The following is a 72,089-nucleotide window of genomic DNA, read 5'->3' on the forward strand; positions in this document are numbered from 1 at the left end:
TTGATAGCATATAATGCATTGCATCGTTGATGAGATTGGCACAGAATAAAGGAAAACAGAGTTGAGTTTTCTCTCTGAAAAGAGAAAAGAATTAAAAAAAAAAAAAAGGGGGAAAACAAAAAAAAAAATCAATGTTACTCAAGTCAAAAGAACAAGATGTACTTTGTATGAGATGGTTTTATTTTTCTCCGACGTTACTGTAAAAATCAGAACATGAATGCTCTTTGAAGATATAAAAAAAATACCCACGGTTAAAGTTTAAACATCACATTCTTAATTCTTCTGTTGAGAATAATTTATCTTTTTTTTTTTTTCTTTCTCACAGCTCTTCATTTCTTTCTTATTCTTTCTTCCCTATTTCTCCTCTCCCATCTGCAATATTAGAGCTATTAATGGTGCACTGAGACTTTTTTAAGAGCCCATATCCTATCTGCCTATAACTCCCTTGGATCCTACCTGCCTTACCTCAATGCTCTTTCCTTCACTTCTTCATCTCATGCCATTTTTTTGTTGTTCTTAATCATTTTTTGACCTCAAATACTACTTTCACATGTGCTTTGGTTTTCCCTGAATTAAATAATAATCATAATAATCTAACCTCACTACCACTTAATTTCTCTTTGGTCTCATACTTTTCCCTACTTTAATATTGCTCTAACTGACATAACAAAGATAACTCCTTCAGATAAATTTAATTGTGATTTTTAATTTTCATTTGACTTGACCCATCTTTTCTCTTGAAGATTATTTGCACATTCTCATCTTCAGGAAAAATCTGCAAGTTCTCAATTCTGTTTTTATCCATATGTTTTAGTTCTCTTCCAAAAAGCTTTTAAAGGGACACATTTCATGTGTTACATGATTCCATATGTTCTAAGATATACTGGATTTCTACCCCTCTCCCTCCCCCCCCCCCCCCCCCCAGGTTAATAGAGAGTACAAGATCATATATTTAGAGAGAATATATTTTTTCCCAACATTTCTTTTCCTTTTTTTTTTTTTTTTTTTGTAATGAGCATATAACTTTCTATTATTACTGTGTTTTTTATGGATGCAATGCTATTTTTGTAAAGTTTTCATGTAAGAAGTGTGAAATCATATTAAACTTTGGTAACAGCATATGTGCAATCTATTTATTTTAAAATGAATTGTTGATTATATATAACATATACAGGGAGACCAGAATACGTTCATAGCCCTAAAATCAAAGATCTCATTGATTTTACAGAAAATTCAACCTCTGGCTGATTTTCCCAAATATTATTCTTATTTTTTCTGGTTCTCATATTTTTTTGTCCCCTATTAAATGTTTTATTTTTATGGAACCACTAACAACAACTTACAAAACAAAATGTGCAACAATGAAGCATACCTTGTTACTGGAGAGAAAAAATAACTAACCAGATGTAACAGTTCAAAAATAAGTTGTAATAATATCTATAAAAGGAAAAAAATCTTCAGAAATGTTTTTTCCCAGTATTGGAGTTCGATGTTAATTTGCATTTTGTTCAATGTTGCTGATATGGTTTGTTTCTAAGAGTCACTCTACTGGGACAAAGCTAATTTTGTTGTGAGTCATTAAGTATCTGGGGATACTGAACCTATCAAAAAGGAATTAGAAAAAAAGTAATACTGTACAAAAGAGAAAAAAAAAATAAAAAAACATGCCACCTTCAGTAAAACAAAACAAACTCCATCCTTTTGCTCTTGGAGAGAGAAAAATAACTTCCATTACTCTGTTGTGGTTTACTCAAAACAGGAAATGAGATAAAGGTCATACTTGAAAAGCAAATCCGTGCACATAAAATAAAAGTTCCCTTTTTCTTTTACAATGATCATTACAGAACAAAATGTTATTTAATATTTAGTGATGATTTTCCTGCTTTATTTATCCATACATTTGATAATAGAACTTTAATTTTAAATTGGGAAAATAACGTACTAGCAACAGTTCTACTGACAACATTATTTAAGTACAAAAATCTCAAACCTTATCAAAGTTCTTCCCATATTATTCAGGTTGAATTTTTTTCATTTTTCTATTTGTGGATTTTCCTGCTTTTTTCTAACTTAAATTTTATAGTGAATGCAAATTGACTTGAACTTAATCGTAGCAATTCCTGTAATTCCTAGTTTTTTTGTTGTTGTTGTTGTTTTTGGTTTTGCTTTTGTTTTTCTTTTTAACTAATGAAATAACACAAGGGACATATTCATATTCTTTTCATTTTATTTCTTCTCTTGAGAGGATCTTTTGGAGACTCTATAGAATATTTTGATAAATTAAATTAAGAGAAACTCATGACATGCCTCTTCAAACTGAAGAAATTATGATATAGCTGGAGAACTTTGGTTTGGGCTGAATCTGTACAAACACTCTCACAACAGAGCAGTTGTACCCTAATAAAATAGTGAAAGCGTGATTAATTGAAGAAGTTTTCCAGGCTCTACTAAGGCATATGGAAAATAAAGATGAGGTGATTGGTGGTAACCAACATGGCTTCCCCAAGGGCAAGTCACACCTGACAAACTTGATTGGACTGAACAGTGAAAGTGAGCAAAAAATTTATTTTGCTTTGACAACATTCAGTCATTACTCCCATCTTTTCTACCAAGGTCCTATGAGACCAACTTAGAGAAATATAATTAATGTGAGACTCACACACATTTGAACATGTCTAGTTACCTGAACTTACCATCATCACTAACAGAAAGCAATGGTTGCATCTAGTTGTTGATCATCTATCAAGTGCAAGTATAGATTTCAATTTGAAATATATATATAACAACGAAGTATTTTTCCATTAACTAAATGTAAAGGAAAACTTGGATTAGTAACAAAAAATGTAAACATAGTATATTACAACTGCAGTGCCTGTAAAGCTGAGTGATATAACACCCATCAAATATTTGTATATGTCTTCTATTTGTATTTAAGATATAAAATATAAAACATACATTGTATACAATTAAGTAAAACTGACACAATGTTTTTCTTTTTTTTTTCTCTGTACTGAGTACATGAAAATATTAATTACCACAGAAAGACCATTCCAGAATATCTTTTGTGTGTGGTTTTAACACTAATTACAGCCTAAGCTCAAACACACCACACTCTCATTCCCCTCCCCTACAAAACAAGGCAAAAAATGTGATGAAATATAAAGGTTGTGAACTGAGATAAGGACAGGGAGATCACTCACTAGTTACCATTACAGGCAAAGAAGATTCAGCAAAGGGAAATCAATGTAATTTATTGCCTAATAACAGATGAGAGCAGTGAGAAACTAAAAGAAAATTAAATATCACCTTCATACATCCACATTCTTTTCTCTCTTCCTCCTGATTAGCACAGGGGAATAGGGAATTGGGATTATACTCGGTCCATAAATTTTCATCTCTGCTGCTTCACCATTTTAACTCTTTTCCTCTGCTTCAGTATGGAATCCCTCCCACCAGATGCAGTTCAAAATCTGCTTGAAGGTGGGTTTCCCACAAACAGCAGCTTTTCAGAAACTGCTCCATTATGGGTCTGTACCATGAGGACTATCATTCAAGAGCATACTGCTCCAGCACTGGGTCCCACAGACAGCAGCTCCCCCAGACCTCCTGCTCTATCATGGTCTCCTCTCCATTGGCTACAACTTCAGCCTCGGACCTGCTCTTGTGAAAGACATCCATGGGCTGCAGCCTCCTTTAGACCACATCTGGTCCAGTTGGGCTCCTCCACAAACTGCAAAATGAAATCTATTCTGTATGGTACCCCATGGGCTGCAGAGGGACAGCCTGCTCCAATGTGTACCTCCTCACAGGCTACAGTGAACCTCTTCCCCAGCACCCAGAGTGCCTCTTGTCCTCCTGCACTGACTTTATTGTCTGCAGGACTGTTCTTCTCTCATTTTCTCACTCTTGAATGCTGCTATTCTGAAGAAGTTTTTCTTTTCTGAAATATGCTCTCACAGAGGCAGAAACAACATCACACATTGTCTCTACTTTGGCCAGTGTTTAATCCTTTTTGGAATCTGCTGGAATTGGCTTTTATCTAACTTGGGTCAGCTGATGTACTCTTCTCAGAGAAATCACCTCTGCAGCTCACTCCCTAACACATGTTCTCAAAACCTTGCCACATCAGCCCAATATACTTTCATTCACATCCTTTAAGTCATTTTGAATAAGAATGCATAGAATATTCAAAGGGTATTCAGCTGTTGAATGGAATTGCATGATCAGGAAAATAAACACTCCCACATATTTGTTAAATCATTATCAGGGTACTCATTTATGGTGTAGGAAAGTTACTTCTAAGCCCATTCTGCAAATCAGATCAGAAGAGGAATGAAAATCTGTGTTTGCTGATATTCACAAGGTCTTTACTAATTTTTATGAGTACTTTTGTTTCCAAATTCTCTTTCTTAAATTTCTTAAAAGCAGTTTAAATGGCCCAAAATAAAATAAATCATTTTATTTTTGCTTAAAAATGATATACTTTTTCCTTGGAAGAATTTATTGATTCTTCAAATGAAAATAAAATCAGTTTAAGTTAAGCTAGTTTAGTTGTGGCAATGAACATTTAAAATACCAATTATGTCTGCAGGTGAATTTTTGACCTTTGTAAATTCTGAGAGCACAAAACATTCATTAGCATTCATTAGTTATGAGAAAGATTCAATATTTCATTTCCTTTTCTTTGTGATTTTGTGTTCTCTTTTTTTAAGTTCTATTTACACTGAGAGGAAAACTACTTGAAGAAGAATTCTGCTTACATATCTTCCTTTGAAATTGCTGTGTGCTACTCAAAAAGCATGAAAACTTGGAGACTTCATATTCAAATAAAAGTATACAACCTGCAGAGATACATCTGCAGTGATACTGCATCATCAGTAAAGTGAATCCACTAGATAACCTATGCATTGCAGTGAACAATTTCAAATCTCATCTCCCTACAGCGCTCCAAGTGAAATGAAGCTGAATAGAACAAATCCTGATTTTTCACATTTACTGTTATTAAAGAAAGGAACAAAGTAGTGCCAAGGGGAATAAAAGAATAAAGCTATGGTTAGTCAGTTGTGAAGAAAGTAAATTAATAAAACTAACCTCATTTCTCTTGTACATGTCTTCAGTTGATGCCCTGGAGAACAATTTCCTTTATAGAAAAGGGTGGAGGAATGAGCAGTATAGTATATTGCTACAACTTAGCTCGGTACTATTGACAAACTGTATGTCATCATCAGTTAATAGGTTACTATTTGTTTTGCTTGAGACATACTTTTATGTATCTTGAACTAAGTCTCCTGGACATTTATTTCCTTCATAGCTTTTCTATAATATCTGGTGGAAACTTTTGCAGTATCATTGCAAAGCAAAGCTTAAATCCTGGAAGGAAAACAATATTTGTGATGTAACAGAGATCATGTAAGACAGACCATTTTTTTTTTAATCTTATTTTCATAATATATTATGCCTCAGATTCACATGAAATATTTCATCCATCTTAAGGCTTTTCTGGGCATGTGCTAACACATCTGTGTTTCAAAGAATCTATCAAGCACAGTGCCAAAATTAATCATCTCAGTGCAGTCGTCTTCCACAAGTCTGGGACTTCATTTCAGTAACCATCTGAATGTTATCTGGGAAAATATTATGATTTTTTCCTAACTGCAAAAATTCATAATATGCTGTCTGAGACTGGTAAGACCACTCATACAAGAACATTTCTCTCGTGTCATTAGTGATAGGACCAGAGGGAATGGTTTCAAGCTATGGCAAGGGAGATTTAGGCTGGACCTTAGGAAGTATTACTTTTCAGAAAGGGTGGTCAGGCACTGGAATGGACTGCCCAGGGAGGTGGTGGAGTCACCAAGCCTGGGGGTGTTCAAGGAAAGGCTGGATGTTGTGTTGAGGGACATGGTTTAGTGGGAGCTATTGGGAATAGGTGAACGGTTGGAGTGGATGATCTTTTATGTCTTTTCCAACCTTGGTGATTCTATGATTCTATGATTTCAATAACAGAATTTTTTTTTTTAAATGTTTTTTTTGTTTGTTTGTTTGTTGGTTGGTTTTTGTCAGTTTCATCGAGAATATTACCAGAAACAACTACATAAGAGAATGAATGAACGAACGAACAAACAAACGAACGAATGAATGAATGAACAAATAAATTGGGTGGGAAACAGTTGGATATTAAGTCTTCTAGTTCGAAGGTAAAACTACATTATAAATAAATACACATGGAAAATGTACATTGAGAAAATGTAAGTAGTTAGCTACTCTGTGAAAAGGCAAAGAAATAGTGTAAGACGGTATAGCAGGAGCATAGTTTAGCTTCTGAAGAGAAAGGTAGTTATTTAAAACCATCCCCTATTGCTCAATATCTTTAAATGAGTAATTTGGTTATCTATGTAACGTGTTCATTATTGACATTCTGCTATGTTGGGTTTTCAGAATATTAATTCAGATTTAAATCTGAGTTATTATTGAGTCACCTCAGAAGAGGGGTAAATTTAAATGATCCTGTGCTGGGCTCATGTGGCAAGGCTTTGATATTGAGAGGGGGTGCAGAGGTGGCCTCTATGAGAAGAATCCAGCAGCTGCCACATATTAGATAAGAGCCAGTTCCAGAGAACCCTAAAAGGGATCTGGTACTGGCCTCAGTTGAGCCAGGGTGTGATGTGAGTTGTGCTTCTGTGAGAGAAGAAAGGAAAAACAAAAGCAAGTTCTCCCTTAGGCCATTGAGGTGAGGCCACAGATGAGCAGATGGACTGGTGGGAACTGCTTGCTGGTTGGACACCCATGCCAGAGCAATCCACTCATGAAGAACTGTTTCCAATGGTATACTGTGGGTATACAAGAAAAACCATTCAGAGCAGCAGCTGAGGAGCAAGATAAACAGCATGAGAACCAAGGACATCTCTAGAAGGAGAAAAAAGTCTCACAGCTCTGATTGGATAAGCGCCTGCATGAACAGTTAAGGAGTGTTTGTAAAATGCTCTGTTGACAAGTAAAGGTGGATGGGAAAGTTGTAGGGGCAGATGGGAAAGCTAGAAAAAGAAAACTTGTGAAGGTATATAAGTGATATGAGTGATGTAACTTGTAATAAATGATTTGGATCATTCACATCTGAGTCTGCGCATCAGATGCTGCAGTATACCTCTATCGAAATAGTTTTCAATGAAACACAGCCTGTGGGAAGTCCATGTTTGAGCAGATCTCAAAGAAACTCATCTATTTGTGGGGGCCCAACACTGGTGCAGGGAAAGAGAGTAAAGATGAATTCTATTTTTTTTTTTCCTATATAGATATAATAAAAGCTTATATTAGGAGATATTTGTTTACCAATAAATGCTTGAGCATGTGAAGGGATGTAAAAGACTGGACAACATCCCATGTAAAACATGAATAGAATGACTCAGAGAGAAGGTAAACCAACTGGAGATGCTTTCATAATTTTTCTGAACCCTGCCAGTATAATCTCATTTTAAGGCAGGCTTCTTTAATTCACTGACAACACATTATAACACAAAAAATATTTTCTCCTAGATTTTTGTCTTTACCACACCAGTCGATTTAATTCTACTAATTGACTGTTTTTAGCTAAGTAGATATAGTTTAATAATTAGCTTTTGGAGGAAAAAAAAAAAAAATAGAGAAAAAGGAGAAAAGACTTAAATTGTTTGGATAGCTCTGTGTACATCACTATACATTATGTACTGAGAAGGAAAATAATTGAGAAAAAATTGGGAAATATTTAAAATGCAGACAAATTGAAAATGTGCTGCAACAATGATCATATTACTAACTAAAGTAGCATAAAAAAAATGTTCCAAATGTATTACTTAAAGAAAAGGGTAAAAAATTTAGCTTTGCAGCACACTGGATTAAAATACAGCCTCCTTATGAAATTACCATGAAATTGAATTGAAGCACATGCAGAACTAAACAGATTGCTTGGAAAGCATTCAAGTGAACTACAAGTCTAGTTGCTTTTTTTCCTTTAAGCCTGCTGAAATCTCAGCTGATTTCAAGGAAACTAATTTCAATTATTTGCTCTGCTTAAGCAAACCATATCAAAGGCTGTACTGGTGTATATCTACTAGAGTTACTGTTGACTTGTAAAACACAAGGTATCAGCGTTTCTCATAGGGAAAAAGAAAAAGAAAAAAAAAAAAAAAGAATCAGCTGAAGAACAAGGCTAAGTAGGGTAAAAAAACAGACAAACAAACAAAAACCCTCACTGACAGCATTGAAATAGATCAGTCAATGCGAGGTAGTTTTCAAACAAATTAATGTCATTAAATTTTCCATTTTTTAGGATAAAAAACATTTATGTGTTCAAAATAAAACTGTAAGAGAAGGATTATAATCATCATAAGAATTGGGCATTATACTATGAAATTTACTTGGAATACAAAAAGACCGACCACTTACTGATCATTTCTAACTTGTAAATTATTTTTTAGCCCAGATTTATTTATTTATTTATTTAGTACATATTCTGTCTTGCAGAACCATTTTTTACCTCAGCAAGTTTGTGAGTGACACTAAGCTGACATGCCCAAGGGACAGGATGTCAGCCAGAGACCTAGACTGACTGAGCAGTGGCCCAGGTGAAACTCATGAGTTTCAACAAATCCAAGCACAAAGCCTTTCACCTGGTTGGTGTTTACCCCCATTATTAATACAAGATAGAGGATGAAAAGATAGAGCATAATCCTGACAAAAAGGACTTGGGGGTACTCATGGATGACAAACTGGACAGGAGCCAGCAGTGTATCCCCACAGCCCAGGAAGCCAATCGTTTTCTTGGCTGCATCAAAAGAAGAGAGGCTCACAGGTTAAGGGCGGTGATCCTGCCTCTCTACTTTGCAGTAAGACCATACCAGGAGTACTGAATCCAGATGTGGAGTCCTCAGTATGAGAGACATGGACTGTTAGTGAGCATCTAGAGAAGGGCCACAAAAATGATCCAAGGGGTAGAATACCCTTGACTGAGAGAGCTAGAGCTGTTCAGCCTAAAGAAAAGAAAGCTCTGGGAGACCTGATAGTGGCTTTTCAATACCTAAGGGGGCTTATAAGGAAGCAGTGGGTCATGACGATAGGACAAGGGGAAATGGTTTCAAACTGAAAGATGGGAGATTTAGATTGCACATATTAAATAAATTTTTTTGCAGTAAAGGTGGTGAGGCTTTCAAACAGGTTACCTGGAGAGATGGTGGAAGCTCCATCCCTGGAGATGCTCAAAATCAGGTTGAATGGGGCTCTGAAACAAGCTGATCTAACTGTAGATGTTCCTGTTCATTGCAGAGTAGTTGGCCTCGGTGGCCTTTATATATCCCTTCCACCTCAAACAGCTCAATTATTCTGTGATTATAGATAACTAGGTTAATTTTATTTATTTATTTATTTATTTTAATCTGTAGGTATCAATCTATAGCACTTATGTGATAAGGTCACCAGATGGTGCTGTTACACACAGACTTACGCCTTGCTCCTCATAAAATGTACAATTTTACCTCAAAATAAATACACTGGAATTCTGGTGAAATGTTCTATGACAATAAAATATTTGGAAATACTTTTCACAGAAAAAAGTAGCAGGATAGTCTGCTACTCATTGTGATCACTTCTATTCTGTAGCTGCTAAGCACCTGACCACTTTCAAATTTTGCATCAAGATTTCATCTTTAACAATAAACCAATTTCCTGCACTTTAGAAGATATGACAACTTAGTAGAAGGATAGTAACAAAGTTAATCATAAATAATAATAATAATTAAAAAAATATTTGACTGGATAATGTTTCTATGAATTACTGTCTACTTGAATTGGCACTATTATTCTCAACATTCTCAACATTGCTTGAATACCATAGCTTTCTTGTGATGGCCATATCTGCACACTTAAAATCAAAACTTGACAGTAGACATTATGAATATTATCTTTAAAATGAATAGTACAGACAATAATAAAACAAATTAGAACACAGCATGTCAACGAACTAAGAAAGATGGGAACTGGCAACAAAATTACACCAAATACATTTAAAATGATCAGCACCTATCTACAGAATATATTTACTTCACAATTGCGTCAGCATTTTAGGACAAAAAGCTGAAAATGTAAGTTGTATCTGTATCATTATATCATTATAATGCCAGACAGCATGGTATGGAATGCCAGGTTTGCAAATTTGTAACAAAATAAACAAAATGTATGCATTTCTGTTATGTTATATTAACATATATCAAGTTTCTACAGTAGCAGAGAATCACAGACCATTAGGGGGGAACAAATGGAAAGAAGATAAAAGAAAGTGGAATTCTTATTTGCTTTTTTATTGCTAGTGTGGTTTCTAATATGATAAGTAAAATTTACAAGGATTTCAAGCAAAAATTTTAATACTAAAAATAATACTATCAAGATAGTAATGAAATATTCTTGTAGCTGAATTTCACTTTGTGTGAATCAATATTAGAAAAAACAGAGACAGAAGAGAACGAACCATTTCATTTCTTAACCTTAACGCTAAGTGAATGAATTGTATTTGCAAACATACGTTTACAACTTGTTCTTAAAGACTTCTGTTGCTGGAATTCCAAAATCATTCTACTTTTCTGATTGCAAGTAGGTTTACCTCTAACCTAACTTTAATCTCTAATTTCTTTATTTGACTATGTGTAGATTTCCTCAGCCTTCGCAACAAATTCCAATCTGCTTTATCATGAATATCTTCAACAATTCACAAAATTTATGTTGAAAGTCGCCACTTTCTTTATCATTTTGCCCTGTAATACCAGAAAATTTAAGTATGTGAAAAAACAAATTTACAGATAAGAATATTTACATATTCCCCACCACTTTGATATTATTTCAGATAGTCTGGAGGCTGATAGTCACATCTTTAAATTAAAATTATAGTGATCTTTTGATTAATTTGATATATTTAGTGAGAATTTGGCAAAAAGGATTTTGCCTTTGTCTTTCACTGTTATCTCAACAAGAAGCATGGATCAATGTCTCTGTAAAAATTTCCTTTGCGTTTATTAGCATTTTATGATAATAAACCTTTAATCTGTTTATAAGAGCCATTGATGAGGGAAGAGCCACAAGTGGCTTTTAAAATGATACTAGTCAATTCGAGAGAGACATTTCAGTCATGAGCCAACTGTCCCTTTCCTTAATTTGGTTAACATCTCAACCATTCCTGGAAGAATCCAGAACAATGTCCAGGAAGAATCAAGCTGTGGTAGAGGGCCTGGTGTCACTTCCTTCAGTTTGGTTAGTTTCCAGTGTCCTAACCAAGATTTGGCTGATGACCCACTACAACTGTAAATCAAGCTCAGGGGGGACCATCCCTTACTTTTTTCTCTGTTAGTATAAGCAGGGACTAGGGGTGGCTGGTGTCCCCCTTTTATCATTAGTTCTATGCCACTTGGAAAACCTCCAGCAACAGGCGTGACACAGGACCATCTTTCTGTCTCTTAAAAGTTGTTAAGTAATGCAAGGCTCACTTGAATTTCCTATAAAACCACACAAATTAGGTAGATATTACTGTGGGAAAGCCAAAGCATATAGGATAATTCTTATATAGAAATCTCTTATTAAAGTTGAGTTTTTTTTCTTCTTATGTGCAGACCTTGAGAGTCACTTTGCCTTAATACAAAAAAGGGGATTTTCAAATTTTGATCACTGCCCTCTACCTACAGGCAAGGAGTGACACTAATTAAAATGGGATCTGGAATTCTCATGAGCATATGCCTATCACCAGGTAGCAAACAATAATTTCAACTCACAAGACCTTCTAGGGAAAAACATGACTAAACATGCAGTTTAGGGCAAATTAATCCAGAGAATATAAGACAATTTTTCAGAAATCTTTTTTTTTTTTTTTTTCCCATTTATTTGTGACCAGAAGTAAGAAGAGAACTGTACAGAACTCTTTCCCTCTCTCCCAACATTTCCAATCTCACCCCCCTCCCCCTTCCCAGTGATAAAAGGAGAAAAAAAACTGAAAATTTCACTCCTTTTCCAATTGTTTCACAGTCAGTGTTCTTAGTATGTAGTCATTCTTCAGGACAATTAAAATGGAAATAGGTGTTGCTACAATAAGTTAATCAGTTAATCCCCAGCATTGTCTAAGGAATAGAAAATTATCTTTCAAAAGAATTTTCCCATTTTATTGCTTCTCTGTTTCATTACCTCTGCTTTCATTTGTTCCTCAGCAAATGCATTCAAAATCCCAAGGAATGTAAAATGTAATAAAAAATGTAACTAGTAAATGGATAAACTAATGTGTAAAGGAGTTAAAATTTCAATAACAATAGAAGTTGTCTGTATAGACTTCATCAACTTCCAAGAAAGCATCTTCAAGAAAGCACTCACAAGGAATAGTCATAGCAATCACACTTTTTTTTTTTTTAATCAAACTGTTCCAATATTACAAGCAAATTTCTCTGTGTCTCATAACCTGTAAATGTAAAGCTGTCTTATATGTATGTTTAAAATACAATAATGAAAATGTGAATTGTAATCCACTGAAAAAAAATATGGAAAACAAAGAATGATAACCTTACAAAAGGGTTTTAAAGATAACAATCTAATCCTGTAGCATCTGGATTTTGTGGAAAATAAAATCCTCAGATTAAAGCCTGAAATCAAAAAAATAATTGGGATGTTCATCACAGATTCTAGGAAATTGACAATTTGAACCAATTTGTTTTTATTTCTACTGTGTAAAACATAAGGCTGTAATGGAAATGAACAGTGTTAATTACCTAAAGGAAGTATTGGGTATATCAGATTATTCACAAGAATTTGGGAAAGATATTTAATCTTCCAGTAGACTAATTAAAACTAGACTTCTAAAATACATTATTTTGTTTACATGAATTCCTAAAATCAACTGGGTAGTTTCCATCAGAGCTCACAAATGTTTTCTTTTACTCTGTGAGTTTTATGAACACTTGCAAAAATTTCTGTTGATTCAAAATTAGCCTTATGTTCTATGTTATGGTACATACAACTTTCACTTAAAAATAACTTTTTTCTGAACATTATATATTTCTTTCAATGTTCATGAATAGATCCATTATATAATAAGCTTTAACAATACAGACCAAACTCAAAAATTAAAAAAAAAAAAAATTGCTTAAGTTATGTTCTTTATTATGCATAAATAGTTACAAAATAATTTCTTACAATTTTTTAATGTTACCTGCTTTTTAATTTATTTTTAAATCCTATTTTAATAATTCTCATCACTACTTATCATACTGAAAATTGATTCACAATGCCATTTCTATAACTTCTAAAATTTTCTTTGATTAACACAAAGTCTTTGAGCATTTAAAAAATGGAGAAAAAAACACAATTTTTAGAAAAAATACTCTTCTGCTTTTTTTGTTTGTTTTTTTTTTTTTTTTAAATTAAAATATTACTACCCTTGATCGTAATACCATGGCAACATCTGTAATCCTGTTTTACACTGACACAAGAAATCCTGTAAAATATAACTGCATATGCATGGTATGTCTGAACTTTCGATGTGCATTGTCTTGATCCAGTGACTGTCCTTCCCATTTACAAAATACTTTATTAGACATTTCTTCATTGCCCAAAGACTTCTTGGTATATTACTGTTATTTTCAAATTATATTCTGTAAGTATTTTTCAATTATTAGCCATTTCTCAGAATCTTTCAACTTTATAAGCCTGAAGTTCTTATGAAGAGGAAAAAAAATTTGAGAAAAAAAAAAAACAAAAAAAAAAACAATCTCTGATATTCAGCAAAGCACAGTAGAAAGCAAAACTGTAGTATCAGTGGTTAAAGTATAAATTTATTTTCATAATTTATTTATAATCTGAACTGCAAATAACCAGGCAATATCTCAGGATTTTTTAATTAATGCCTCAATACCTAGCTAATTTAATGTCTGCACAGCTTCCTGAAAAGGAAATAATGCTTAATCAGCTGACAGGATAACTGAGGGGAAAGCAGTGGATGTTATCTACCTAGACTTCTCAAAGCTTTTGACACTGTCTCCAGTAACATTATCACAGGCAAACTCACCTAATACAGGTGCTCCAAGTAGACTCTGAGGTGTATAGAGAATATAGAGAACTGACTGACTGGCAGAGCTCTAAGGGTTATTATCTGTAGCAGTCTAGTTTTAGGCCTGTAGCTAGCAATATCCTCCAGGAATCGATACTGGATCCAGTACTGTTTAACTTATTCATCAGTGACTTAGATAAGAGTGACTCCTCAGCAAGTTTACAGACGATACAAAACCAAGAGGAGTGTCTGACACCTCAGAGTGCTGTGATGCCATTCAGAAGGATCTCTGCAGGCTGGAGAGATGAATAGAGAGGAAAGTCTTGAAATTTAATAAAGGCATGTGCAGGGTCCAGTATGTGGGAAGGAGTAATCCCATGTATGACTAAAGGTTGGGGAGCGACCTGCTGGAAACAGCTCTGTGGAGAAGGATCTAGAACTCCTGGTGATCAAGTTGATACCATGAGCTGTTGAGGAACCACTCTGTTCCTTACATCAGGAAAAGTGTTGTCAGCAGGTTGAAAGAGGTTATACTGAAAGGTGAGATGGGCCCCATAAGCGAAAGTAGAAAGGCAAGAAGGCTTCACAGTGACTGAGAATAAGGGGGTGAAGGGAAATAGTTAGAGGTAGTTTATAAGAAGCAAGAATGTAGAGCTTGTTAAAAAATAAGGGATGGCAGACACTGTGTCTGGGATAGTGAGGGGGATGAAGGCCATAAAGATAAGGGTTTGAGAACAGCCCGAGGACATTTGGCAGGGAGGTGATTAGATGTCCACAGGGCAAGAAGAAACCAGTTTGGGGGGATGCCCCCCGAAAGGCCAGGAGTTTACAGCAAAAACGGTCAGAAGCCTTCGCAAGGAAAACAACAAATCTTCATCCCACGATCCACTACGCACGCTCAAGAGGGGAGGGTCTGCATGCTAACAAACTCTCAGGGGTGTAATGCATCCAAATTCTGGGAAAATTATTGATTATGTATTAGTTTTGCCTATATTTGTAACATGATTTTTCTAGACGATGTGCAAGTTAGGCGGATCTATCCCCCTTGCACCAGGTGTCTGCACAGCACTGAATAAACCGTACCTGCTTTGTAATCTTACTTGGGTTACAGAGTTTGATTCCACGTGTCAATACTTCCTCTGTACTCAGCACTGCTAAAACTTCACCTGGACTAGTATGCCAAGATCTGGGCTCCTCAGAACAAGAAAGACATGGAGATCTTGGAACATGCCCAGAAAAAAAGTTATTAAAATGATGAAAAGGAACATCTATACTGCGAGGAAAAGCTGAGGATGCAGGACCTAGAGAAGAAAAGGCTCAGGTGACCCGATCATTGTGTATATGTATTTGAAGGGAGGGTGTCAAGAGAATGGAACCAAACTCTTCTCAGTGGTGGTCAGTGATAGGCATAAAGTAAAACACATGAAGTTCCCTCTGAACTTGAAGAAAGTCTTCTTCATGATGATGGTCACTGAGCAGTGAAGCAGGTTGCCCAGAGAGATTGCAGAGTTTCCTTCCCTGGTGATATTCAAAACTCACTCAAACACATGCCTCTAGGGGACCCTGATTGAACAGGAAGGCTAGTCTAGAACACCAGGCTAGTCTAGGACACCAGTTGAGCAATCTGCTCTTGGTGGCCTTGCTTGAACAGGAAGTTTGGAACAGATAAATCCAGAATTGGGTTCATTACAGTATTTGCCTTACGGTAAGCTATTTGTTGAAAGTAGTAAAATTTTATACTTTCTAATATTTTCTTTTAACAAGTTTTTTTTGTTTACTATAGGCCTTGTTAGCCTTCAGGCCTGCACACTGTATTAGCCTGTTGTATAGGAACTGCTGAATTATGGCCTGTACCTCTGATTGACCACCTGAGGCAAGCAATGAGTCAGCCCTGGGAGTGCAGATGAAGACAATTCTCCTCTGCTAATGAAAGGGGTGGAACCTGGCTCCACCTCTCCTAGACCCCATTTAAGAGCTGGCTACCATGAGGGATTGATCTCTTTTGGGGGGTTGTTCCTCTTGGATTCTTCTTAGTGACCCCAGGATAAGGGTAAGCTTTCCATCCATTCTTTTTTAGTGTGATAATCTGTTTAGCCTAATTTTCCTATGTGTTTCTTAATTATAACACTTGTATATTTGTTGATTACACACCTGTATATTTCAAATGCAGTGTAGCAGTATAAATAAATCTGATCACACACACATTCTTTTTTTTCTTCTTAATAAATAATATTTTCTCTTATGTCCAAAACTTCTGAATCTGCCAGGTCACAACAAAGTTCTCAGACTTGGGAAAAATTTTAGGAAGGAGTTTTTATATTTCCTCACGATAATGTTTCTGTATTAAGTAGACTAAGTACAAACAAGCAAGAGCTTGGGCAAATATATGGTGTTCACTTAAAAAATAGGTATCTATCTGTTCAGGACTGCATTCATTCACCCCCACCTAACTGGCTTAGAAAGCTCATCAAACTGTATTCTCGTTTGAGTCAGTGGAGAACCTCTATCTTCTTAAGAGAACGTTGCAGTCCACATAAGATATATATTGTAATCAAGAAAAAAATCTGTGTTCTTTGGCACAGGTAAATCCTACAACTGCCTTCTTATTTTACTTGCGTTATTGGATATCTATATGTGATGTTAATTAGAGTATTCTTTAATCCCCCTCTCTCAAGGGGCATAAAAATCAAGAACAGAAGTCTTAATGCACTTAGTCTGTGTAAGCTATTGTACTGCATACAGCCATGGAAATAGTTACATCTAAATTGATTAATTTATATTGTCTTCATTTTCTTTCTGATTTAAGTATAAAGAAATTTGATCATTTTAAATCCGGTTCTGAAATTTCATCTACTTTAAAACACTAACAGGATGGAGTCTATTCTATAGCTACATATCAACAATGGACTGTCTACAACAGCAAAGTATATAATTATTGTTTATTTACTTTATATACAATATATGTGTTATCATAAATAATATTTATTTTCTTTATTCATGTATATCATATAATAATATTTACATTATATGACACATATAAAGTAGGTAAACAATAATATGAATATGATAATATAATCTATATTTATTCAGAATAATCATTATTGTAATATAAATTGGAGTTTCCTGCAAAATTTGAGAAAAGCATATGTTCACTGATGGCAATTATCCTCCTACACAGAGTGGTATGGTGTCCAGCTGACTTAACACAACGGAGACAAATGCAAGCCAGCTTTTATTTCCAGTAGATTGTTCCATGTAAAACACTGCTTTTCAATTTTTTAATTTAAAAATCTGACAGCTAAAAGAAACTAGAAGGGACACAGGTACTGTGTCAGCATGTAATCTGGAAAAATAGCAGCAAAAGTAGCAAAGTAAGTACCAAAATGAACACTGAAAATAGTAGGCTATAATGCATCTGACTTTTACAATGTTTTATTCTGAGCATACAGAAATAATTTGATGAAGTTTTATGGAGGCATAAGGAGTGGAAAAAGGAAGTACGTCATACAAAAAACAGTAATAATAAAATATACATGAAAATATATAATATATTTATATATATATTATATATAAATAAAAAAAGGAAACAGCCTTAAATTACAGATTTTTTTGAAGCCTTAAAAGAAAAATAATTTCTAAGTTTTATGTCCAGAGTAACACTAACAGTACCTTGGAAGTACAAGTTATATTAGAGTCTCTGATAAAATAATAAGTCCTAAGCACTAAGAAATTACTGGTTGTATTAAAATAACTTATTTTTTATTAGTAACAACACCTTCAGAAATAAATGATCTTATTTATATACAATTACTGTATTTTTGTTACACAAAAGTATAATGTTGCATTGTCAACAACTAGACAAACTTTTTGCTCATGTATAAGCATAAAAATATTTCAATTTATTTAATACTTGATAAACCTAAGGTTAGTTATGTTTTTAATTCTACGCAATATTGAATTTCTTGCAATTTCATAATTACACTTTTCTAGGGAGCATATAAACAGGAAGGGGAATGGCTATTTATGAGGGTGGATAGTGATAGACAAGGAGGAATGATTTTAAACTGAGATGGGGAGATTTAGATTAGTTATTAGGAGGAAGTTTTTCACAAAGGGTGGTGATACCCTGGAACTGGTTGCCCAAGGAGACTGTGGTGCCCCAGCCCTGGAGGCATTCAAGGCCAGGCTGGATGTGGCTCTGGCACTTTCCAAAGTATTTCTCTTAGTCTGAATGTAAATAGTACGGCTAAATAAAACAAATCAAAGATGAATCACATCAGTTATAAGAAGCAGTTCTAGATAAACTGCATCCTACATTTAAGAATCTGTGCTGAGGGAAGAATGCATTAAACTGAGAAGTAATTCAGACAGTGATACAACAGTATTAATAAAAATGCTACATAAGCATTTCAGTCTTCATTTAAGATGCTAACTCGTGTAGGAGAAATAAGTTAGAACTTTAGCTACTGAAGAGATCAGTATGTAAGAGGATACAATGAACAACAAAAGAGAGATGCATCACTTAAGATGAATAACAAAATACTTAACACAAAAGAACGGTAAGACACTTGTTTGTAAAGAACTAGTCATCAGTAATTGATGAATAATGGTTACAATCACTGTAGGCACCTCTGCATTTGCAAGTGTTGAAGACAACTGGCAGTTCACACGGCAAAAATATTATTCTGGGGATACTCTACCTGGAGATACTAAAGTAAATGAATATGATATCTCATAGGATTGCTGTCTATATTTGGAAAGGAAGTAGCTGAAGTAGTACAAGTAGAGTGAACTTGTCAGGCAGTTTCCTACAGAGCTGGGATCTCTTCAGAAGTAACTTTGAATCATTCAGTCATCCAGTTTTAAAGAGGTGATTTTACCCCGCAACCCATATACCAAGTTTTCATGTAGAGGGGTAGCATGAATAAGTTATATGCTCAAAACAAATTAATGAAACAGACTAACTAACAAAACAAACACAACACAGACAAAAAACATAGTCAATACCATGTACATTACATGTTAGCATTTGGATCAGTTTAGACTGCTTGCCTTATGACATTTGCCGTTGTGATGTACTGCACTCTGCTAGATACGATGAAAAATTAATGATTTATTTTCCATCTTTAATACCATTGCTTGCAATAGATTTTACCAAGGCTATACCACAGTTTTGAAGTATCTGATGCTGATCCATCAGCAGATTATACAGCTTTCTTTGGAAAAGCCAGACAATACTATGCCAGAACTGCACAACTTATATTTGCAGTTGTCTCAGAATCATACATGATTGTCTCTGTTATTTATTTTCTTAATGTTGTGTTCACTCCAGTGATTTTGTTTGCCTGATTAAATATAATTACCAAGCAATAATATTCCTGGTTAGGTATGAATGACTTAGAAATATTTTTGGAGAGCAGTGCATAGCATGAAATAAAAAGTTTCCTGTAGTTGAGATGCCTTTGAAACTTCCAGTGTAAAATTAATGCAGACATTCTATAAAGATGATTTAATTGAATGGGTATGTATAATAACCACTGTTCATTATTACAGCAGTTCTTCAAGTTTAATATCTATTGCACATCCTATATTTCTATTAATTCTTCTAATTACACAAAGTTCTAAAAACCTAAAACTAAATACACTGATATCCTCTCATTCTTATTTAGTATTTTTCGTTTTTCCACTCTGCAGTATTTTGCCTCTTATCATTGTTTCAGCTTCATGTGAGGGTATGGTCCTGACTTCATTCAGTCTTTCCAGTAGGATCTACTGTCTGGAACTATATTGCAGCCTTGGGAGCCTGGACTTCAGATTCTCTTCAGTGTTTTTGTCATTTGAAAGCTGCAGGAGTTTCATGTGATTGAGACATGTACTACAGAAAAGGAGGTTATAAAGGAAAGGGCTAATAAAACTCATAGTTCATGTGGAATCCGGTGTGTGTGGGAATATAGGAAATGCTTTTAAAAGACATTACAAAACAGAGAGGGAACTGTAAAGATCAAAAACTATTTTCTGCTAGTGGGTGGCCCAGGTGCATAGATGGGGAAGCCCTGCAGGCCATTTGCAATGCAGTAAGGCTGATATTTTCATAGGGGAAAGGAACATCATTTCGAGAGCTTTTACACTCATGTCTGCTGTGGAGTCCATGAAAGTCATTACAGAAAGAGAAAGAAAAGGAAGTTAAAGTGCTTGAAAATAATCTTTTGGCAGAATTCACTGAATATTCTAGCTGTGCTATAGTTCTTGGGTGATATTCTGGCCTTATTGTCATAGTGATGGAAGAGATAATTGACTACAGGAAATCTGAGATTTTTTTTTTTCTCCCTGAACTGAGCAATCAAAAATATATGAAAACTCCCAAATTATCTTTTAAGATAAACATCACTCTTCTGTTCTGAACTTTATTATGTATTTCTCCATGTAATTACTTTCCTTAACATTACTGAAGACCTTATCTGTTTATGTTGCCCATTAATCATGCTACAACAACATGGAAACCTCACAGTTCCCAGAGAAATGTTTTCAATTCTTATAGAGAGAAGTTTAAGGAGGGAAATAGAAAAAAAGATCTTAGCCAAAATCATAACAGCAGTCTTCATTATCCTCTGTTCTTCTCAATGTCAGATATCTTTTTCCAAAGTAGCTTGTCTATATTTAAAATAATATTAAAAACAAGCTGCATTAAAATTCTAAGACGCTCAATTGTTTTAAATTGCAATATTAAGTGTAGCATTTATCTGTAAGAAATTACCTATATTTTTTGCTCCAAATATTTCTTCTTCCATTCTTCCGGTTGTTTATAATGCAACTTCAATGTTATCGATTATTTCCTACTGTATTGGAATGACTATTTTTATTTCTTACTTGGCACATAATTCTTGAAGACAGTGTTGCAACAGATGCTGAGTGCCTCCTGAGGATGATCAATTAATTATCTGTTGAAGAGATTAGGGAGTTAACATCCTGTGAACTTCCTATGAACTTTATTCCCGATAAAGATAAGCAACATGCAGAAAACACTCAGCACAAAGGTGGATTAAGCCACAGTTTGTGCTTTGAAATCTTTGCTTCATGTTTTTGATGCTGCAACTTGTACTTACCTGATAACAAACTCCAAAGAGAATCTTCTATCTGACATTACTCTGACATTGGCTTTAGACAGAAAGTTTTTTGTTCCTGTTAAGTACAAAAAGCACGGACCTGAAGGCTACAGTGTTGCATTAAAACAAAAATAGGACATGTCTTCTCAGCTTCTACCTGTCAAACATGGCTTTGAAATATTTGAGCTTCATTGTTTTGTCAAATATAATGCTTAATGTTAACTTTTGGACACTATTTAGGGCACACTTCACGAGTTCAACTGTTAAATGTTTATGCCTAACAGTCATTACTTAAAAAGCACGTCACTTATGTATGTTTTTTCTCTGTCAATAGAGAGGTCTGATAGACCTTATTTTTATTGCTCTGAACTTCTGGTAATTGAACTTTTCATATATCTTTATGTTAATATCCTGAGATTATTTCGTGGTGTTCATTTTTTTTTTTTAATATATATATATATAAAACATGAATGATTAAATACTTCTCTTTTCAACTCATGTGTAAAAAGGATGTTCTGATTTATGGAGTCTACTGAACTAACTGCGAAAGAGTGTGGAAGTATTTAGTAAAGTCCAGATGCTCTTATGAGCATGTTCAGAGAGTAATTCAGTACTCTTAAATACACTGGATTTATGAGGTAGAACTGACTGCAGCAAAAGATACTCCAGACTCAAAGTAATCAACATCAGTATCTAGACAGATACTCTATTTGAGAATATCCTAACTTCAAACTGTGGTATTTAAAATACAGGAGAATGACCCCTGGATTATTTTGTGAGGATTTAACAAGAGATCGGGACACATCTCCAAGCCATTTCAAACCTCATGCTACTAAAAAAAAAAGTCTCAATAAGCATTATCCTAAGCCATGTATCTCTACAACCTGGCAATTTGTTACCTAGCTCTGATTAATCAAAATAGGACCATCTGAAAATGAACTTATTCAAATGCCTCTGCAAAATAGGTATAGATCAAGTTGCCCAGACTGTCATTGAATCAAGTTTCAAACATCTCCAAGGGAAAAATGCTTTTCTTTTCAACTGCAATTTTTATTTTTTTTTTTTGAAGGTGCTTGAGTATCATATAATGCAGCAGTTGGTTTGCACTCATGTTGAATTTCTCATATTCAGAAGAATAATTGATACTGTCTTTGAAACTTGGGTTTATTAATTGCACTTCGTGGAGGAAAAAGCAATCCAAGAATGCTTTAGTTACAAATGGTAAACAAAGCAACACATTATTAGAATAGAAATTAAAGATTGTTTTTGAGACATTTGAATTAATATCTTACCTAGTTTTATTGTTTGGACACTTTGTCTTGGGACCAGTATCATCTGGGAGTTTATTAAAGCAAAAGGCTTTATTTTTGTATGTTTAAAGATGCCTTGGAAGAGCAATAGGTATTCTTAATGACCTTTCCTTAATCAAGAGGAAAAGATCCAGCTTTCACATTTAATCCATAAAATCTTCAAATTAGTTTGCTATTTCTTAGGTAATTGACTACTTCATAATATTATGAAGCAATTTTCTTCTCTGCTTTCAAAATAAGTGCTTTAATAGCTACATTCACTACTTTCTGCTTAAGTTCCAAGTAGAAAGATTTAATCTCCTATGAAATAAATTATCAAATGCTCCACTTTTGTCTAAATACTTTCTGACTTTTTGAACTCAAATTGCTAAAAAGAAATGAGTTACTTTAAGGTAACCAATATATTTGTGTCTGTATAGAAGGTATTACATAGCAGTTAGCATAGATTTGACTGGACTGTCAGCTGGAGGCAAGGTACACTAAAGCTTTGAATGTATGAGTTTTTTAAGCACCCATGAATTCTTGTTTAACTTCATGCAGGTACGACCTTCAATCCACATATGAAGTCAGTTGCACTTTTCCTGAGAGCAGATGATGAAGGCGGAGGAATAAACACTTGTCAAAACAAATATTACCTGTTGACTGTAGCTGAAGTACGTTTAGTCTAACAGTGTCTATTGTTTACCTATGCAGTGGTAATGGTTTTATGTCTAAAGTACGTGAAAAGGGCCTGATTTATACCTAATATGGAACATCTCTCTCTCTCTCTGAGAAACCCAGCTGCGTGCCTTCTCCTTCCCTTTCCTTTTTTTTTTCCTTAAACATATTGAAACTTCACTGAAACACAGAGTTAATTCTGTGATTTTACAGTGGGGATGCCTAGACAGTGCAACACTCCACACCTAGTGATATACATCACCTTCTGAACTGAGAACATCAGTTCCTTTTATTCCTCTTCAGGACTCATTATCGAGAGTGACTGGTCTTCTTTTTCTTCTTTATGTTAACTTTTTCTGTTAACCCACGCTGCATTTGGTTTTCTTTCGGTAGTTGATATATTTGTTAATTTTATGATCATTCGGTGGTTAATTTCCTTTTTAGAAATTGTTTTTGACTAATTTAAAAGTCTGATAGTAGTGTATTTGCATATTTTATTGTAAATGTTTAGCTGGGTTTAAATTTCATATTTACCTGTTTATAGGTGTACATCTATATGCTGTTCTACTCTATCTTCATCGCTAGTCGTATATTGCTCTTGCAAGAAGATTACATTATCATATCCAAACTCTATTTTTCCTCCTAACTCTCAGCAAATTAGTTAAGGTTGAATTCAGAGTTTCAGATTTTCTATCCTAGAATCCAAATGGAAATTAAAACCTTCCATTTCAAAACCCACAAAAAAACAATTATTTTATCCAAACACATTTCATATATTAAAAGAATTACTTCAATCCTGTTTTTGCAAAGCATATCTCTTCTCTTCCTATTATAATTCATTCATACCCTAGCCATCATTATATATGTGCTCAATCTGTAAGCAGTTAAATAGATAAAACATGTTTTCACATACCTTTGAAACATGCATCAATTTGAAATTAAATTCCAGATGTTAGTATGTGGCCATGTTGGACAATTTATTTTGTTTCAAGATGTTTAGGTCTTGGAGAATTGCATTCAGTTATTCTTACACTGGCATGCCTGCCTACTCTATGCCTGAACAAGCAAGCATTCATAAAAATCAATTTAAATTTATCATTTATCATGATATATATTGGTGATGAACAACACTTCAAAAAAAAAAAAAAAGAGAGAAAATCACCCATTACATAGATAAAAATGTTTAGTTTTATTCTGAAATTAAAGTGTGAGTTTACTGGAATATTCTGCCTATTTTGTTTCATCTCCTTCTCTGCCTTTCTCTGTACTATTCTGTGTGAATGTCCCCAATAAAACATATTCTTCCATAGTAACTTGGGGAGCTGAGATCTGAAACTGATTTACATCTAGAAATAGTCCAGAGTGTATCTATTAATTGAATGTTGATGTTCAACAGAATCGGGAAGAGGTCATTTTATTTATTTCCCTTTCTTCCTCTTTCTGCCAAAGCATTCTCAAAGAAGGAAAAAAAAAAAAAAAACAAGCCTCTAAACCAGCTTTTTTTTTAATGGACAACCTCTTAATGGAAAATGAATGTAAGTGATAAGTCTTTATTTATCCCTTTTTTTTAAAAAAAAAAAAAAAAAAGTTTTGTTCATAGTTGATTAATGTATTCATGCAAAAGAGTACACAGTAGGACAGTAGAGTCAGGACATACATAAATTTTTACTGTTGGTGTTCAACAGTCTGATTCTCCCAAGTGGCTTGATTTCAATAATGATCACAGTGCCTTTATCAATATCTAGGCTATAACTAGCATCCTTGCCAAAAATTAATCGCCAGGAAAAGAGCAGATTTGTAAAATCTATTCTTTCCACGGAATGGCTTGCTTGGTCTTGAAATGCTTTCAATTACAAAGCCCAATTTTCTCTCTAAAAGTTGTATGCACTTATTAGAAGAATAGTTATTGTGGACTTTCTGTACACAGCTGACAGAGTGACTCCAGAAAGCAGTGTGGATCCCCTGACAACAGTAGAGGTTGAGGGCTATTCTTTGCTTTTTATGTGACAGATGTTAAGTCTGCCTTCCTTATATAGATACTTAATGAATCTTTAAACCTGAGCCTTTAAAACATAATAGATTCAGAGGAAATGTACAGAATTCAGAGAGAAGGTGAGAACTCTATATTAGAATCATAGAATGACCTGACTCGAAAAGGACCGCAGTGATCATCTAGTTTCAATTTCGCTGTTATGCGACAGGATCACCAACCACTAGACCAGGCTGCCCAGAGGTACATCCAGCTTGGCCTTGAATGCTTGATGCCTTCAGGGATGGGGCATCCACGACTTCCTTGGGCAACCTATCCACCCTCATAAACAGCCATTCCCCTTCCTGTTTATATGCTCCCTTCAAGTACTGGAAGGCCACAATGAGGTCTTCCCAGAGCCTTCTCTTCTCCAAGCTAAACAAGCCCTGTTCCCTCAACCTTTCCTCATAAGAGAGGTGCTCCAGCCCTCTGATCATCTTAATGACCCTCCTCTGGACCTGCTCTAAGAGCTCCACATCCTTCCTGTACTGGGGGCCTCAGGCCTGGATGCAGTACTCCAGATGGGGTCTTACAAGAGCCAAGTAGAGGGGGACGATCACCCCTCTCTCCTTGCTGGCCAACCCTTTTTTAATGCAACCCAGAACACAGTTGGCCTTCCAGGCTGCAAGCACATACTGCTGTCTCATGTCTAGCTTCTTGTCTACCAGGGCCCTCGAGTCCTTCTCTGTAGGGCTGCTCTCAAGGAGATCTTCCCTCAGTTTGTATAAATACCTGGGATTGCCCCGACCCAAATGCAGTACCCTGTACTTGGCACTATTGAACCTCATTAGGTTTTCATGGGCTGTTACATCACTGAGTTGACTAGATCAATCTATGCCTGTGATGGGGGGCAGTAGGCCCCTGCCCCCCAACCCTCCCCCCCCCCCATCCCAGTCCCACAAAATTGGAAGGAAGGGAGGGAGGGAAGAAGGGAGGGAGGGAAAAAACAGCAGCAAAAATCTATAGAGGAAAACTTATTTTAGTATGATACTAGAATACAAGATAACACAATATAATACAATTTAATTGAAATTGAGGCTAATAAATCAGGCAAGATGAGAGAGAGAGTTCCTGGGATCAAGTCAAACCTGAACAGCTTCAAACGGGTTGGAAAGCACCCTCCAGCACCCACTGCAAGGCAGTAAGAGACCACCCCCCATCCAGAAAGGCCAGATCACATGACTTCTGTAATGTACAGGGATAGGTACGTGGAATTGGGGCGTTAACACTTTAACACCCCATACTCTACATGATGTTTTGATTTGGAATACTGAAACCTGAAAAAAAAAACAAAAACGTAAAACCATGACATGGGCCCATTTTTCCCTCCTCTCCCTATCCCTCTGGATAACTTCCCTTCCTTATAGTGTGTTGACTGCACCTCTGTGGTCTGCAAACTTGCTGAGGGTGCACTTGATGCCATTGTCTATGTCGTTGATGGAGATGTTGAGCACCAGTCCCAAGACTGACCCCTGAGGGACACTGCTTGTGACTGGCCTCCACCTTGACACGGAACCATTGATCACAACCCTTTGGCTGCATCCAGCCAGCCAATTCCTAATACATCGAACAATCCATCCTTCAAATCCATACCTCTCCAATTTAGACAGAAGGATGTGGTGACAGGCCATGTCAAAGGCTTTGCAGAAGTCCAGGACGATGACATCCACCGTCCTTCCCCTATCCACTGAGGCTCTCACTCCATCATAGAAGGCCACCAGATTGGCCAGGCAAGATCTGCCCTTGGTGAAGCCATGCTGGCTGTCTCGAATCACCTCTTTGTCCAGTATGTGTCTTAACATAGCTTCTCAGAGGACCTGCTCCATGATCTTCCCAGGCACAGAGGTGAGACTCACTGGTCTTTAGTTCTCCGGATCTTCCTTTCTCCTTTTCTAAAAGTGGGACTGACTTCATTAATATTTTAAAATATTGGCAAATTCTTACTGTCTATTTCCTATTTTCATGCATCTGTTGGAAAATTGGACTTCCAGTCTCTGATTCCAATGGAAAAATCCTCGTTTTACTGAACTCACCATTGAATAGCTGTTTCAAATTTACTTCTGCATTCAGCTGGCTGCAAACCAGTTTCAAATTAGGTCAGCCTTTAATTAAATTATTTTGAAAACTTTTGTTTAAAATTTTATATATCGTTTTGGTGTTTTAGACGGGAAAAACAATGAAAAACTATACTGACTCACCAACAACAATGATCAAATGGAAACATATCTGGCCTCCTTCATTAAAAAACAAACAAACAAACAGAACTCATCTGAATAAGTATCAATTTCAGATGTGACATGTAGTTAGAAATGTATTAAACATTTATTTTAAGACAAATAGAAATGAAGAGTTCTATGAAATATTAGGTGGAAAAAAAGTCATTCATTTCTGATTTAAATTTGCTTGACTTCACAGAGAAGCTTCTAAATTTGAATATATTTTTCCTACAAAGGGAATAAAAACAAAAGAGATTTCCTACTGTGAATATCTATTTATATTTTTCCTTTTCTTTTTGCATTGTTTTCATAATCCATTCTGCTTCTCTGATGAAACATACTTCCTTACAATTAGACATATTAATATTTTAATGTCTTTAAAATGACTAAAATCTTTAATTGCATTAGCATCACACTGATAAGCCAAGAAATAAAAACTAGCAATTAAAGCAACTACATACAAAAAGCTAAAAGGAAGTAACAAAATTATTAAAAAAAAAAATGGAGAAAAAAATAATATGATGATGAATAGCTTAAGGGAGCACTGGTGCTACATATGCTAAAGTTTGGAATAAAAATATAGATCTCTGACCTTGTTCTCCTTCTAATGAACATAATAATCCAATTCTTTGTAACTTTTTCAATTAATCTATTATTATACTTGTTCTATAAAAGCAGAAATATATTGTAATATATATGGAAGTTCAAGTATCAAAAGCAATTTACCTGCAGTAGCAACAAACTCAGCACTGATTAATTTGCTATACTTCCCATTGTAATATCAAATAGATTGTTCAAAAAATACATACATACATACTATACATATATACATACATGTTTTGTATATAAATATATAATACATACTATAAACTTTTCTTTTTCTTTTTTCACAGCTACCTATTTAGTATTTACAGCATCTAATCATATCATGGGTTAGGGTTCAAAATTTCACTTGAATTTTGTGATTGCTTACTTAAACCATAAGCTTTTTACAGACAGTAAATTGCAAAAGGTGTGCTAGTTGCAATTATCAACTTCAAGACCTCTAAAGCTAATATTTATAATCATAGAATCATAGAATATCTTGGTTGGAAGGGACCTCAAAGATCATGTTTTTCCAGCCCTCCCTGCTGTGGCAAGGCTGCGAGTCTCTAAATCAGGCACTAGGTCATGCTGCCCGGGGCCCTATCCAATCTGGCCTTGAACATATACAGGGATTGGACATCTACAACAAAGATTCAATTTAGATTTATATATCAAAATGTCTTTCTGAATTGTTTATTTGTCCTAAATGCTTTGAAACTCAACAGGCTTAGCAAACAAATGTTTTGTGGACTTACATAAGCTCTGTAAAGAGTTATATCTAAAGAGTTATTCCCTCATGAAATAATGTAGGTATCTAAAAACAAAGATATCTTGAAAAAACAATCCACAAGAGTTTAGATGGTGTATCAAGTAAGATAAGCAGTAGAGACTTCTAGTGCCTGAGCTATTTTGTCTTTAGTTGCCTCAGATGGCTGAATAGCACTGCTGATGTTTGACAGATTACATAGACGTTATCTCTGCAGAAAATAACAGGGAAACTAAATTTCTTCTCAACTGAACATGTCAAGCTTCCTGGAAAAGAAAAAAATAAATAAAAATTCACAGACTCACAGACTCACAGAATCACAGAGTCTCCAGAGATCTTTGAGTCCAGCCCCACTGCCAAAGTGGGGTCCCTAAACCAGGTCACACAAGTAGGTGTCCAGGCAGGTCTTGAATATCTCCAGAGAAGGAGACTACACAACCCTCCTGGGCAGCCTGTTCCAATGCTCCGTCACCCTCACTGTAAAGAAGTTCTTGTTTGAATCTTCCTATGCTCCAGTTTCTGGCCATTTCCCCTTGTCCTGTCTCCATTTTCCTCCAATTCCCTCCCCACATTAAGAATAGCATCATTTCTGAAAAGAATAAACAAGAAAATAAACAAAAATCAAGATAGAGGTTTCTTTGGAATGCTGTCTTGCATTATGAAGACATCAGTTTTGATGACTGCCTTTGAGAAACAAAATTCTAAAAACTGGACATTTAGACTTTAAAAATTAACCATTTTTCAATCTTAAACAGAGGAAGAGCCAAGTAATGAAAAGTTGTGTGATTCAGCCTTCCTGTTCTCTCTTATTCTTCCTTGTCAGACAGTCTCATCTCCTCACTCCCTTGTTTTATTACTTTCTTATTCCTAACAACAATTTTATTTGAAAAAATTGCTGGCTTTAATTGAAATTTCTATGGAATTAGTACCAGAATGAAATAATATTCTATATAACAAGATTATTCTTGCAGAAAATTCCCAGAAACTTTTAATAGTTATTAAGGTTCTGGAATAGGTGAAAGTCCACTCAAATTATTTTGTGATTGGAAGCGTCTGTTACATCTTCTATGAGGCAACTCACACTGCTTCCCCGTTTTCCAGATCTGCACGGGGAGGCGTAACATTGTATGATGGTGTTTTTTTGTTACAAAGTATTTGTGGATTGTAAAGGAAAAAACAATTAATACAGTGGTAATACTGGTAATTTTAGCTCTCTCTTTTATTTGTCGTAAATATACATATATTTCAGCTAGAAAACATGTATTGTCTTTCTACTTTGGAGAAAGTGAGAAATTCTGTGATTACTTGATAATCAAGAGAGAAAAAAAAAAAAAAGGTGCTTATATATAATTAAAACATCTTAGTCACAACTGGAAATGTTCAAGGGCAGCATAGTGACAATTTGAAATTTCTGCTATTTTGTATTTAATCCTTCTTTCCACAATGTAACTAAACTTCTCAGGAGTACACTAAAATCTATAAAAAATGTTTTATCTAGAAAGTTTTTTTTACTTTTTGTATGCTTGTTTATGAGTTCATAAAGATGAATTAGGTCTTTTATATATATATATAGGTAAACAAATGGCATTCATGTTTACATTAATGGGAGAATAAAGAGACTACTGGTGTTTATGCCACATTTTTTACTACACAGATCCTAGCACTGTATCGATTCAAAGCCCGAAGCAAAATACAAAATGGAAGACTTGCACATAGTTGTAAATACATACTAAAGGGAGTTACAAGAACGGGAAAAGTTGTCTAATTATTTTTTTCTTTGGATAACATACATAAAGATTTTGGAAAATATTTTCAGTCAGTACTCCTAGTTATTAGTTGGATTTCTTTCTGTTTGATGAAACTGAAGAATACTGCCACCACTTGATATTTTGTTCACAATAATATAAATCCCTGAGAATATAATTATTTTTTATGTTTTAATGTTAAACACATAAATGTATATTCAATTTATATACATGTTTCTGTACTTTTTTTTTTTAACAAAATACATTTATTTTTACACTTCAGGAAGATACAACATATATTATGGAGTTATGATGTCAGAAATAAGAGATCTCTTCATAACCTTTGTTGAAGGCTACCGACGAGGAGATTGATATATGTGAGATATCAAAGGGGTAAAAACAATAACTGTGTGAGGTCTAAGAGTGTCATGTTTGGATTTAGACACATAACAGGACTTCCTATCTTCCTATCAGTCTTATCAGGCTGTTCAGCCAGGAAGTAAAAGATAATTAAAGAAAACAAAACAAGCCCACAAAACAAACAAACAAACAAAAACAGAAACTGAAAAAGAGAAGAAATGAGAAAAGATACAAAATTTAAACATGTTCTTTTCATATCCTGAAATGATTTGTTCATCACTTTCCAACATGTAACCAAGTGCTTTTAGTTTTCTTTGTGTTAGCCTACAAAAAGCTAACAGTACCCAAAGGATGGGGAAAAAAGAACAAAGACAAAACCATATGTAATTCTGTCTTTTTTTTTTTTTTTTTTCATCAGAGAAGTTCCATAAACAGATGAAGGTGTGATATTCACATTTTTTACCTTTGTACCAGTGCACTTATACATAAATTTGAATAGCTGGCTAATTTGTCATCTAAATATGCTTTATGGAGCTATGCTGCTATGATTCAATGTGAATTTCTTTTCATTTTGAACTTGACACTAATGTCTTTGGTAGCATTAGATCCATGAGTGCTGTCACCCCTTCCTGTGAAGGAATCATAATTTTCCCTCTTTTCAGTATAAATCTGATTGTTTTCAGTATTCTGATCATAAATACATTATACATGTTCATATGTATCTCATGATGAAATCTGGAGATTACAAGGAAGTTGCTAAGTTATGCAGGGAGGAAGTTAGGAAGGCAAAAGCCCAACTTGAACTCGGATTTGCCACTGCAGTGAAAGAGAATAAGAAATCATTTTACAGTATATAAACAGTAAGAGAAGAACCAAGAAGAATTTCCATCCTTTACTAGACACAGCGGGGAGTGTGACCACTAAGGATAAGATTGAGGTCCTCAATGCCTTCTTTACATCTGCCCTTAACAGGCAGAGAGCTCCTCCTTCATCTGAACTGTCACAGGTCCTTGGGACTGGATGGGCTCCTCAGGTGCTGAGGGAGCTGGCAGATGTGATTGCAGAGCCACTTTCTGCCATCTATCAGCACTCCCGGTTATCTGAAGAGGTCCCAGAGGGACTGGGGGCTTGCCGATGTGACTCCCATCTACAAGAAGTGCCATAAGAAGTATCTGGGAACTACAGGCCTGTCAGCCAGACCTCAGTACCAGGGAACGTAATGGAGCAAATAATCTTGGATGAGATTGCACGGCATGTGCGTGGTGTCCAGGGGATCAGGCCCAGCCAGCACGGGTTCGTGAAAGGCAGGTTGTGCTTGACCAACCTTGCCTCCTTCTACAACTGGGTGATCAGACTGGTAGATGAGTGAAAGGCCATTGATGTAGTCAACCTAGACTTCAGTAAAACCTTTGACAAGGTCTCCCACAGTATTTTCCTGAGGAAACTGGCTGCCCTTGACCTGGACAGATATACCCTTTTTTGGGTAAGGAACTGGCTGGAGTGCCATGCCCAGCTAGTAGTGGTTAATGGAGCTAAGTCCAACTAGCAACCTGTTACAAGTGGTGTCCCCCAGGGGTCGGTTCTGAGGCCCATCTTGTTTAATATTTTTACTGATGACCTAGATGAGGAGATTGAGTGTACCCTCAGTAAGTTTGCAGATGACACCAAGTTGGGAGGTGGTGTTGATCTTCCTGAGGGTAGGGAGGCCCTTCAGAGGGATCTAGATAAGCTGGATTGCTGGGCTGAGGTGAATGGGATGAGATTGAACAAGGCCAAGTGCCAGGTCCTGCACTTTGGCCACAATAACTCTATGCAGCACTATAGGCTTGGGAATTAGTAGCTGGTTGACTGTGAAGAGAAAAGGAACATGCGGGTGTTGGTTGATACTTGGCTGAACATGAGCTGACAGTGTGCCCAGGTGGCCAAGAGGGCCAACGGCATCCTGGCCTGCATTAGAAATAGTGTGGCCAGCAGAAGCAGAGAGGTAATCATCCCCCTGTACTCAGCACTGGTGAGGTTGCAGTTTGAGTACTGTGTTCAGTTTGGAGCCCCTTGCTACAAGAAAGACATAGAGGAAGTGGAACGTGTCCAGAGAAGGGCAACAAAACTGGTGAGAGGTCTGGAGCACAATGAGGAGGGAGGTGGTGGAGTCGCCGTCCCTGGCAGTGTTCAAGAAGTGCCTGGATGAGTAGCTGCGAAATATGGTTTAGTGGCTTGTGGTAGCAATGGTAATGGGAGGACGGTTGAACTAAATGATTTTGTAGGTCCTTTCCAACCTTGTAATTCTATGATTCTATGATTCTATGAGCGCAATTCTCAGAATGCATATGGCACAATTAAAAAAATAGAAAATAAAAAATAAATTAACATTACTTCAATGGCTGCTTTACAGAATCACAGAATCACAGAATGGCCATGGTTGGAAGGGATCATGTTTAAACAATTACATATTTAATCATTTGCGTTTTGAATGTAAGTTTAAAATTCCCTTTTCACTAACTGGTGTTAAATAAATCATTTTGTCATAAGCAGTTCACTGATGTCCATTCTTTACGAAATGGGCATAAAATGAATAAGAGGAAATGAGAAAAATGGTGTTAATAAGAACAAGCATGGGTGGCTTTTAGAAGAATTATCAGTTACTGATTACATCAAATATGAAATAATTAGTTCATTCTTGTTGGAGATATAGAGCATAATGAAATATAAAATATGGATAAATACAACTCCCCGCAGAATTTGAATTGGAAATTCAAATATGTGATAACTTCATTAACTACTTTTAAATGATACTTGCCATTTAATGTCATTACTGATGCAGAAATAACATTGCAATGTAACCATGAAGCTGTTTTGGAATACATAGTACACACTTGTCTTTGTTTTAAACTCTTAATGTAATACAGTATAGGATAGGATAGGATAGGATAGGATAGGATAGGATAGGATAGGATAGGATAGGATAGGATAGGATAGGATAGGATAATATAATAACTAAATTTGCATCAAGTGAATTCAAAACAGCTGGTACAAAGCAGCAGTAAGACATAGCATACATGTTGAACCCCATTTGAACATGTATCAGTGATGGTGCAATATACAAACATTTGAGTATTTGAGACTTTTTTTTTTTTTTTTTTAATTCAGCCAGTCTCTGTTGAGATTTTTTTCTTTAAGCAATGAGAATTTCCACTGTGAACACTTTTTGAAAAGAATTAAACAAAACTTAGTGTAGTCATAGTAGAAATAAGCGCTACAAGCCAGAATTTCTGGGCATGGCATTAACATTCAAACAATAGGCCTTCTCATGAGATCTAAACATAGATTTCAAAAATAGTACCTTCCAATAGCTTGCAGGTGCTGAGACCATCTGCACAGAAAAATTCACTGGCTGAAGGCCACTGCAATGTTAACATTCAATATTTATCACTAAATTACAATGTCATGTTGGTAATGTATTTTCCACACATTTGTGAACTTTAATCGTCTATTTGATTTTACATTATAATATTTTACAAGTAAACACAATCATGAGAGCATGTACTATCAATACACAAATAATTCAAGCAGTCACACTGGATTATTTTAATGGTGCAATATTTAAATTTGTTTGTAACACTTCAGATAAAAATTGGGATGTATAAAGCTCTAAGGGTTATAATGTAATGTATTCAGTGTTCATTCATTCCAGGAATAATAATTAAATCATAAGCAGGCAAACAAAGAATAACTTAAATAAACAAATAGACTGTTCTCTTTACTTCAGAAATTGTATGGTGCACAGAGCAATTTTGTAATAAACAAACAAACAAACAAATAAATAAATAAATAAACCCTACTTCATGTCATGAGAAAGTGATGTTTTAACGCTATACTTTCAATAAGTCCTTGGAAGATGACTCAAGGACAAATACAGTCACTGAGTTCAACACTATCTGACCTTATCATGTAAAAATCATTAAGGGGGAGGGGAGGGGACAGAACGGGGGGGAAGGGAGGGGAATCTTTAGACTATGCTTTCCACTCACTGCCTTCTCTTAACTCATATTGATGATAATGAATTATGAACCATTATGTACTTAATAGTTTGAAAAGAAAAGCCTTTTAAAAAAATCAAGTAAAATCTAGAAGATATCTTCTTTCTGCTTTTAGTTTATGAGTAATAATTAACAGGTATTGCAAGAATCATTTATGTTATCTTTCTAAAAGATGTGGTTTGTTACTTGCTGTAGTGAACCTACTTTAGCAGGGGGATTTGGCTCAATGACCTCTAGTGGTTCCTTCCAACCCACACATTATTGCGTTTCTGTGTTTCTCTCTTTACTACAGTAAAACTCAGGAACCTTGCAATCTTTCATATGTTTACAGCTTTTATCTTAGGTAAAGAGCTTTTTCCTTTAATTTTCTCATAGAAATATAAGCCATATACTCTCAAAGGTAACTATATATAATTTGCTATAGGTCACAGAGAATATAAGTAGCAAAAACTTGTCTGTTTTAGAGTCACACACTAAAGTCTCCACATAAATTTGTCAGCACTTCATAAGCTATGTTTTACAGTCTATTTCTAACACTTGAGTATGTTTCCAAACTACAGGTCAGTAAAGTAGGAATATGGAAAATTAAATTACATTCAAAATTCCCATAAATAGACACACTGTTCTTTTCCTCATTCCTTTGTTTTCTTCCAAACAGTCTCAGTGAATAATCTGGTCCAGTGATTTTATTTCAACATACACTGATTTATTTTTTTTGTGTGTGTGTTTGTTTTTTATGCTTATATGCTGCTCTACATGGGAAAGATACTAATATAAACATTCTTAAAAAATATCTAGAAAGAGTCAATAGAAATTATCTCACTCTTTTAGGATACATAACTAATCTCAAACAAGGTAGATAACATAAAGTTATTTTCCCCTTCATTCATCTGTCTCTACATCAATCTCTACAAGATCAAGTGGACAGACATTGTAAAGCAGGTAAGAGTCACGGGAGATAGGTACAGGGAGATTGTGATAGACCTTTAACTACACTAGATGTAAGTGGGAGCAGGAGTTTTTCTTTTAATTGATGTAATGGTAGTGAAATTGTGTCAGAATTTGAAAGACTATTGAGGAGACTACTTCCATTTTTTGTTTCATGTACTCTTTCACTGAACATACATCTTTGATCTGAAACAGGATTGGCACGCACATATATGAAACATCATGAATATCATGCATCAAACTCTGCATAAAGCATGGAAAATGCTTCGTAAGTAAAATGCTGCAGGGAGTATACACGTGAACTATGTTTTTCAAACATTTATATTCATAGAACCACAGAATCACCAAGATTCGAAAAGACCTACAAGACCATCCAGTCCAATCTTCCACCCATCACCAATATTTTCCACTAAAACATTTTCCTCAGTACAAAATCTAAATGTTTCTTGAGCACCTCCAGCAACAGTGACTTTACTACCTCTCTGGGCAGCCTGTTCCACCTTCTGACCACTTTCTAGGAGGAGAAGTATTTCCTAATATCCAACCTGAATCTCCCCTTGTGCAATTTGAAGCCATTTCTTCTCATCCTATCACAAATTACACGAGAGAAGAGGCCGACTCCTACCTCAACACAACCTCCTTTCATGTAGTTGTAGAGATAAGATCACTCCTGAGCAACCCTCTAACAGCCCATTGCTAAATCACATCTCTGAGCACCACATCCAAAGAGGGATGATCACTTCCCTGCTTCTGCTGGCAACCCTATTTCTGATGCAAGCCATGATGTCATTATCATCATGCCCTCTTAGCCACCTGGGCACACTACTGACTCATGTTCAGCTAAGAGTCAGTCAATACCTCCAGGTCCATTTCCTCTACACAGTCTTCCAGCCACTCTGTTATTGTTGCCAAAGTGCAGGACTCAACACTTGGTCTTCTTAAACTTCATCTCATAGGCCTCAGCCCAGCTGTTCAGCCTGTCCAGATCCCTCCATAGGGCTTTCCTATCCCCAGGCAGATTGACACATCCTGCCCACTTGGTGTCATCTGCATATTTACTGAGGGTGTGCTCAATGCCCTCATCCAGGTCATCACTAAAGATACTGAACAGGACAGGCCCCAGTACCAACCCCTGGGGAATACCACTCATGATCAGTTGCAGCTGGATATGACTCCATTTACCACCATTCTCTGGTCCTCACCATTCAGCCTGTTCTTTATCCAGCAACAAGTGTATCTGTCCAAGAGTTAGCTTCTCCAAGAGAATACTGTGGGAAACAAAGTCGAAGGCTTTGCTGAAGTCTAGACAATATAAGCTTACATATAGAAGCCTAGTGATATGATTTTTTTTTTTTCATTTACAAAAAATATTTTTCTTAAACTATTTAATTCAAAAGGAATCACTGAGTTTACCTCATGGCTCCACATAGGACTATCCATAAATCAGACCATATGTCAACGGTTTATGGGCTGGTCCAGCCCAGTTCCGTGACCAGCAGGGCGGAGGGATCTGCAGATCCGCGCCTCTGGGAAAGGGGAAGCAGGGGACCCCAAAATACTTGAAAACAACAGCACTGATCTGAGGTGGAACAAATGATTTTACTAAATATAGTATTAGTAAAATACAATGAGAGAGAGAGAGAGAGAGAGAGTCTGTTTGAATTGTATAGACCTCACCACAATGCTGGGGTGAGAAGTGCAGTCCAGTTGAGTGACTGAAGTACAGACGGCGAAGCGCAGGCGGCAAAGCGCAGGCGGCGAAGCACAGATAGCGAAGCGCAGACAGCGAAGAGCAGGCGAAAAAGCAGGATCAGGTGACCTTGCTTGGAGTTATATCCCCTTGCTGACCGCAAAGTCTCCTGGGGAAATGTAGTTCTTCTCCGACGGACGAACATTCGGCAGATATCAAACCCCACCCCCAGTGCATTACATGATGTTATGGTGTGGAATACTGATGACCAAAAATCATAATACCATGACACCATATGTTTGAGAGTGATCTGCAGACCTTTATTGAACTCTGACAAGCTTGGTGACCACTGCCCTGAGGAGCTTGTTCTAGTGCCTGAGCCCCTCTTAGTAAAGAACTTTTTCCTGATATCTAACCTAACTCTCCCCTGTCACAGCTTCATTCTGTTCTATGGTGTCCTATTACTAGCCACCAGAAATAGGAGATCAGTGCTGCTCCTTTAATCCCCATCATCAGGAAGCTATAGGCCACAATAAGGTCTCCCCTCAATTTTCTCTAGGCTGAATAAATCAAGTGACTTCAGGCATTACTTATACATCTTCCACTCTAGATCCTACATCATCTTTGTAGCCCTCCTTTGAACACTAATAGTTTTATGTCCTTATTGTACTGTGGTACCCCAAAAGCTACACGCAGTACTCAAGGTGAGGCCACATCAGTGCAGTGTAGAGCAGGACAATTACCTTCCTTGCACTGCTAGCAATGTTGTGCTGGATGCATTCTAAGCTGACCTTCCTGACTGCCTGGTCAAATAAATTGTAATTGACTGCCTGTAAATAAATAGGCCAATAGATGGTTGTAGAGAGCAATAGCATCTCCTGAGCTTCCTCTTCTTTTGGCTAAACAATTCCAGTTCTCTCAGCCTCTTCATTTTGTTGTATGACAGCAACGCATGGTCATTCAGAACTTGGCTTGTTTTTCATGTTGCTGTCACCACTGCTGAAGTGCACAATACACCACCTCACTGTTCTCACATCCACTGCTTGGTCTCCATAAACATTCAGAATGTGTTGATGAATATCTGTGGGTACCATTTTTAATTTCGGATGGAGGAATTCAATAACACACCTTTGACATACTCATTTCCGTGTCAAATGCCATTTTGTCAGACTGCCCTCTGCTGCCAGCTCTTGCACAGCGACAAAGCACAACAGAATATTAATAGGAAGGTTCAGTCTTTATTGACATATCACCAACCTCTGTCTCTGATGTCATGGGCCAACATAATAAAACAGGAGATAGTATTTGTGGAGAGGCCTCTGTAGCTTAATGTTTTAAAATGCTAAGGAGAAAAGGGAAAAACTGAGTTCTTCCAGTTTTTAATGTTTTAGCATTTAAATAAAATAACCAGCAACTTGTAGTAAACAATGTCTGTACATCGTAATTAGGTATTGCATTTGACTCCCAGCTAAATCGTATTACTACTACTTATTACAATGACTGAACAAATTTATTCTATAACGGTCTTTTTTGCTATGGCAGAAATCCTAATTGAACAAAAAATGTTTATCTCTTCTGGGATTTGGAGAGTCAGAAGCATACTAAGTTTCCAATTTTCTCTGCAAGACTAAGAATTTTCCCATTTTGTAGGCATTTAATGTCTAAATTTGACTTTGTTCCAACAAGAAACACTATACTGCATTTCTTTAAAGACACACATTAGATTTTTAAGCACAATCTCCAAATAAGTTATATATCAATTTATTTTTAATATCATTGCATACAACTTCAGGGGCAGAATTATATTAATGAAATAACATCCAAATTTTCTATCTTTGATTCTAAATAAGATGAAATTCAAGTCAATAATGTTCTGAGTTTAAAAGAAACAATATCCAGAAAATTGCATAGATTAAAATAAACTAGAAAAATGTGGGCATTCAAGATCAATGTTTTGCCACGTCACCTTTAACCTCTCAGAAAATAAGTACCTCAGGAAACATTCTCCTAGATTTTCTTCAATAAATTGTGATCTTTTTATGCATTCTGTTTTCAGACATTTCTGTTATGATACCATGGGACTCCCTCCAACTGCAGCTGAAATGTTACTCATAGAAGTAGTCTGCAGAAAAAAAAAAAAATTATATTTCCATTTCTCACTTTGAAACCAAATGTACTAGTCTTATCTTTATAGTTTGTGTTGTGATAATGGTTTGCAAAAGACTTTTTGTCCTGAATTAGTATCCAATACCAGAGTTTTTTCAGATAATTCACTGATTACTGCCATATATAATGCCATTAGTCATTATTTTACATTCTGACCAACCACAAGGGAAATAAATAGTCTTCAAATCCTAAAAATAGAATGATATCAAACATCAAGCAACAGTTCTAACTTGTTATCCTGGTAAACATACAAACTGAAAATGCAGAGAACGCTGTGTAAGTCCACTTAATAGCAGAAGGATTGTTTGTTGAAATTAACCTAAAATATAGATATATCTAAAGAGATAAGCCTAAAATAGCTATGCATACTTGTATTTCAACTGCTCAGCTCTTTCTAATAGGACCAGTGGATTTTAATATAGGTTTTTTATCCATATATTTCCTCACACTTTCATCTTATCTTTTCAGCAAGTGTTAATTAGTTATATTGTTAGGCATATTTAACCCTATTTGGTTATAGGTAGTTCTGGTAGGGCTACTGAGCTATGTTTATATATTGATTATATGTAAAACTACTGAAAGGTATGCTGCTTTTCATATTCATAATAATAATAATTCATAATAATAATAATTCATAATAATAATAATTTTCATATTCATAATAACATGCAAAAATGTTTCTTCTATTAAAAATAAATGTATAATTGGGCATGTTTGTGCATTTGGAGTTCATTAAGCAACGTGATTGTGGAGGGACTGAATGAAGCTGTAGGTAAATTAGGTACATTTTATTATCATATCTATTCTGAAAAAATATGATTTTTAAATTTTTCTTTTGAGGTAAACTTGTTGCAGAACAATATTCCATCAAAGATGTATGCCAACAGATAATGTATACACATTAATATTAATTTTCTAATGGAAATATTTAGTTTTATCTTTATCAGTGAAATGAACATTAAGTTATAATGAACTTCAGATATTTAATTAATTGGATATACCATTTTAATAAGTGAACATAGATTGATATGCCTAATCATGGCAACTATATCTACATACAGTTGATCTTGCATTATCTTTTTTTAAAATTTCAAATAATGTGTTTATCAAAAATATATTTATTATGATGATTCATGATTAATGTGAATACAGAGCCTGTATGCAAATCACGTCAGCTATCTGTAATAAAGGTAACAAGACAGCCGGTAGTTATTCTTTTGTGTATATTTGCTTCTTTTTTTTTCTTTCTTTTCACCCCTCTGCGCACAGTATGGATACATAATTCTATATTATTTATTATTTTTGTTACTATTTTATTATCTTAAGTATGCTCCCTATAGGTCCTCAGATTTTTTTTTTTTATCAGAATATTTTCAGTTTTCTGACTTTCAGTTCTTAGTACATTCGACTTGTCACATAAAGCTTTCAGCTGAAGCTTTGCAAATCAACACATTTTTATTCTCTAAAATTGACTTGTATTCAAACCAAAAAGCAAGTTCTGCCCTGGGCCCCTTTGTAAAAGTGAGATCAATAGAGTCTGGATAACTGTTCTTAAATGTACTGCACAAATACCAGTAACTGTTTACCTTTAATAGTGAGTATTTGTTAAATGCATACAAAAAATTACTTCAGATATAATTTAAGCATTGTTTTTATCATTTCACAACAAGCAGATTAGCAAGCAGTCATTGTGTTAAAGATGTTAACTTGTTAAGTGGCTATTAAGACTTTTGGAATTACTTCACATGTAATAATCATCATCATTAAATACTTTAAGAATATTTTAAGAATATTCCTGGAGATTAGAGTTCACTCTTCCATTTTAGGGTATTGACTAATGAACTCAAGTGTTTTCTATAATTCAAAAGGAACAACATATCTCCTGAATCAGATGGAACAGTGCTTTCCTGACTTTTATTGGAAATGAGAAGTTTCTGTCTGCATGATATAATCACTGCATTACATGGTCTAAAGAACACTCCCTTCTCTTCTCTCTGTCTCGCTGCTGGCAAGAAATAATGCAGTCATTTACCATTAGCCTGAATGAAGACATGAGGATATTGTAAGTGGCTAATCAGCATCCAACATCAATCTGAATGAAAAATGCTGGCATAGATAAATGCTGACCAGGCAGTACTCAGATTTAGAAACTTGAATTAGCATTTATGTTGAGCCAATTATGTTAAGCCAATTATATAACTTTTTATTATTATTATTTTATTTAATAAAAGTGGTTCACAGACAACAGATTTTTCAAACAGAGGAAGTTCAGTGTCCTAAGACAAATGAGATCAACTGTTTAAAGAGGTACAGTGTTGTTTCCAAAGGATGCCTACAGATTAATTTAGAATACATACCAAACTTCTAGTTACATTTACTTTAGATGATCCCTGCTTAATAAAGCTTAAGAATCAAAGGATGAAGAATGGAAACCCTAAAGTTCATCACATTGTGTTGTAAGAAAAAGATGAGGTATAGGGAAACAGATACAAAATATGACATAAGATACTCTGGGGAAAAAAAAAAAAAAAAGTTTCCAACTTACTTAATTCTTGGCTTCTTGTTATCTCTCTCTCTCTCTCTCTCTCTCTTTTTTTTTTTTTTTTTTTTTTTTCCCTCCTGTCTGGAAGTATATCCTTATAACTCTCTCATTTCCGACAGAATTTTCACATGGCATTGCACCATTTTTATGTGATTTCTCTTCTGATTTCTTTTTTTTTTTTTTTTTTTTTTTTTTTTTTGGCCTTACTATGCCTTTTCCTTCTAAGACTGCAGACTGCACAGTGGTGACACCATTATTGTTATTTAATATTTTTAAGCTTTGGTAATGGGTTCAAAATAGGAGAAAACAGAAGACTCAGGTTTTTTACTACTAGGGACCCATTATTGAAGTAGGAAGATGCAGGCACAAAACATTCTGAATTATACAGAGGGATTACTACTGCATTTGTCATTCTATATTTATGGCAATTCTTAATAAATTAATAGACAGAATACAGGAAATTACTTTTAGCCTTAATAACTAGCCATTATTGAGTATGAACAGTATTCAAGGGATCAGACTTCTTCACAGACATACTTCTGAGGACATAAAACTGGTAAAATCAATGCTAATGATTCTTTCAGGAGAGAGGTTTTTAGAATGAATGGCAAATCTAGAAAAACTGAAATTTCATAAGTGATCAAAGTAATGTGGAGTTTCAAATGGAATTCTATAAATAGTTTAGACAGAAAAAAAGGTAGAGGAGAGGTTTGTGTTTTTTGTTTCTTCAATAATAACAAAAAATAAAGTTAAATTTTAATAAAGATACATCTTCCTTTCAAAATGCCAAAACATGTTTCTCAAATAAGTGCACCAATTATTTTAAGACTTGTGAGGCAATTTTTCATTTTAAATTGCAATGTTTAGTTTAAAAATGAACTTGAAAAAAATTTTGAAGATAATTACATTTCAGTGAGAATCAACAAGCATGATTTTTATTTGTTTTACCACAACACTTAGTACTTCAACTTGACAGCACTATTTTTTTTTCTTTTTTTGACTTCCATTTCATAGACTGAACAGAAAATTCAATGCAATGTCAGATTTCATCTATTTGAGCTCTGTATTTTCAGGCACATACTGTAATTCTTTAGAGTCAGAAGAAAGTCACTGAAAACAGAAATTGCTTTTTAGCTGCAAAGTAATTGTATCTGATGATGAAAGGGGGTTAGACATTGTATGTCCATTAAGAAGTGGCAAATGGAGAGAAAGAAAAACAGCAAAGATTTATTGCAAAGTCTTTAGTCCAAAGAAACATACTTAGTGTTACATATATATTGTGGAGTATTTGGTCTCTGCTCATTAATTGAAGAGGCTGAAAGACAAATCCTTTTTAATACCAAAAATCCATCTCAGTTGTTTCAGATATTCTAGAGACTCTCAAACACCAAAAGATGCAGTGTTTATAAGCAATTAAATTGAGCAAATTATCATAAGAAATGTAAAAATATAAGCCAGGCTGTTTAGCAGGCCATCTTTCTCCTCACAGCAAAGAAAGCAAGAAAATAACCACTGCACTACAAATAAAATATCATTTCTAATAAAGATTCAGGATCTCCCCAGTTATGCGTGAGGAAGACTGAAGTGTCAGCTCTAAGAACACAAAATAGCATTAAGATGATGTGCACAACATCAGATAAAAGTAATCAATACTAACAAGGATTTTGCTTAAGTTTTAACTGTGCGAACTAGGCTTTTATTTTTTTTTTAATAAATGTTAATTTGGAATATTAGAGAGTTATACCATTTATTTGACAAACACTAATGTTGTGGTTCCATAGGAACAGTATATTTCTTTTCTGCTGTTAGACTAAGATTTTCAGTGTAAAATAAGTACACTTTAAAAATCTGCCAGTTAGTGACCAGTTTTCATGTCATTTACTCAGCTTTACAGGCTGATAATCTCTCAACTACATGAGAGATCTTTGCAATTGTATGTTAATAATCAGTTTTGCATTTTATGTGTTCACATCTTGAATTGTTCTTTAGAGAAGAGCAAAAGAATTTTTACAGCGGAAAGGTAAACAAAATCAGAAGAGACATAAAACTATGTGAGTTACCTGTTTAGAATTATATGGAAAATGTTATTAATGCTTCTTGATATGTTACTAAAATTTTGGAAACAAAAATTCCAAAAAGGATTCAAGTAAAAATGTTGGTTATAAAAGTCTGGGAAGTTTGAAATTGATTGCTAAAATTAGCTTTTTATGTTCCTCTCAGTCTAATAACTGTCTGTATGTTTGTGTAGCTTACGGAGTAGTTTGCGTAAGTCAGAGGCAGCTCTATCCCATTGATCTGACAGAACAGGGAAGGAGCTCCAAAGAAAAATCAGTAAGTATAAGGAAAAGAACAAATGAGACAGGCTCAGAAATAAACATAAGAAATACCAAACACAGTATGGCAAAGAAAGCTTTAAAGAAAGCTTTAAGTAGTGTGGGAGCATTCAGTAATATCTTATGAACAATAATAACTTGTATTTTAAAATGTTAAAGCACTGTACGGGAAAAGCGATGAAAAGATTAAGATGGCAAAATCTGGTGACAGAGTTTTAAGTGTTACTAGCACAGCACCTGAATTATATGTATCTTATTGAATCCACAGTCCTGGAAATCGATTTTTTCTTTTTTCTTTTTCTCCCTGCTACCCAAAGCAGAACCTATGATTGACACTGTCTGTGTCATTGAGAGAGAAAAGATTTAACAAAGGGAAAAACCGTACAACAGCAGCTGGGAGAGAGGAGTTAGACAATGTGAGACAGAGCCCCGCAGAAACCGGGGTCAGTGAAGAAAGATGGTCAGAAAGCGTTCCATGCACAGAACAGAAGATCCCTGCAGCCCAGGAGAGGCCCATGGAGGGCAGTTGGAGAAGAATAACATTCTGCCGAGGAGAGACCTCATGCTGGAGCAGGCAAGGAAGAGTGAGAATGAGGGAGCGGCAGAGTTGAAGTGTTATAAACTTATTGGAAACCTCTGTGCTGCCTGGGGACAAGAGATAGAAGAGGATGCGGGGGAAAGTAATTTTTAATTTTCCTTTTGTTTCTCACTGTTTTTTTGTTATTAGTAGGCACTGAATTGCATGAATCTCTCTATACTGAATATGTTTCTCTTTTGTCAGTAATTGGTGAGTGATCTCCCTGTCAGTACATAAACCCTTGAGCTTACATTTTGTTCCATTGTTCCTCTAGGATATTGAGTGAGATAGCAGTGTGGTAGAGTTTAGGTAACCATCCATGTGGAGCCACCACAGAGCCTAAATCAGGGAAAAACTGAAATGAGATAGGAAGAGTCAAAATCTGGCACCTGTATGGAAATTTCAATTTTCTCCTAAATGTAACATATGTAATACTCTCCATAATCAAGCTATTTGGTATTACAGAGAACTTTGGTACTGGATGCTATAGTTTATAACAGGGAACAAAGGCACAGCTGTCCCAGATTTTTCCAGCTCTGTGATCTGCCTTATTCCGTGTCCAGTTTTAACTGGGCATGGATAAGATTTCTGTATTCTGCCAAAGGACAGTTACATACGTAGCATTCTGCATTCTCAATCTTCAAATAGCCAACACTGAAGAAAAAAAGATGAGTCTTTTCACGTTTATTCTTGTGTGCAGGTGTGTGGGGTAATTCATAATCAGATACTAGACTGGAAAAGGAATAGATATGTTTCAGGGAAAAAGATATATTAGAACATAAAAGCAATTACTTGTTATGACTTATTATAGAATTATAGTGTCAAAAGTACCTCTTGACACTTTTCCTCTATAATGAGGATCAATAATGGTGACAGGGAATCACACTGCAGAAAAGTAATTTCCATGAAAATCTATTATTTTCAGCATGATCTCATCAATCAAAGCACTGCATTTTCTGACTGTGTACATTCCATCCTCACTCCAGGAAAAATAAAAATTACTTTGTTACAACTGCTACAAAATCTATTCAGTCCTATTAAATAAACTGAGTTAACTATTTGCTTAAACATGGTACCTGTGAAGAAATCTCTATGTTCATTTTAGTATGGAAAATAAATAAATAAATAAAAAGTAGAACAAAACAAACAAAAAACACAACTCTTGCTAGTAATAAGTTGCTCAAAAATAGATAATTTAAGATTTAGGGGAGAATATTTCTGTTTTGTTTCACTTACAGAATCATGCTGATGTAAACTGTTTAGCAATTCAGATAGGAGTTTTTACCAATTTAGTTAATAATAAGCTTGAAATAAACAACCCCAGCTACAAGAGGACAATTATTTTATTTGTTAAATAACAGAAAAATCACAAATATACATGCTTACAACAGATTTCCCAAACCAACTATGTAATTTCCCTAAATTAGTGTCAATTTTTCATCAACATTACTTAATCAACAGCCTTCCATAACTTCCAGGTCCAAACTCAATCATATCTGTATATATCTGTATCATACAGGAAGTTCCTGGCCTGTACTTCAGTGTCCACACAGGGAAAAAAAACAACAACAAAACACAGAGAGAGAAGAAAATATGAAAAGAAAAAAAAAAAGTCTCACATCCAACAAAGAAAACCAAAAAACTCTCTACAATGACTGTATGGAAACAACAGTGTGTCTCGGCACTTATCTGAGACAAACTGTGATCAATTCTTTAAGACACTCATGCCCTTGGGTTACCTGTAGCCAAAATCTACTAAAAAGAATCAGCTCTCGTGTAGAGATAGCATGATACTGCAAAGGTGAAATCTATACTGCTGAATTTCTGTCTATCTTGGCAAAAATATGTATCAGCATTGTCAACTGATAAACTTGATCATCTGGAGTAAAATTTTACTCTGAATTTAGGTATCTGTACATGTGTACATGAGGCTTCCATAACCACAGGCAGAGAAGGTCAGAATAATACATTTAATAGAGACTAGTCAGCTACACAGATGATCAAATGGAAGTGTTTCTTTTAGATTAAGATCAACAGCTGTCTATATTCCATTATAGAATTAAGAGACTAGATGTGCACACACTATGACAGATACATAAATTTAATTCAGACCCATCTACATGACAGTCCTCTACCTGAATTTGGAACTATGTCTCTCTTGTTTTCGGAAAACATTCTGCAAATAGCTTGATCTTGCTACTTTCACTTCTTGCCATTAATCAGTGACTGATAACCTTCCTTTCACATGTTATAAATGAAAACTACCAAAATTAACAAATAATTAAGCATTTGCACAGAACTCAAGTATTTTAGGTACTGCAGAAACACAGGATGACCAGGGTTGGAAAGAACCTCAAGGATCATGAATCTCCAACCCCTCTGCCACATGCAGGGCCACCAACCTCCACATTTAATACTAGACCAGGCTGCCCAGGGCCCCATCCAATCTAGCCTTGAACACCTCCAGGGACAGAGCATCCACAACCTCTCTGGGCAGCCTGATCCAGCACTTCTGCCTGTGTCTCCACAGTTTTTGTGCTGGTAGCCTTCCGCCGGGGTGCAGCCATTGCCAAACAGCGGGCATACTAGCACTACTAGATAGCCTTAATTGGGTGTGATTGATCAGTCCTGCCCTGCTGCCGATAGTGCTGGCTCTGCCTTCGTCCGGTTGCTGGGTCGTTAAAAGGAGCCCCTGCCCTTATCACTCACTTGACGGTAATAACAACCGTCCTCGCTGTGTATTCCCGTGTATGGATGGCTTACAGTTTCTCCTCGTTAAAACAGCCCAGATGATTCTCACACCCCGACTTCTCCTCTCTGTCCCGGAGGCTTTTTCTAGGCGAGGGGGTGGATGCACAGCCGTTGCCCTGGCAACGCCCCCACCGCGTCGCCGCTCTCTCAAGAGCTGCCCAGCCGCGAGCTGCTCTGTTATCTCCGGGATCCCTGAATGAGGGAACCCACCGAAACCCCCCTGTACTTCGCGGTCCGGTCGCTGCAGTTTTGGCAGGGACAGCTCCGAAGCAGCGAACCTCGGCGATCAAGTACAAAGAATTAAACATTTTTGAAACCATGTGAAACAATCCTGCCTAAGACTTCTGTACATTTTCTAAGAATTTTGTGTTTCTGAGGTAAGTTTTGCAAATACTAGACAAGGAATCTGAGCAGATCAGTACGTAAGATTGAGAGACCAAGACTGTTCAAGCCTCGAAAGAAAAGAGAAAATTATATCACAAGTTGATGGGGAGGTCTAGAATGGTACTGACATTACTTGCTACAAAGCTGGCAGCAACAGTTCCACAGGCATCTGTTCTTCAAGCATGTCACTTTGGAAGCATGCCTCGTTTTCATTTTATTGAACTTATAGACAACACAGAATAATTAAATACATGACTGGGGAAAAAAAAAATAGTAGAACGACTTTATTATGATTTTTAAGAAAATAAGAATTGATTTTTCTATTTGTTGTATCTGCTTCTTTACCATAGGATAAAAAACCAAACTCATAAACGTGTACAACACCTCAGTATTCACTGCACCATGAACTGTTTTTTTTTTCTGAATATTAAAAAAAAAAAAGAAGAAGAAGAAAAAAAGAGAAGCTAAAATTATTAACAGCCTGCATATTACTTAGAACATTGTAGAGATGATGGATGACTCAGTGATGACAGATGAGTCCTCACTCCTATTTTATATTCTACTACATAAATTAGTAATGTCATCAATATGATTACTAGCTGTTCACTCACCTTCTGCAGCAGCTGTTGTATTTTGGTTTTTTTTTCATCCTGGCTTTGGTCCTTTCATTACTCCATCTAACTCAGTATTGTAAGTCAGTGTGGTACCTGTTTGCAGCAGGTGTAGATGTCCGGGGCAGAGAAATACACTAAACAGTCACTGATGATATTGTGATGTCTAATTTGCTATTTGATTGGGAAAATAAGTGAGGTTCATTCTGATAGTTTCCGAAAAGTAGTGTGGTTTCAGTTCTTTTTGCTGATGCTCATAAGATGTGTATGGTCTTGCATCTGTGCCAACCCCTGAGACAAATTCATCTTGATGACATCTCAGTCATTTGGTAATGTCAAGAGAATTAACTTAGAGCACGATTTCTTAAACATATTTAATTAATATTTTCTTCTTTCTCAGTTCAGTGTGACCAACTCAAGCAGATACCATTCAGGTCATTCAGCTCTGTAAAGCTAACAGAGATTAAAAAGTCTGTCACAAAGGTTGTGTTATTTATGCATGGTTTCTTTTGTCTGATCTGTGATCCCATCAATACTTCCATAACCAACAACTTTTAGGTCTCTTGGGAATTCATTAATCAGATTGAAGACACATTATGAATCATTGATGGGGTTTCTAAGAAGAAAAGAACTTTAGTGGTTGTTAATTCTTCCTAAGTACTTATCCCACTGAAAGCAACAAATAACAAATTCAAGCTTCGCTGAATGTAATCAGTATAAATATTTAGTGGGATCATAGCCTAGGTTATTAAATTGAGTGTATTCATGTTTATGAAGAATTCTGAGATTTTTAAATAGTTCCTAATATTCTGATTCATGTACCACAGTTCCAATATAAAATACATAAAAAAGTTGAACGTTCATTTCTCAGAAAAAGTATATTTGCCAAATATTTCATTGCAATTTCTAATTCCTAGGATTTAATTACTCTACATTTAAGCAATGTACTACATAATGTTTAATAGCAAATCATGAACAATTATCATTAATACATACAATTAAACTACTTTGGTGATATAGAGGAAGTATATGTTGTGATGAAATATCCATCCTTTTTATTCATTGATAGTTTACACATAGCTTTGGAAATTCTGAAACTCAAATGAGTCTTCAAAATATGATGAGTTTGTAAAGTTTCATTCTTTAAAATGTAAATTAATAATCATTAGCACAGAAAACATATTTAGAGAAGAATTCCAGAAAATTAATTGTAAAAATATGTAAAGATTTTCTTTTTGCAGAAATACTGAACAGACTCAAAACTTGTCTCATACGTACAATTTATGGAAGTTGTTAATCGGCAGTGGAAAAAAAAAAAAAGCACATGGTTATTTCTCCTACTGGTATTTCTGTATTTCTACTGACAATGGAAGAATCTCAAAATTCGTGCTCTTAAAAATTCTGTAGCACTTCTGTCCACTATTTGTTTTAATATCCGAACCATTGAATGAAAAAATTGCATTCACAATATTAACAAAAGCTATGAAATACAAGATACTCACCATCCCCCTGAGATTTTTAGTATTTTTGGTATTCATAAACTGAAAATCTTCTATCTTTTTGAAAGAGACCTAGACTGGAGGCTATTTGTCTGCTCAGGCTCTTTTGGAATATTACTGCTATTCAAAAATATAACAGAAGAATATGTGTAACAATTAAAAAAAAAAACATCATAAAATGCATGTCAACGAGCTGTATTCTCTCAGTTCTTAATTCTGAAATAATAAAGCCACTATTCACCTCTTGGATCCAGTGCCATAAGGAAAATCTTAAAATGAATAGAGCATGTAATTACTGACTGAAAAAAAAAAAAAAAATAGTGACACGATCACATTTCATTAAATTACCCAGCATGTCAGTTTTGATAACAGGCTTTTGCGAGGAGCATTTAACAACTGTAACCTGTGGTCTCAGAATAATAAATGCCTTATTTGTTCTATTAAGAACTTCTTTTATTGAAGGAATTAGAAGTGTGTTTTCAATTTGTTGTTTTGTGTGTCATCCTTCTGTGAATACATCTGATTTTTGTGTATTTTTCTGGGTAATACCTGATAGCAACAAACTGGATCTATGATGCTGGAAGTTGCTTAGCTTTTTCTCCAAATAATGGTAGTGAAACTTAAGAAGTCACACATTTATATAATGTTTGTAAAATTCATTATATACAGAATTTTGGAAAGCCATTTCTTCTCTACTTGAGTCTCATTTGCCTTTATCAAATAATATTTAAATTATTGATGGTCACTGGATAGTCACTCTTAAATTCCAGTGCTTGCTAACAGTATAAAAATTATACACAAAATATTATAAAATGTGCATGCTTGTTTAAAATATTGATGACTGTATACACCTGTGTTTGATTTGAGATGCTTTTGTAAGGAAAAACAAAAAACAAAAAACCAAAAACAAACAAAACACTTGCAAGAGTCAGAAATTTATGTAATATATAATAAATACATATTATACATATTTTATATCACATAATATATATAATCAACACATAATTTATAGTATAGAATATTTAATTATAATATCTTTATCATTTATAAAATACTTTAAAATATTTCATATTATGTACTGTACAGAACTATAGAATCACTGAATCATAAAGGTTGGAAAATACTTCTAAGATTAAAAAGTCAAAGCATTCACTTATGACCAGTATTGCCCTCTGGACCATGTCCCTAATTACCCCATCTACACATTTCTTGAATGCCTCCAGGAACTGTGACTCCACCATTTCCCTGGGCAACCTATTCCTGTGTCCAATCACTCTTTTGGATAAGAAGTTTTGGCTAGTATCCACCCTGAACCTCTCCTGGCACAACTTGAGGCCATTCCCTCTCTTCCTATTACTAGGAGAAGCTGACCCCCATCTCACTACAACCTCCTTTCAGATAGCTGTAGAGAGAGAAGGTATCCCCTGATCCTCTTCTTCTCCAGATCAAACAATTCCAGTTCCCACAGCCACTCTTCATAATATTTGTGTTCCAGACTCTTCACTAGCTTTGTTGAGCTTTTCTGGACATGCTCCAGGGCATTGATGTCTTTCTTGTGCCCCAAAATTGAATACAGTACTCCAGGCATGGCCTTACCAGAGCTGAATATAGGAGGACGATCACTTCCCTGCTCTTGATGACAACAGTATTTCTGATACAAGCCAAGATGCTGTTGGTCTTCTTGCCCACTTGAGCTAATTTCTCGCTTCTGCTCAGCCAAGCAACACTCGACCAACACTCCCAGATCTTTTTCTGCTACACAGTATTCCAGCCACACCATTATGGATAAAGTGCAGGATCTGGCACTTGGTCTTTGTCACGGAGTTAACTAGATGAATCTATGCCTGTGACGGGGGGGCAGTAGGCCCCTGTCGCACTCCTCCACCCCTCCCCCCTCAGCCTCACAAAATGGGGAGGGAAAGGGATAACGGATAGGGAGATGGGAGCTGCGCTCAAGGAAGGAAAAAAAAACAAAACAGCAGCAACTATCTATGGAGGAAACCTTTATTTTACTATGATATCAGAATGTAAGATAACACAATATAATACAATCTAATTGAGACTAATAAAGCAAATAAGACAGGAGAAAGAGAGAATTCCTGAGACCGAATCAAACCTGAAAATCTTGGAATGGCTAGGAAAGCACCCTCCAGCACCCACTGCCAGGCAGTAAGAGAGACCACCCCACCCAGATGGGCCAGATCCCATGACTTCTGTAATGTGTGGGGGAATAGGTACCTGGAAGTGGAGCATTAACACTTTAACTCCCAGTGCACTACACGATATTATGATGTGGAATACTGAAAACCAAAAAACATAAAACCGTGACAATCTTGTTGAACTTTATCCCAATGGCCTCAGCCCATCAATCCAGCCTGTCCCAGTCTGTCTGTAGGGCCTTTCTACCCTTCCTTTCTACCCATTCCTATCTAAATATTTTTACTGTATGTTTATATATTGAAGAATACATGTCTATATAAACATATGAAATTATCTGCAATTAACAAAAAAAAAAAAAAAAAAAGAAAAAGAAAAAAAGAAAAAAAAGAAAAAAATGGATTAAAGGATTAGATAGTTTTGCGTTTGTTTGCCCAGCCGAATTTTCTGCTAGGAAGGGAATAAACAGTATGAACTCAAATACCAACTCCGATTGTCTAGACAACCAATTGCATGAACACCAATCAGTAACATTTCAGAACATAACTAGTACAATAATGATAGCTTGTCTGGTTTGGTCTACTCGAGCTACCAGAGTTTTTAAATCTATTTCTGTGGTCAAATCATAGAAGCAATGACCTACTATGCTTTCATTGTATGTAATAGAAAACAACAACAACAACAAAAAAACACTGGGTTATTCATTGTATAACAGTTCCTTTCACATTCAAACAAACCTGCAGCAGCAGCGGGTCCTGTGACAAGAAAAATGAGTTAACAACAACTGTGTCTCATGACACATGCTAATATGCACCTTGCTTTCTCTTTCTCCCTTATGTGAGGACCTAGAAAAAGAAGAGCAAACATCAATCAGACTGGCATTTCATTCTGTTGGGCCTTCTAGAAGAGACTTCAACAATATTGTAGTAGGACACGTTCTTAGTGAAATCATAGCTGCATTCAAGTATAACAATCACATATGCTTTGGCTTTACTGCTATCTTGCACAATATTTTTTTTTACAATTTTATCAACTTCTGAAATTAGAAGAACTACAGACTATTCTGATTTTTGCTTTTTCCGATGTATAGAAGAAAACCTACTTAAATATATATATGTATATTTATACATATATAATTTCAAAGGCATAATCATCCTCCAACAAAAGTTATTTTAAAACAAATTGAATTCAAAAATATTTTGTCTTTAATTGAAAGAAAATGTACTGAGATTTTGTCCTAAGTTTCTCCCAGTCTTTCAAAACAGTTACCATTCAAGGTTTACTCAGTACACAGTCTAATTTTCCTTTCTGCTTATATCATTTGCAAAACTAAGAAATTGATTTTAAAAAATCTATCACTGGTCTGCATATGTATGTGATTAACGGGTGTAAAATGACAGTGGTATGTTATACAGTACACCAAATCTTCAAACATTCCTTTGTCCCAGCACTGAAAAGTATAAAATTGTTTATAACAGCAAAGGGATTATTTCAGCCAAAGACATAATAAATCACATGCTTAACAAAAGATAATGTAGACTTTGGATATTAGTATCTGATGAGCAGTAAGAAAACTCCAAATTGCTGAAAATACTCACAAAACAGCTATTACAAAACCTGGATTAAACTATAGCTATGCCTTAAATATTTACAGTAATAACAAGAATTAGTAGTGTTCAGCCAGCTTAGATGGGTGCTTCTTGAATTTGCATTTGCTTAATCATAGAATCATAGAATCATAGAATCATAGAAACATAGAATCACAAGGTTGGAAACAACCTATAAGATCATCCAGTCCAACCGTCTCCTCATCACCATTGCCACCACAAGCACTAAACCACATCACGCAGCACGTCATCCAGACACCTCTTGAACACTGCCAGGGACAGCGACTCCACCACCTCCCTGGGCAGCCATTCCAGTGCCTGACCACTCTCTGAGAGAAAAAGTTCTTCCTTATGTCCAACCTAAACCTCCTCTGATACAACTTAATGTTCCAAATTGTCTTCTCATCAGGACCAGAATTATCATCTCTCTACCATGAAACAGCCTATATTGCTCCCCACATATTCTTTTATCATGTTTACATTATATTTAAGTTGATCGATCTCATCTAAGTTTAGTTATCTATCTAAAAGGTAGCCTTCTAAGCAGTTTGGAGTCTGCTTCCATGAACTCTATACTTCCATGAAGTATAAACACCATCAGAAATTCAGTCATCATCGTAAGATAATTATCTATTTCTTTTATCTTAACCGAATATTTTATTATTTCAAGATTTAAACATTTATTTCCCTTAGTGGTGAAATGAATTTAAAATGTAATAGTATAGATGTAACCATTAAACTTTAGGCATATACGAAGCAGCCAAGATCTGGTCTCTTTTATCATCAAGAGTGAGAGGTAATCACTTTCAGGTTTGATACATTTCTTCACAGGTAAGAAATGCTTATTTCTTTGCATTGGCTATGAAAACAAACTATGATCATTATCTGGGTCAGTGCTTTAGATGTCAAAGCTGATATGAAGAATTATACAGGAACATCTTTAGGTTAGCTACAATTCTGTAAGATAGATACCTTCATCCATGATTAGACTGTTTAATTACAGAGCAGAAGTTGAATTTTTAAGAACATTAATATCTCACGTCCATGATAAATGTTACATCTCATGTTACACTTTATTTTTTAGCTAAAGTGTCCATTGTTTGGACCAAGAGCTGTTCATTGTTACTGAAATATGCTACAGAAATTCAAGAAGTGTATTAGGAATTGAAAAACAGGTGGTTTTGCTCCAGAGTATGAATTACCATACTAAAATAGCACAAGAGCTGCTTTGATTGTAATGCCTCCTATGTTACTGTGTTGGTCCACAGCATCAGAGGCAGATGTTGGTGGAATGGCAGGAGAGGTTGAACCTTCCCACCAATATTGAAATAAATTTTGTTCTCATGCAATAGATAGCAGCAAAAGGGTAGTCTGACAAAATGGTGTCTGACATGGAAGAACATTTGAATAAAAATGTGTAATTGAATTGCTGTGTGCATAGAAAATTGTACCCACTGACATTCAATGATGCTTGCTGAACATTTATAGAGATTAACAGTGGGTGTGAGCACAGTGAGGTGGTGTGTTTCAGCAGTGTCAGTAAGTACACAAAAGATGAGCCACTTTCTGAATGGCCTTGCAGATTTTTATGAGAGTGGCATGTAGGTTCTTGTTCACTGCTGGCAAAGATGTATGGCAAATGGTGGTGACTATGTCAAAAAACAGTGTTTGGTAGCTGAGAATAGTGTTACTGTGCTCTTTGGATCTATTGTAGCTCCCATGGAAATAAATAGGAGATATTCATTTTGGAGCAACTCATATATTTTCTTTAATCATTCCTCTGTCTGTTTCTTCCTGGATACAGCACAGCATTTTTAAAAATGTTCTTTTCTGAAGATATTTCCAGAAAGTTTATTTTCTATCACATTCACTGAGAGTGATTATGGACATATTGTTCTTTTTGACACTGTTCTGCAGTAAACTGATAATCTAAATAGAGATTTTTTTCATGAGCACATTAAAAGGCATATTTAATTACTGTGAGATTATATTTTAAATTTGAACACAGTTGTGTGACCAGTCACTGAGAAAAAATGATCTGGTTAAATATTGTAAACATAGTCCTTGTTTACCAGAGTTTGGGTGCAATGGCTTTTGTCACTTCATTTTCAGAATACCTGCCTTGAAAGCATTAGCCAAAATAAAATTTCACTGAGCACTTGACAACAGCCTCTGCACAGCATGTTCCTCATCTATTTGGATCCTCTCCCTTTCAAGTGAAGGTATTCTGTTCAGAAAATTGTCTGAATTAAGTCTGAGTAGCATGCTCACATAAAACATGAAGATTAGAGTATTTATTTTTCCCTTTTAGTTCTTTTAACAGATTTTCAAACGCACACATATTCCATTCCCCTTGTTTTTCTGTGGATGATACTATGAATGAGGCTGCATAGTTGAGGACATTGAGGACATTTACTCACTGCAAACATAAGCATTCAAAGGGATCATTTCAGTTATCATGGCAGTTCATCTAGTAAAAGTTCCCTCAATTGTGCCTATTCCTCAGTTATATAAGTTATATATTATTAAAGTTTTATTACCTTGTTTATGCATGGAGGCATGATAATACATCCATACATGCTTAAAATTCCACCTTTTTTTTAATGTGTCATGGAATCATTTTTGAAAATATAGCACATCCTCAGATGGTATATGGTCATCAAACTGCTATGACTACAAAGGTGTATCTTGCTATTTGATGTTTAAGCAAATTAATTTGCAATAAGATATAGGTCTAGGAATAAAAGTCGACTTCTCTGACCTATCTTTGCTCAGACAAAACAGTTACATGTAACTCTTTAACTAGGATTACCTTATTAGAAGACTCCAAGTAGAAAATATTTAATAAAACAATTCCAAAAATGATGAGAAAAGTCAGAACTAATCATGATATAAATAAAATCATTAAAGCAAAATACAGATGTAACTCTGAATCCGGATGTTAAATTCTCCATGTCCTCAGATTCTTAAATATTACTGGTATTAATATTCTCAATATTTTTAGATGAGAGAGACCTAGATTTAAAGGGAGATTTATTCATTTTTTTATACAGGAATGAGCAAAACAAAATGAAACTTAGAATTTTCTACATATATGGAGCTCATTCTAATGTAATATACTTAAGTATACTCAGATCTAATGCTAAAGGCTATCTACAAAGTGATCTGCAGCACTCAGATAACACTGAAGAGTATGAACTGACAAAATCTCTTCCTAGTGATAATTTAAAGCAAATTTAGATATTTGTTGAAAATGTTTTGAAGTGGTTCTTTGAGAATTCTTTTGATAGTATAAAAGATACAATTTTGCCCTTTAACTTTTACCAATTCTTCCAAGCTATAGGACTAGCACTCATTTTACTAAGTTATTTACATAAGGTAGAAGTGCAGCAAAGCAATTAGTTCGGGAAATTATGTACACGTGGAAAGTGCATCTTCTACCACCCTGTGGCAGTTTAGAATCACTGCATATTACCATACCTCATTAAAATTAGTTGCATTCATACTTGCTTAATGAATTTACTCACCAAGCAACACTAAAAATAAAAGATCTCTGTCCAGCTCAACGTGTGCGTATGCAATACGTGCATAAAATGTATTTGCTATATTGTTAATGTTGCCTTTTTAGCAAAAAGAGCCATTTTTTAGGAGAAGAAAGTGTAGGGTACACAGATGAGGCATTAAAAATATCTAGCAACAAAGTATATAATTGTGAGATTTATAATTTCTGAATCCTCCCCAAATATTGGTACAGATTCAAAATCAAAACAAGTGTCTTTTGTAATTTTACAACAAAGCAGTCACTCTGATAATCACATTTATTTCTTTCTTCTACCCAGCAACATTGTTTCACCATGTTTTTTATTTCTTCATATTTTGTTTTTGCAAATTCTATAGTTGGTGTCAAGCTCATAGGTGGAAAGGTTATTTTGGTATATGTTTTACTTGGCTCCTATAAGTCAAAATTTATAAAATATTTTAGTATTTGTGTTTAAAAATAAGTTTCATAGTTTTTCCTATTTTCAGCAAATAATGTAAAATGTTCTGTTGTTTCATTCAGACTTTTGGGCTTTCTTTCAGAGCATTATTCTTGACATAGTAGATTAATCTCAGCACAAAATTAGAAAACAGTTCTACAGTGAAATACACTACACTATAGTGCTGCAGTTTTAGGGATGTATCTTATTTTTCTTAATAAATGTATTTCACTCTAAAGAAGTGATAGGAGAATGATAACAAATTGATGAAAAACTGTTCTGAAATAACATTATCCTTTTTTAAAGCAGAAAAGTAGACTGAACGTGAGACAGTTCTAGAAAAAAATAGTTGAGTAGTTGTGAGCCTGAAGATCTATTACATGCGTTTTATCACACTGGTATCTTTGAACCATAATGTTTTTTCTCTTACATTACAGAGTAGCTACGTGGTTATTTTTATTAAAGTACAAACAGTTTCAGAAGGTTAATTCAACAGTGCTATGCGTTAAAGTGTGTGATAAGTGTGAGTTTCATGATTACAAGACTATGCTAACATAAAGATATTAGCTAAGCCACATACAAGTTTGAACAGATTCTGTTCAAAGAAACATACTCCAACTGTGTTAGGAACAGTAGCTTGATAGTACAGACATTAGAGGTAAAATGAATAATGATCTTCCTTATTTTATAGTTATAAAAATAATATAGTGGCTATGATTTTACTCATACAATAGTAAATCTCCATTCATTATAGATAGGATGAATGTCTTCTCGAACATATAGTGATAGATATATTTTCTTAAGTGAACTTCAAGCCTTTCCCTTCCTGACCAGTGTTTTTTTTTTTTTTGTTTGTTTGTTTCTTTTGTCCATGGAGATGCTTTTTTAGTTTTGTTTAAATATTTCTGCATATTAAGTAAAATAAATTTTCTGATTCCCACTCACATTAAAAAAAATAAATAAATAAATCACTAATTGCTAGGCTGGCATAAGGTAGTAGTTTGTATGTGTGTTTGCATTTGTACTACATATGGTGTGAAATTATCCATGTGTTAAACTGTAGAACAATATGACAAATTACATTTACTATGCACCTGTGACTATCTCACCTGCTTTGTAACCACTGAACCTTGTCCGCTAGGATTTATTCTAACATTCTAGTTATCTAAGCTGCCTCAAACAGCCTGTAAAATACCTAAAAATACTGAGAGAGAATAGCTACTTTGTAGTATTCCACTTGCTTTTTTTGTTGATGTGCACTTCAGGAATGGCAGGTTGTACCTGTTAGCTAGTTTTAAATATGGTAGGATGTCTATCACAGAAAGAAGAATGTCAGTTTTTTAGTTTATCAGTGGATTGTAAGAGTGTAGACTGGGATTAATGTTGCAGCATGGATATCTTGAGATTTTTTATTTTTAAAGGAGGACAGATAATTTTTAAAAGGTAGTGATGTCCTTATCTTGCTCTAGTTTCTGGATCTTTCTTTTCAATTGTGCTAAGTAATAAAAAGTCCTCTGCAATTTTGATTTATGGGTAACATCCTTCTGTCTCTAACATTTCTTTCTTTGATCTTCACAGTTATTATATTTTTCGTAGTCTTGGTGACATAAGAGGGAATGAGGCAAAAAAAAAAAAATAAAAAAAGCAAAAAGAAAGGAAATTTGTTTTTTTGTATTGGGAAGGAGGAAGACTGCCTTTCAGAGTTTCATCCAGTCTTCATAGAAGCCTTATTGCATGTGGAAAGTAAAAGCAATTTTTTGTTTCCATTTGCAGCAAAAAAAGACCAGCTTACACACTGATCAGTCCATTTGATTTACATCCATTTTTCAGTGGATGTAGAAAGGGAAGATTGATTCTTGATTTTGATTTGTATAGGAAACATCAGAGTTTTTTAAGGTGGCATCTAACATGTTGAAACAAACAGCTCTGCCATGCTGAACTGAAGACAATTATATAAAATCTCCTTTTTACAGATTTACTGAACCACAGAAATGTAGGGTTTAGAAGAGACCTCCGGAGAGATTCTAGTTCACCCTCTTCCTGATAAAGCAAGTTTCCTACAGTAGGTTACACTGGAAAGTGTCTAGGCTGGTTTTGAATAGCTCCAGAGAAGGAGACTTCACAACTTCTCTGGACTGCCTGCTTCAGTGTTCTGTAACCCATAGTAAAATTTTTCCTCATGTTTGTATGGAACTTTCTATTTTCCAGTTTGTGTCTATTGTCCCTTGTCCCACTGCTAGGTACTGTTGAAAAGAGTCTGGCCCAGTTCATTTGATTCACACTCTTTAGATATCTATAAAAGTTGTTAAGACCTCCTTTAAGTCATTTCTTCCCCAGGCTGAACAGACAGCTCCCATGTGTGATGACTGGTTTCAGAACAGACTGAAAATCAAGAACTCTTTTCCATGCCAGAGGATGTGCTAGATTCTGTGTTATGGGAACAGATGAACAGTGGTGAGGCAGAAGCTGTACATATTCTGTATGATTGCATAGTCATATTTCAAAGGCTCATTATGATTACACAGAGATGTAGAAATCAGAGATGTCTTCTTATTCCCATTATTTTTTTATTATATTGGGAGTTTCTATTCCCTACTACTCTTCCTTCCTTCCTTCCTTCCTTCCTTCCTTCCTTCCTTCCTTCCTTCCTTCCTTCCTTCCTTCCTTCCTTCCTTCCTTCCTTCCTTCCTTCCTTCCTTCCTTCCTTCCTTCCTTCCTTCCTTCCTTCCTTCCTTCCTTCCTTCCTTCCTTCCTTCCTTCCTTCCTTCCTTTCATTTTGATATCCATACTTTAGGATTGCAGAAAAAAGATAAGCATCTGAGACAAATCCATGTATAATGAGTCTACCTACCTGTTGCTTAGCTTGTACGGATAGAAAAGATACTTTAATTTTTTGTGAATAAAAGACAGAGAAAAAAAAAATCTACTCGTAGATACTAAACATTTCACTTTGATATCTCATAATAAAATACAGTTTTACAGTATTTCCTACGTTTGTTTGTCACTACTCTGTTCATCTTTTCTTAATATTTTAATACTGTTGGAAAATATTAAGAACAGGGATTTTCAGTTAAGAATATTTATTTACTTAGCTCATTAATGAACTTCTCATTGAGATTAATGGATTGCACTACAGAATATTCTATTTTAGATCGTTAGAACTACAGTTTTGTGTAATGAATAATAGCAAGATACATGGAAAGGTGAATAATGACGTCAATTAACAGAACATTTATTGTACTAGAAGATAAATACACTGTCACTAATAAATACCAAATTATTAGGTATAACTAGTAAATATTAACTGATTTATATTTGTCTGTTGAAAGTATTGTTAACCAAAAATAAATTTCTTCGGTGAAATGACATTGCAAAGAATTGATGAATGCAATATTACTTAAAAGACTCAGGCAAAAGTCAGGCTCAAAGATAATTTTTCTAAGTGTTAATTCACAGTATTTCTTTGGGTTTTCTAATTACATATTAATTATATATATATTAATTATAGTAATTAATGAAGAAAATAAGACGTATCAAATATGTAATTGTGCATCCAAACTGAATATAAAGGTATAGAATGAGAGAAAGCAGAAGTATAATAGAAAAAAAAAAAAAAAAAAAAAAAGTGAAGACTTGGAAAAAGTGTCAACGAACAATCACCACTAAGGTTATAGACATGAGTATTTTATGATTTATTTTTCACAATTTGGTCTTTGTGTCAGTATAAGATCCTTTATAACCAAAATATACAGAAGAAGCTGGAGCCTAAATGGGAATCAATCTCTTTATGTCTACTTTTTCGATAAGTAATTAGGGCAAGTCTCATAACTAAAAGGTACTAAGAAGCTGCAAACAGCTGTGCCTAATAAGTGCTATTACAATTCCACTTTCAGTGGAGATAACTGACATTTTAATTCAAAAGTGACTACAGTAGGTTCCATTAACTGTGAAATGAAAGAAAAGAGAATAGTTATTTACTACTTATTATGATATTTGAAAGTTTTTTAATCATCCAAATTCTTAAAAACTATTAAACGTCACAGAATGTGTAGTTTGTACTAAGCAAATGTATTCTTGTATGTCTCTATATATTTAATGGCAATTTCTACACAAAAAGACAGCAGTTGGAAAGGAAAATAATAAATTGCACTGTGAATCTGATGTCTGAGCAATTTATTCTTCCTAAATACAGAAAGTGAATAGATTAACCCAGTAAAGGGTATAAAACGAGGATTAATACATAAAAGTCTAGAAATGTAGATACCAGTGATATAAACTGAGCTTGTTTCTTTTGTCTATTGCACTTAAATTCTGAGATAAATTTCTGAGAGACTAAACATTCTTTTAGAATAGCAACCCTGTTTAACTTGCATACAGATTTGGTGAATTTGAGGAGGAGGAGGGAAATTGTTTGACTATACAATGGTAGCTGCAAAGTCTTAATATTCCTAAGATCATCACTAATATTGTTTTAAGTCATTAAGTTTAAAGTTTTATCAAAACTGAAGACTCTCTGAAGTGGGTATTTTGGGTGGATTCTTATTATAAATGTCCATTATCACTCATATTATCACTCTAGGCTTCGTTGTAGTGATGGGAGGAATTGGATGGTTTTAAGACAGGATTTATCTTGCCCAAAAGCAGAGAGAAATTCATTTATCTAGAAATGTCTACTTTCTTTCCATGACTATAAAGTAGGGCTGTAAAGGTGCCTAGTTCAGGGAAAAAAAGCATTAACACTTCAATGTATAAAGGCTGAAAAAGTCAATACTTCCTTGAGTGACTCATCTGGGAAATGTTTCCTGCCTTGATGAATCCTCTTAATTTTGAGTCATCATCTTTTATTGTTCCTAACATTACTATATCATTTTCCAATTCCCAAAGACAACTCTATTCAAGCTGTATGTGTTCCAGTGTTTGAGGCCAGAGAGTTTTTGTGGCTCACCTACTTGCCACAAATTTGAGGAACCTCTGCACCATTAGTAACCACACCAAATAGTTACTGTATCTCTGAGCCATAAAGCCTTCACTGCTGGCTCAAAGGAAATATATGTTCAAATGTTATAATGTTTATTCATTCATTTTGCTTAAGAGGGGACAAGTCTGAGCAGAGTAGACATGCACTGTATTTAATCATCCAGTCTCTAGCTCACCTAAGAGTTGTGTCAGTGTATCCCATACCGTGTAGAGGTAGCCTTTATCCCTCTTAAGCGGATGCTGATGTGCCTTGTGCTGTTGACTGTCATAGTTTCTCCTGAAGAGAGCTAGTAGGCTGTCTTCAGAACTAAGCCAGGAAGAAATGTAACATATGTTCATTGAGTCAGTGGTGGACCCAGGCTCCTGCTATCAGAGTGGGACAGTTTGATAGGAAGTCATACACATCATATTTCACAACAAAAGTTAGACTTCTTGCTTTTCAGGCTTATGAATAACATAATGATTAGTTGCCAGGAAGCAACAAAAATGGAGCAGATGCAAAAACAGTGTGAATCAAGAGTGACTCTAGCAAAAGGATTGGGGTACTGTCCCACAGGGTGAATCACAGCAGGGCAGAGAAAGTGGCTGGTTACAAAATCCAGTTTCCTCTAATTTCTCCATCTTGAAAATATTGAATCTTGTGTACTCCCAGAGGTAATAATCCAGATTTACATTGTAAATGGACCCATGAGCATTTAATTAGAGTAGCAGCAAATCAAACATATTGTCAGCTTGGATTTCCTTTTCCTAGCTTTAAGCAGCTGCACACAATTTGCAGCTTTTATTTTTTTCTTCTGTAAAATTGTTTACCTCCTTCCATCAACTCTGTAAGGAGTATAATCACTTTGTATAACCTGTTTGGATCATTTTCCCAGTGCTCATGCTTTTATTTTGAAACCTAAAATAAACAACCTCTTTTGTCCTGCACTGCACGTACTCTAAATCGTATAGGACTCTATGAAGCTTATTGAGGACAAATTCTATCCATCTTTTGGAATCCTTTTCATGATGGAACTTTTGAAGGGATAATGAGGAACCATTTGAAAATTCAGATAGCATTTCCCTCCTGTAATTAAATTAATTACCGAGGGAGGTTGTGGAGCCTCCTTCTCTGGAGATGTTCAAGACCTGCCTGGATGCCTACTTGTGTGACCTGGTGTAGGCAACCTGCTTTGGCAGTGGGGTTGGACTTGATGATCTCTGGAGGTCCCTTCCAACCCCTACAATTCTGTGATTCTGTGATTCTGTAATTGTATCTATTGTAATCTAGAAAATCACCATTGCTAAGACAACATTATAAGAAAACATTATAAGAAAGCACATCTTCTCATATATATATTTTGCTAAGAGTCATACATTATTTACCTTACAATTTCCTTACATTTCCACAGCCTAAGTTTTGAACAATTTTCTATTTCATTTTTCTGTAATCTGTTATGTGTGCTATGTAAACCACTGTCCTTGCTACTAGAAAGAGCACTTTTGTGTAATAGTACCACTGCTTCTGCTAAGGCTGAAACTTGCTCTGAAGCCAAGGCCTGGTTTTGAGTTTGCATCAGGATCATTTATTTTGTTTGCTTCAGTGCTGCATTGTTTCTTATGTTTGCCAGCTTGTCTTTTGATCAGTATGACATAATTGCTATTTCTGGCAGTTCAGTACATGTACTTGTCACTTATCTCCCTATTTTGTTTCTGTCATGCTATCCATTTTTGTTTTTCACAGTGCTAGCATTTTCTTCTCACAGTTACAGTTGTCAAAATCTCTCAAGCATGCTGTTTATCAATTTCTGGTATTTATTTTCTTCATATAATTTTAAAAAATATTTTACAAAATCTAGACTGTAAGAAAGAAGGAGAGGAGAGGATTGGAGAAGAGATGGGAAGATAAGGTAGGGCAGGACAGAAAAGGACAGGGGAACAGGACAGGGCAGAACAAGACAGAATATGAGTGCTTTTTTTGACTCATTCTCAGATTCAGCCTATTTTATTTTGAAAAATGTAGTTACTCTCTTCCTGCTCTTGCATCACAATAGTCCTTTTTATTTTTTTTTCTCTTTGCATATAACTTTAAAGTTTCTTTAATTTTACTGTAATTAAAGACTTCTTCAGAATTAAAATTATGTTGCCAACAGCTATCTTGCCTATCTTTTGAAACTGAGATACAAAATCTAAACAAAATCTAAATGTATTACTAAAGCACGTGTAAATACTTTCTTTTTTGACATAAGTTGACATTATATACATATGCATATATATGTAAATCTGGACCTGGGGCAGTAAAGAGAAAAGGAATAAGCAATTAAATCTTGCAAAAAATCAGGAAGATGCTTGGAAGGGATATCTGCAAGTCACGTCATGCTAGGTATAACTAGTTCATGGATTAGATCAGGACATCTGGTCAGCTGTAGCTTTTGATTAGCAGGATCTTGAATTCCTCCAAGGATGGAGATCTCATCACCTTTTTCTCATAACCTGTTCTTTTTGCTGTAGTATTCTGGTTGTTCTTTTTTTGTTTTTTTGTTTGTTTTATTCTGTTTTTTTCCAAGTGCCTAACTTGAGTCCCCCAGGATACAGTTATCCTTTATGCTTTATTACACATTCACATACTAAGAAGATCTTCATTTCATTCTCTGTGCAGTGGCTGTAAGTAGCTATTAACTAGCCACTGTTCTTGTCAGACTAAAGAATTCAAGCACCTCAGCCTCAGCATTTAGTTCTTGGGATCTAGACCCCTTTCTATTAGATGTTTCTTAGATCCACTTCACTCCACTCTCCATTTCTGATGAGAAGGACTGAAGCTAGCGATGTATGAAAAACTCAAGCCAAGAATGTGCACTTGCAGCTCAAGTGGACTAGTGGCCCAGAGAAGCCTAGTGGCCTTCCAGTACATGGAGGAGGTCTGAGAGAAAATAGAGAAGAACTGTTTTTCAGGGAGTGTAATGATAGGACAAGGGGGTAACAGTTTACGATTAAAAGAGAATTGACTTAGATTAAGAACAAATTCTTTACTATGAGGGTGTTGAGGCACTGGAACAGCTCATAGACCAAAATAGACAAATTAATTCAAAATGTATCAGGTAGTCTTCACAGCATCCTGGCTGTATTTCAGAATCTTTATGTTAACATATCACTGGAACAGCAACAAAACAATACTGCAATCTACAAGAACAAAAAAAATGGCCTACATTTTTAGTTTCAGCTGAGATGAATGAGGACTTTCATTTCTGGAAGTAACACTGTAGCAAATTAATAAAACTCATGTTTATTATCTTTATCAAGTTCTTATATTGCCAATGTTGAAAGCAACAGCGCAGATATTCATGCAGATGAAATTGTGAAATTTGCAGTATTGTGAAACATCAGTAAATATAAATTTATAATTCTTCTAATATTCTCACCAAAAGGAGAATTTTTGAAATCTGTAATAGTCTGTTTAGGATTTTCAGAACAAAGCCTGTATTAGGTATATCTGAGAAGTATAGAACGTAACCAGAGAGAAATCCTGGCAAGATGTATCTAGCAATGTTTTTTTATTTCCTCTTCAAAGAACTTATTTCAACAGTGAAATAGAATGAAAGTCATTGGGCATGAACTGGAAAACAGAAGGTTTCATGTGAACGTTAGCATGTATTTCCTTGTATGAGTGATAGATCACTGAAACAGGTTTCTCAGAGAGGCTGTGGAATCTTCTCTTTCAAAGTTTTCAAAAGCTGCTTAGGCATAAGCCTCGGTAACCCGCTCTGAATATTCCTACTTGAGCAAGTGTTGAACCGGGTATGGACCCAGCGATCTCTTTCAAACTGAATCTTTCTGTGATTCTGTGAAACAGGTACCCACAGGCTGATTATTACAAATAAGTCCTGATTATTGGAAAAAAATACAAAAAATTATAGAAGTCAAGTCACGTAAATAGAGAAAAACAGTTTTTCATGAGCACTGTGATTTTTTTCTTTTTTTAATTTTTCAAATTTTTATAAGTATTCTTAAGGATTAAGAAAAAAGTAGCTTATACATTATGGATGACAGACTAGTAAAACCTTTACAAGTTCCATTCAACACACTATTTTTTATTTATTTATTAACGATACACGTTAACACTTCAAAATAATCCGTGATATTTTAGATTTATTCTTTGAGTTTTAACATTATCTTATGGCTAGCTGCAATTATTTCTGAAAATCAGCTATTCAGTAATTCAATAATAAATATATTAAAACCTTTTTCAGTAATAATTTCTATCAAGTCAAATTTTTATCTTCTACTCTGTTCACAACTGATGTTTTAGCTCTACAAAAGTGAAGTTATATATTTCATGAAAATAATACATTCACTTCTTTAATACCTAAAAGTGTAAGTGATGTTTAATTTAGCAAAATCGTAGAGAAGTGTGTAAAATTTAAAATTAAGGGACAAAGAGCTAAATAATTAATTGCCAAAATTCCTATTTAAATCTTTTACAATAAAAATAATGCTAAATATTTTTACTGAAATATAAATTTATTTTTAGGAGATCTGTATTTTATATATTAATTTATTATGCAAACTAATATAAAGAAATTATAAAGTAGTCCTAGGTATATTACATATGTACTGTAGAAGTAAAAATATGTGGTTAGCATTCACATTTTTAAAGATTGCTTTGGTAAGAAGCTGTTCACTGAATATTATTTCTCTTAATATTCACTTAATTCTCATATTAATGTCTTTGAAAATGTCCCTTCAACACTTCTGCTATTACAAACTTCGACAAGTATCCATAAATAATACATTAGTGGCAATATTGTTCTAATAACTTATTTAGGGCATCATGAATTTACAGCTTTAGGCTTATTTTAATAAGGGCCTACTTTTAAGTTCATTGATTTCAACTGAGCATGGCTGAGGCTAGTAAAAACAAAAATTAGGGGGGGAAACATGAAAAAATACAAGAAAATACACCTCATAGTTCTTTTGATCTCATTTTGGAATGGTTAATCTATAGGAAACTTAAGCTCCAAAATAAATTACCTGAAATACCTGAGCCCACACAGCAAATCTCTTTCATACCCTCTTTAATTTGCTGTGAAGTTTATAATAGCCATCTCTGGGTTCTTCTTTGCTATTCCCCAATTCCTGTTTTTCATGCAGAGGAGTTAATGGGGTTATAATTTCATAATTAAAGCAGATAATTTTAATTTCTCCAATGACTCTTTTATTATGATAATTTTGTTTAGATTATGGTGTTCATTTGTTGCTGTGTATGATCGTTTGGCTTTTGTAGAAACTGCCTCTGTTACTGAGCCACTAAATAATTAAACAAGTGGAGCATTCCAACGAGCTAAGTCTTGCTGTTAATGGAAGACTGAAGTCAGATTTAACTCTCTGTAAACCTGTTAAAGGTTTTCAGTCAGAGAATATATCATAGATTTACTGTCAGTGATCAAATATGAGATAAGGCTTCATTTACTGACTTTCAGATTTCACATTTAATGATGAGCTGGCATTCTGGATGATGGTGTGAGCTTTCCAACAACAGCAAACATAAAAATAAATGCTTCTAAACTAATAATAATTAAAAATGAAGTGATCAGTGAAGGCTCAAGATGAAAGATCTTCAGGAAGAATGTCTGATCCTGGATAAAATGCTGGCTCAATTTCTTTAGTTGTTTTCTGTAATATAGCTTTATGCATGTTTCATATTGAAATAAGTGAATCATTCATTTTTATTCTGTTTGCTGATTTTGTGTGCATGACTGACCTTTAAATATTACATTCAAAGACGAAAGACACTTGAAATAATATCTGTGGTATATTGTAACACAACAATACATTCCCATGCACTATACACAGACAGCCTTCATAAGCAATGAATATGTCATATCTTTAATAACTACTTCTATTTACTTAAAGACATCTCCAAAGTAAACTGTTGGTGATCTTTATTTTCTATTTTGTTATTTACATGTGGAAAATATCATAAACATTCTGAAAAACAACAACAACAAAAAAAAGGTAATAATTTCCCACATATGTTATGGCCAAATTGACACAAGCAGGTCTTATGAGAAATTGTATACATAAACTGGGAAAAGCCACCTAGATGAGGAGCCAGAAAACAAATTTTATTTACCAACATTGTTTCCCTTATCTACATGTAGAAAGAGTAACTGGTAAAAGAAGAAAGAAAATGATTTTGACTTGATTGTGAAGTTTTCACTTTGGAGATTGTTCAGAGTCTGCCTCAACCTATTTATTCCTGATATGTCTTCTTCAGATGATTCTGTAGTTAGAAACTAAAGACCTATGGAACCCCTGTAGTCTTACCTTGATTCCTTTGTAGAGACAAGCAGTCACAAAGTAATGGCACAAAAAATACATAGACAAGACTTTATCCATCAGATTATTTCCATCTACTCCAAATGATGCATGTGTGAAATAGTAGCACTCTTCTGATAGTTCTTATCCCTATTTGATAGAGCATATATCAAATGACTTATCACTATATCTGCCTGTCAAGTAGTAAAACATTTGCTGGTAGAGGCAGATTATGATGTCCTTAATCGTGGGAGTTATAAGTGAAATCAGGAAGAATTGTCAAGGTGCACATATTAGTGAAATAACTTCTGGATTATATGTTCATGATTCAGCATGAATAACAATGTATGGAAAATAGATGATTTTTAGCTTAGGTTTATAAAAGTTATACATATGATTGACCATTAAACTTTACTTAGCATGTAATTAAGAGAATCTTGTGTCTTCAGGAATGAAGTAACCAAAATTACCCCAAATAATTTGTCATTCTTAGATATCAGTCTAACTACTACTTTTCAGAAGTCTTACTATCTCTTTGGGAAACAATTTCTTTTGCAAAGAGAGATAAAGCGAACTGACTTTGAGCATACAATGATAAGTTATGTTTGCATTACCTATAGAAACAACTAAAAAACGTAAGTACAAGGGCAGTAAATGGACAGAAGTGTCAAGCTGAGGTTCAACAAAGGGACATACTGTAACATGTTATGATTCTTGTTGGAGGCTTCCCTCCGACTCAGAGATTTTGCTGCTTGTTTGGATAGATACAAAGACCCATTTCAGGCATAAAACAGCTTCATAACTTTATCTCAGAGAATTGTGAAAGACCTATCAAAAAGTCAATGGACAGAAAAGAAGTGCAAAACTTACTAAGTGGAGGAGAATTACTGAGATGCAATTGTTATGTTAGGGAAAAATTTTGGACTGGATCTGTCAGTCCAAGTGAGGTGAAAACTTAAAACCCACATTTTTAGAGGAAATGAACTTGCATGTGCATGGGCAAGACTGAAAAAAACATAGCTTTATCTTCTTAGCACCTTCCATCCTTTCAGGTTTTTATAAGGTATATACTAACAAGATCTCTCCTTAACCCTTCTCTTCAGCTTGAAGAGTCTCAGCTCTCTTAACCTTCCTTCTTAGGAGAGGTACTTCAGTTCTCTAATCATCTTACATTGATTCTTTCCTACATATCCAAATCTGTCATGTACTGAGTAGCCCAGAACTGGCCAGAGTACTCCAAGATGAATCCTCACTGATGCTAAGTAAACAAAACCGAACAACTCATTTCACTTGATGAGAATATTTTAATGCAGTCAAGAACACTGTTAGTCTTCTTCCATTAGTATTCTTCATAGAATCATAGAATGTCATGTGTTGGAAGAGACCTCAAAGATCATCAAGCTCCAACTCCCTGTCACATGCAGGGATATTCTTGCTAGTAACAGCAGAAGAAGGCTGGGGCACTCAACAACATTTTTGCCCCAGTCTTCTCTGATAACAGAACTCTCAAATGATTATTTTGGAATGTGGGGGTTGAGGAAGTAGTGTCACTCCCACTGTGAGCAAAGATCAGGTTTGAGACCACCTGAGGAACCTGAACACCCACAAGTTTATAGATCCTAATGGGATATATCCCAGAGTCCTGAGGGAATTGGCAGATGTAGTCGCCAATCCACTCTCGGTATTTGAAAAGTCATGGCAGTCAGGCAAAGTCCCTGGTGACTGGAAAAAGGAAATGTCACACCAATTTTTAAGAAGGGTAAAAAGGATGACCCCGGGGAATATGCAATCTTTCAGTATTTGAAGGGGAACTACAAGAAAGAAGGGATCAGACTTTTTACCAGGGTCTGTGTTGATAGGACAAAGGGAAATGGCTTCGATTTCAAAGGGGGTAGATTTAGGTTAGATCTAAGGAAAAAATCTTTTACAATGTGGGTGGTGAGGCACTGGAACAGGTTGCCTAGTGATCTGGTTGATGCCTTGTCCCTGGAAACTTTCAAGGCATGGCTGGATAAGGCTCTGGGCAACCTGGTCCAGATTTGGTATTCCTGTTCATTTCAAGAGAGTTGGACTAGAAGACCTTTAAATGTCCCTTTCAACTCTAAGGATTCTACATTCATTAGTAAGACATCATTTCTGATTCATGTTCAACTTGGTGTCCATCTGGCCTCCTGATCCTTTTCTGTAGAACTGCTTTTCATCTGAGTGCACTCAGCATGTACTAGTTGTTCCTCACAGCTTGCAGGACTTTGTACTTCCTCATTTCCCCATTTTAATTTCATAAGCTTCCTGTCAGGCCAGCTGTACAGCCTAGGTTTCTCTGAATGGCAGCATGAACCTATGGTGAGTTGACCACTCTTACCAGTTTGAAGTCAGTTTCAAATATACTGAGGGTATAGGAGCTATATACTTAAATGGAATCATACAAATTGGTTGTTATACCTTCTGGGATAGCTTAACTTCTGAGCTTCTCTATATTTTCTGGTGTCTTAATTTATTAGGTATGTACTCAGGATTTCATTATTTTGTTACAGAAATAGTGTCAGAAAAAAGGGTCACTCAATTGTGACACAATAGGTTTTTGATTTCTATACTGATTTTCTACTTCCTATGGAAAAACTGATTGAAATACGAAGTAGCCAATAACCAGCCTTCCATTATATCTTAAATGAAATTTAATTTCAAACAGCATTTGAATAAAAGGAGAGAAAACATTGCTTAAAA

At 35.0% G+C, this 72,089-nt stretch overlaps 1 long non-coding RNA gene across 1 annotated transcript; it reads left to right on the forward strand.

Moving 5' to 3' along the window:
* Positions 1–16,022: 16,022 nt before the first annotated feature.
* On the forward strand, positions 16,023–45,860 carry LOC125699356 (uncharacterized). Its single transcript, XR_007379525.1, has 3 exons — positions 16,023–16,094; positions 44,447–44,529; positions 44,849–45,860. It is a non-coding gene; the product is annotated as an uncharacterized LOC125699356 (long non-coding RNA).
* Positions 45,861–72,089: the final 26,229 nt, after the last annotated feature.

The sequence above is a fragment of the Lagopus muta genome, chromosome 1, assembly GCF_023343835.1.
Source record: "Lagopus muta isolate bLagMut1 chromosome 1, bLagMut1 primary, whole genome shotgun sequence".
NCBI lineage: Eukaryota > Metazoa > Chordata > Aves > Galliformes > Phasianidae > Lagopus > Lagopus muta.